Consider the following 72,089-nt stretch of genomic DNA (forward strand, 5'->3'; position numbering starts at 1 on the left):
AGTGGGTTAATTTCCTTTTTTCAGGATTCATCTTTCTGTTGCTTCGTGTTCTAGACACAGTTTAGCCTGCTGAGATGTTTGATTGTACATGGTGGAAAACTGAATACATGCAATTTTAGTAAGTAGGAACATGATGAATAAGATGTTTGCTGAGATTGTTGAAATTAATTTAAGCATAGCCCGGAAAAGTTCGCAAAATTTAGGTAATCTGGTTCAAATAGCAGAATATTTTTCCCTCACCTGGTTGTCCTTTGCATACAGTGTGACGTAAGCAAGCTGACCATTGTCTATTTGTAATTGACCCCTAATTGGATGGTTACTTTAGCATGATATCGGATGGTTAGTTTTGATGATAGATCTTTTTCTTTTTCTGCATATATGCTGTCTGTTTGTGCTGTTGGTGGTTGTATTGAATTTTAATTAAGAATGTAATAATTGAATAAAAGTTCTTAATTTATTATATGTTTATTATCAATTAAAATGGATGTTCATTTTACTATGTATACAGATGGTTTGTTTATTCGAAAAGTGGATGTTATTTTACTTATAATATTGATCTTTTGCATTGATTTGCTGAATTCTGCATGTACATGCTCCACTATTTTCTTTTGTTAAGTGGTTTGGGAGTAATGAAGAAGATTTGTATTAGACTTAGTTTATGTTTTCTTGAATTGAAGTTGGGTTTGAGTTAGGCTATTTAAACATGGTGCATGGATGAAATTTTGGTTAATTTGTTAGATGTTTAGTATCAACTAAAACAGATGTTCATTTTCTTTAGAATAAGTTAGTCGGCTGTAAAAGTGATTTGACTATCTCTTTGAGATTAAGGTACTATGTTCACTCTTAAAGTAAACAACAATTAAGTTACATAAACAGAACAAGAAATGATGTTTTTTCTCTCTCTTACAACTACAGGAAATCACAAGAGACAACAAGGTATGATGCAGCAGTAAGGTTGCTGTTGTATGACTTTGGTGGTCACAATCCAGAGTTTGTAGTCCTCTGAACAGTCTTAGCACAAGAGAAAAGGTTGCATGACACTCACCAAACCACACAATTGCACAGATGCATGCATTGAGTTGCATGCTCAGTCTTGTCAATGAATGCATGAAATTTCATGATCGATCTATTGGTTTATAATGTCTAATCATGCATTCAAATGATATAGTGATCCATTAGAAGGTTAAATGTCTTCAATAGAAAATACCATGACATATAAGATGTCTCATAATATGATATTTTGAATTAAGATAAGAACAAATTTAATTTACATATGTTTACAAGTGATACTAAGAATTTAAGATAAATCTGCTAGCATTAAAGAAGTCCTTGAGTTCTTGATGAAATATCTTGAATTGCTCCACAAATGCTTGATTATATTCTCCTGGGTTCTTTGTGATTTCAGCAAGCATAGCTTCTGTTGCAACCAAATCTTCAGGAGTACCATTTCGGTGAAGCTTGTTTTGTATAGTGTGCTTAATTTGTAACTGCCAAAAAAGAGCATGAAATAGGCAATCTATCATACATTAAACTGAAATGGGATTACATACTTGAGGTACTGTGGGAAAACAACCTTGAGGTCATATGGGATGTCATTCCGGTGAGCAATATCTCTAGTTCGAGTCAGAGGAGCAGATTCTTGAAGAGCTTAGCCTTGAAGAGCTTAATACTTGTCATCATGATGCAGCATTTCTTGAAGATTCTTTTTATGTTAACACACTTTTAAATCTTGATGACTAACTGTTGACCTTTTAGTATTTCTCTAAACTATAAATTATATATCTCATGTAAATGTTATGTAATAAAAAAAATTTCTTTTAATTTCAAATTAAGATTTTATTTATTTTTCAGTTTAATATCAATGTTTACAAAAATTCTATTTTAATCTATACTTTCTAAACCATAAAACAAAAGAAACACGTGGAGCATGGGGATGCAAAAACCAGAAAATTAAGTAAAGGACAAATGGTATATCTAAAATAAACATCCACTTTAAAAAGAAAGGAACAATTCGCATAAACAGTAAAATGAACATCCACATTAGTTGATAAAAAATAACTAAGAAATTGACCAACAATACCACTCGTGCATCATGTTTAAATGGCATAACTAAAACTCAGCTTAAATTCAATCAAATTAAACTAATTCTAATTCAACTCATATAATAAAAAAACTTGCAGGCCATATGCAAACAAAACAAAACACAGGAAATCAAGTAAAAGATAAATAATATGCCCAAAATAACCTTCTACTTTTGAATGGAAAGAACCATCTGTAATTATAATAAAATGAACATCTGACTTAGTTTAAATAGCTAAAGAAAAATACAATTTAGTACTTGTTTTACAAATCTAAATGTCACATAACTCTGTTATAACTTAATCACTTATATATATCTAATTACAACAACTCCAAGCATACTTGAATTCAGTGAATGGTACACTAAATCCAATTCTACAATATGACCAAGTTCCGTCTCATCAGTTTTTAGCTTATTCACACCCGTCACTTCCACGACCTGCAATCAAACACAAACAAAAAAAAAACAACCAAAGGAATTAAGTGACATATGGTACTATGACATAAATATTAGCAATATAAACCACCAAGAAAATGACTAATTTAAACAAGATTAAGTGTGTAAAATTTTAGTTTATAATAGGCACTATGCTCACTATTTTTTAACAAATACTTCTAATCAGGCAAAATTATATTAAATTCACTCCAAATCATGTAAACATCTAAATTAGAATGAAAATAACTATCGACCTACCTAGTAAAATGAACATCCGACCTATATTAAAATTACTTTACACTGAGAGTACATCAAAATTAAATTCTATAATATATATCTATGCTTCCCTTCATGAAAAGAACCATTGGAGCTCCAAGCCATAGAAAAAAAAAAACAAATAATGGATATATACAAAATACTATTCTCTCTAGAATATACATTCTTTGCCGCCTATAACTTACATTTTCTGCATTTATTTATGTCAATTTAGTTAGACCATAGTATAAGATCTTATCTATGATTAAGACTTATTTAAAGACTATAACTCAAAGAAACCATCATAAAATAAAATTCTAAATAGAAGAAACTAGAAAAGAAGCACTTGTACTACCTTTCCAAGAGTGAAAGCAAAGATTGCACAAGCAACACCAGTACCTAAAATAATGATGTCATCATATCCTTCTGAGACTTTTGGTGGAGTTCATGTACCATTTACTGATGTCTTTATACTTTGTGCATGTGTTGTTGCACTTGGAACACTGGATTTTCTCTTGTTTGATGCAAAATCGTACAAATAAGCACAAGCACCAAACCAAAAGCTATGACACTTCTAAAAATGAACATATAATCCACTGCCAAGAATAAGAACAAGGGATTGGTGAAACTGCGAGATATAGTTTGGGAAATAATGAAGAAAGATTAATGAGAACTAAGAATGGTGATACACCCTTTTTGTTCTATTGCTCCTGTGACTCTTAACGTGTTACACTCTTCTTTTTTTTAATATCTAAAAAATTTGCTTCAACAATAAATGTATACCAATGCCACATAATTAAATAACAAATAGCAATAACAACAATAAATTAACCACATTAATATAAACACTCACACCGTTATGATTTAGTCCATCAATATCACAACTATGAATAGCTACAAAAAAATGTTATATATAATGATGATTGTAAAGCACAACCAGCATTATAGTGGTTGAAAACCAATTTTAATTCCTCAAAAACTTCAAAGAATGAGTGATGATGCATATGATCATTTATGTTCAAAACCAACATGAATAAACCATTTCATTCAAATCACTCAATAAAATATGGTATGCACTTCTTAAAAATATACCAAACAATTGATAACATCTGAATTTTTAACCAAATTGGTGTTTTGATAAAAAAATCACAAACAAGTGCATAACAAAATTCAAGCTCAAACATAATTAGAAATCACATAAAACTGCACAATTGTAAATTATAATGCCTCATGAGAATAGAATTTAAGTCAAATGCTGGCCATACATAATAATTAAACAAAAAGATTTCATTTAGGCATTTCATCGAACATATGGTGTGCATCATGTGTAAACAGAGCATTCAGTTCAATAGAAGCAGCAATCAACCCATAAAATTCAGCCAGCAAACACATTCAATCTAGCAACAGATATTAACTAGTCCTAAGCCTAATCTATATGCAGAAACAAGAATTAAAAGCAATGAAATAAATAAAATAGAAAGAACCGGGGACAAGGAAAGGGATGGAACCTGCGTTGATGAAGGAGAGAAAGAAGAACGGGGGCAATGATGGTGTCGCAGCGGCATAGAACTTAGCCGCTGCTGGGTTGCACTGGGGTGTTGCTCGCCGGAGCTGGCAGGCGCGAACAGGGGCATGGGGGTAGCGAACACGGCAGGGAGAAATGGGGAACGAGTAAAGAAAGAGAAGAGAGAGAGGGTGGGCGCCGGTGGTGGGCGGTGGACTGTGTTGGGCGGTGGACTGTGCGATCCGAGAGGACGGTGGAAACAGAACAACGGGATACAGTGCTTGCCGATGACCTGTGCTATGTGGTTGAAACAGATGCAGACGGCAGTTCGTTGTTAATGGAGGTCACGCCGTCTTGAAAGAGGGATTGGTAGGTTTGATTCTATAAATCAGGGTAATCCTAATTTAATTCAAATTTTAAATTAGAAAGAATTTAAAATTAAATAATGACCTATAATTTAATTTTAATTATAATTAAATCCCATTGTATGCATTGTACAATAAGACTATTGTCTCCTCATACTTTTCCTTTATTTTATTTCGATTTTCAATTGTGTTTGCGCAAAATAAACCTTTTACTTTTGAGTTATACTTTAGTTCATATTTATTCTTCTCCAATGTTCTGGATTTAAATAAACTCTCCTATTTATCATTTTTTTCCTTCTTTCGGTTGGAAATGTTAAAAGAGATTTGAGTACTTCTCCACAAATGTCACTGCAAGTTATAATCTAATGTATCTATTTGAAAATTTTTTATTTTATTTTATTTCAATTTCCAGTTCTTTTCGCACAAAATAAATAAACTTTTTATGTTTGAGTTATGCTTTAGTTCTACAGTACTCTTTTTTGTCCGATATCCTGGATTAAAATAAACCCCATGTTTATCTTCTTTCTCCTTTTTTTTTTGTTGAAAGGGTTGAAGGAGATTTGAGTACTTCTTCACAAATGCCACTGCAAGCTATGGTATCTAATGTATCCATTTGAATTTTTCTTATTTTAGTTTATTTCAATTTTCAATTTTTTCGCACAAAATAAATCTTTTACTATTGAGTTATGCTTTAGTTCTACTGGTACTCTTTCTTGTCCGATATCCTGGGTTCAAATTAACCTCCTGTTTATCTTCTTTCTCTCCTTCTTTTGTTGGAAGGTTGAAGGAGATTTTAATATCTAATGTATGTATCTGAATTTTTCTTATTTTATTTTATTTTAATTTCTAATTTTTGTTACGTATAAAATTAATCTTTTACTTTTAAGTTATGCTTTAGTTCTACTAGTACTCTTTCCTCTCCAATATCTGAGTTCAAATAAATTCTCTTATGTATCTTCTTTTATTCCCCTTTTTTAGTTCAAATAAATATCTTCTTTCTCTAGAATCATCACAAGAATTGATGAGGCAAATAAAATGAACTTGTATCTTTCTTTGATGAATTTATTCTCTTATATATAATGTTGTTGCGTATCAAAGGTTTTAAATTATCTTTAAAGAATTAGGAAATCCAATTAGTACTCTATTATTCGTCTGATTTAGTTTGAAGAGAATTGGAATTCTTAGTATAATTGAAAATTATACTTTTTTCGAATTGGCATCTATTGTGAATCAAATGTTAGAGTTTTATGTTATCTTCGATGTTGTCAGTGTGTTTAATTTTAAATTGTATAATGCAGGTACTTAATAACGCCTTGGAATGGATAATGGCAGCAAAGGAAACTCGAACTTTTCGGGTCAATGGAATGATGAATGGAGTAGTAGTGAGTCCGACGAGGAAGATGTCTCTAAGGGGTTAGAGTCACCATCACGAGTGGACAAGGAGAGTGAGTCGGTAGAGAGAGTTGATGTATTTGGTGAAGGGGATAAGGGTGGCAGAGTGCCTTTATCGGAGTCACCAGGTGGTTCAGGCGATCAAATAAGTGATGATGTGGACACTTCCACGCTTTCAATCGCGGTTGCATTGGCTGATATTGAATTTTATGGGGTTGAAGAGGCTTGTGCAAGATATGTGGAGTTTGCAAAGGCGACTGAATTTGCTGTTCGAAAAGGGGATTCCATTAAAGATGATGAAGGCAATGTTGTGAGAAAATTTTTCTATTGCAATCGACAGGACTTGCGGGGCAGATAGGAAGAGGGCGTATAAGGCGGAGACCAGGACCAACTGCAATGCAAAGTTCGTTGTGTTCTTAGACAAATAGAGTGGCAAGTGGAGGATGAAGACATTTGTTCAAGATCATAATCATAATTTGACTTTGCCTGCTTTTACTAATGTCATGGCAGCCCACCGCAACATCAACGAAGGTGATAAAGCCCACATTCATAGTATGCACGAAGTAGGATTCCAGACCAGGCAAATCATGGAGTTCTTTGCATATTTGTCCGGTGCGTATCGAAGCTTGCACTTCATAAAGAAGGACGTTTACAACTATATCGACGATGTACATTGCTCTAGGATCGTTCAGGGAGATGCGACAGCAGCAATAAGTTATTTGAAAGGAAAAACTGAGGTGGATCCATTAGCTGTTGTGATGTACACATATTGTCCCGAAAACTACCTTGGTCACCTGTTTTGGTCGGACGGGGTGATGCAGTATGACTATGAGTGCTTTGGTGACGTGTTGGTCTTTGATTCGACGTATAAGAAGAATCTATACAATCGGCCTTTGGTAATATTTTCTGGCACTAATCACCACCGACAGGCAATAATTTTTGGTTTCGGGTTGCTGGAGGACGAGAAAATTCCATCTTATAAGTGGCTGCTAGCCACTTTCCTAGAAGTCATGCATTAAAAACAGCCCAAAATTATGGTTACAGATAGAGACGAGTCAATGAAGGAGGCTATTAGAACAGAATTCCCTAATACGCATCGACTTTGCACCTGGCACCTAGCACATAATGCTGTTTCGAACATCAATGATAATGATTTTCGTGCTGCATTTAAGACTGTTATGTATGGTCATTTTGAGGTAGAGGAGTTTGACCAGTATTGGACAGACATGATTGCTACATTTGGGTTAGAGGAATTAACAAATAATATGCATAATCTTGGATATACAAATTAAAAAACAAAGAATTTTTAGTTAAATAAAAAATAAGAAATTAATATCTTAAAAAAGCATAAAGGTTGATAAAAACTAACAAATTACTTCACAAGTCCTGGTAGTTTTGCAGTTTTTATATTTGTTTCTTTAAAATTTTATACAAGGACCACGCTTTTATATAAATATTGAGAAGACAAAAAAATTAACAGTGAATTCATTTTTAAGACAATCTAGTATGCTTGATTTTCAACTAGTTTATTTAAATAAATTATTGAAGGTATGACATTATGAATTCAAGATTTACGGATGCCAACTTTAGTGGATTCACAAAGTAAAAAAAGTAAATCTTATTAATAAAATTATTATGAAAATTTTTAATAAGAACAATGTTACATGACTAACAAGTATTATCATTTTTTGCCAGCACTTAGTCGGTAATAATTTGTACCCATATTTAGAGAGATTTTGTACACAATAAACATATAGTTTGCACCTATGTTTATCAAAGTTTTGCACACATAAATCATTACCATTTATACTCAAATTTTTCAGAATTCGAACACATAAATAATTAATAAAATTTATTTGTTAAAAATAATTTAATATTTATATTAACCAAAAGATGGACAAATTATTAAAAATTACTAACCTCTGCAAAAATTTTTCTTTTAATAATAATAATAATAATAATAATAATAATAATAATAATAATAATATCAATAATACTATTTAATAGTTATTTTTATTCAAAATAATAATATTTTTTATAAAATTTAAATACTTTATAAATTTATACTCCCATATAATTTATGTCACAAATATATTAATAGTAGGAGTTCACATAAATATCACACATGATTTAGTTCCTTCTTTTTTTTCCGATTACGCTCATTCATTAACAGTTCATGACTTTTTATTGATTCAACATTATAATGGATGTTCATACTAAGGCTCAAACCATTGACGTTTTGAAATTATCCACTTAAGAAACACTAACAGGTTTTTTTTCTTCAAATAAAAGGCTCACATAATAAACACATTATTTTGATCAATTTATTCTGTTGTTTTGCAATAATTACTAACAATAAGCGCCTATCATTTTTACTAACAACTTACATCCAACTCTCCACAACTTACATCCAACTCTCCACATGTTATGTGTTTATTGATGAGTTAAAGCTTAATCAGTTTTAACCACTATATATAACTTTGGCCAGCAAAGACCTGCCCAATATATATGCTAGTTTTCATTAAAAAAATTCAAAGAGTTGCATGTGGGCATGGGTTCACCTCTGTGCATGCATGGATAAGAGATCGTATTAAGTTTAGTATTTGTTGATGCATTTGTCCACACACTCCAACCTTTCCATGAAATGAAGTTCATTAATCATTATTATGGTCTCTGCGGTGGAGAGAAATAATTTATCAAAATCCCACTTAAAATATAATCCTATCTAGCTAATTAAATAATTTTACCCCTAAGCAGAAGCCAAAGGTCACAAGTAATTTCCTTTTCGCTGCTCCCCTCCCCTCTATGTGGCTATGGCTGAATGACTCTAGACAATGACTTGAACCAATACATTGGCAATCAAACAAAGCATTTAATAGATTGGAGTCACAATCCAAAGTTGATCCATTGTCGTTTCATAATAGACACTTGGAGTCTCAATTATCTGCTATATTTGTAGTACTCAAGTGTATATGTATATATATGCTCAACTATAATCATGAATAATATATACTAAATCCACCATTTGGAAACATTTTATTTATGCTTGAAGGGGACCTGCTGAAAGAATGATGTTCATTTTGTGGTAGAGATTAAGGGAGCATCATATGGGAAAAGTAGTGCTTTCTAGTAAGACTAAGACATTGGGATAGTACCTAGCAGCTTGATTCATATGAGAAAATGAATTCCGACCAGACTGATTGTCATTATTAAATAGATTTAATTTCATACTCAATTTGGACCTCATAAACTTGTGCCAATGCAAGACCACATATCTTAAAATATAAAAGAAAAAAAAGCCCTACTACTTTAATTTGTTAAAGTATTCTGCACTGCAGTCATTAAATTAATCAGTTTCAATCTATGAGGAAAAGCTAAGCTCATTTATTACTAATGCATATCACATAATAAGTATTATCCTTGCTCATCACTTTTACATATGGCTAGGGTTTGAGTGATGCTTGAGTGATTCCTTGTCCCATCAGGACCTATATATACATATATCTCATTTTTTGAGGTTGGGCCCTTCTTGGCTTTTATTCTAAAGACAATCAGAATATCCAACTTAATTGCTGTATATATGGAAATTTTGGAGAAAATTAGTAGATGGAATTTAATAATTTCCACATTTTTTTCCATTTAAATAATTAAAGGCACTTGGTATTTTTTGTATATAAATAAGCAAAACTTGTAATGCTAGGCTAGTATAGCTAGATGGACCACCTAAACTTATAGCTGAGATGATTCAGTAAGACAGGTTTGATCTACTTTTCATTGGATCATCCAAACATTCTCATCAACAATTAGTCCTTTAATTTGCCTAGAGAGTTTTATTGCCTGCAAGTGAAAGCAGGCGCCCAATTTAGGTAACACAAAATCTTGATGTCGCCTTAACTTGTGGAAATATGTATTTTCATCCGGTGATTTCATGCGAACATAATCATGATATTGATAGCTACTATTGTCTATTTGGGATTTTCCTCACCCTTATGCTCATGATGTTTTTTTTTTTTTTTTAATTTAAATAAAAAATTTATTATCTACGGATTTAAACGTGGATACTTAGTCACCAAAAAAAAAAAAAAAAACGTGGATACTTTATATATTTAATTGTGCTTTCAGAGTTAAAAAATATAAAAGTAGAAGAATATATTTTTGCATTAAAATTTAAAATTAAGTTTGAAAAAATTTTTATTATTCACAAATTTTTATTAAAATCAGTATTTTTTTAATATAATTTTAAATCTATTTGTGAATAATAAAAATTCTGATATAAAATTTGACATGATTAATTTAGGATAAAATACGAGAATAAAATAGTTTTAATTTATTATGAGTATGTATGATTTGATTATGAAAAAGAGAGTATTTTGTAAAAAAGAGAATCAATAAAGTTTGTATTTTTTTATTATTTTTTATATATTTTGTAATATGTATTGAATTAGGTTGATTCAATTTATTATATATATTTGATACAAATAAATCGAATTAGATTTATTAGATTTATTAAAGTACAGGGGTGGTAACACTACTCTTCGAACTCGCGGGTATCCACTCTACTTAATTACTCGTCTCCCGCACCGAGATAGGTTTTTAACGGGGGCGGGACAGGATGGGTCGAGTTTAGGTAAAATCCACCCAGTATATATATATATATATATATATATATATATATATATATATATATATATATATATATATATATATAAAATAATTAGTAAAATAATTAATAATATTGTATCATATTTAAATTTTTATTTTAATTTATGATATGTATATAATAATGGTTATATAAATTTTAAAATTTTATTTTATTTGTTGGATTTTAATAATTGTATGGACAAATAAAGATGGAACGGATATTCATAGAAATAGATTACGGTTTAACTTTTTACTAGTTCAATGTGAGTTATTATAAAATGAGTAGTGTAGGGTAAAACAAAAACCCGCCTTTACCCACTGTATTGCCATCCTACCAAGGTATTTATTGGCAAATCTAAAAAATAATGTAAATTACCCTAAAATAATATAGTTTTTGAGTTGAAAATGTTATTCAAAAAAAAAAAAAAACAAGGTTAAATACTTAGATATAAGGTGCATGCTTTTTATTCTTGTAGTATTGTTCATTGACTTTGGTATTCTTTTATTTTTTCCAAATTCGTTATTCCTATATTGGTTATGGTTATAAATTTGAGTCCTTATAAATTCTTAATAATATTTTAATTATGATAAGTGTATATTAAAATTAATCAATAATATAGAATAAAAAATAAAATATAAAAATATATTAAAAAATAAATTAAATTATATATTTAATTATTTATATATAAATATATTAATAATTAATTTTAGTATATATTTAATATTTTTATATATTTTTAGTATTAGAAATTAGAAGTATAATAGAGTTTATTTTTGTTAATTTTTTTGTCTAAACGATGCAAATTAAAAAAAGAACTAATAATAATAATAATAATAATAATAATAATAATAATAATGAATAAATTTCTTTACCATTTTACCCTTTGACCTCTCTCTCTCTCTCTGACTAATTAGTCCGCCATCCAGCAGGCCAAGTCCCACTCCGATGTCGTGACTCTCTCTCTCTCTCTCTCTCTCTTTCTCTCTTTCTCTCTCTCTCTGAGCCAGCGCCAGCATCAGCACGAGCACCAGGGAACGCCGTAGCAGCTCCCTTTCTACACTGTGCTCTTTCTACTCTTCACGGCTGAACCAACGCCCCTCAGTTTTCTCACCCTTCTGCTGAGGTACTCTTTTCTGCGCATATTAACTTTCCCCTTTTGCATTTCTGTGTATCCTTTTACGCTCCCTTACCTTTCAAGTTTTGCTTTTTCCATCTCCGTCTTCTCGGATCTGCTTCAGATTTGACCCCTTCCATTCCCTTTCGTGAAGATCGCATTTTCATTCAATTACCCCCTTCTTCTCTTTCCTTTCCCTCCTTCGCCCATCTCAATTCTTGTAGCTTTACCAATGTTCACAAAAATCTGCATTCACCTCTTATTCCCATCGACTCTTTGCTTTGCTGTTGGGACTTCAATTCCAACTCTATTTGTTTGTTCTAAGATTTTATTTTGTTTTGTTTTATTTTCATTTTTTGTGTGGGATAGAGGGATGCGTTGGCAGTTTGTTTTAACTGCTTGTTATGTTTTAGGGCAGTGGGAAACATGAAAAGTGATTGCATGTTTTTCATAAAGCATCACTATTTGAGCTTTACTAATCTGATGATCATGCTCTGCATGCCTCAAGTTTTCTTCTTTCTAGAATACATATAGGGTGTCATCATTTGTCAAATGAATAATAGCTAGTTTAGTTATGTTAGTGTTAATGTGCTTATTTAACTGTCACTGATGTTGTTTTACTGCTTACTGGATCTATTTCTCTGCTATTGAGTGCAAACTAGCTGTGCGGTGATGATAACCGTGTTTATGTCTTTGACTCCGGTTATGGTAGAATGAGAGATCAGTTTCTTTCACATGCTATTGTGGTCAGAATCAAGCATGCTTTTCACATAAAAACTCTGTTAAATTGCTGACAACTGTTTGATGCTGTTGATGCGCTTGATAGGTTGTTGCTTATTATTGAAGAAATAAATGGCTTCTCAGCCATGAACTTGTTATATTTGATTTCAATTGGAACTGCTTATCTTCTCTGATGGACTCCAAGACTAGCACTAAAGCTCCTCCAAAACACCATCACAAGACAGCTGTGATCCAAACCTTAGAAACAAAAGACACCAAGCCTTCTCATCTGCAGGTTCCGAAGGGAGACAAGCCTGAGCTGGCTGCTTCTGGAGATTTATCAAGGCTTGCACAAAACACATTGAAGCAGAATACTGGGGAAACTTCCGAAGACAAGAAGTTGGGAAGTTCAACTAAAAAGGGGTCTGATTCCCTGAGTAAAAGATTTGGTTCTGGACCCTCTGGTTCTGAACAGGCTGTTAATGAGACCAGAGGCTCTCAGGAAAACCTTATTGATCAAGAGAAAAAGTCATCGGTATATGGAAGTGTGAAGAACAGTTCTGTTTCGGCCAAAATAAGTGATGGGGCTAGTAGTATTGCAAAGACCAGTGGAAGTGCCAAGATCAGTGATCGAGCTGATCCTGTTGAGAGTGGTAAGAGCAGTATTTGCAGAGGGAGCACAAGTAGTGATGTGAGCGATGAGAGTAGCTGCAGCAGCTTTAGTAGCAGCATTAACAAGCCTCACAAGGCTAATGATTTGAGATGGGAAGCCATCCAAGCTGTTCGAGCTAGAGATGGGGTACTGGGTTTAGGTCACTTTAGGCTACTGAAGAGGTTGGGTTGTGGAGATATTGGCAGTGTATATCTCTCTGAACTGAGCGGAACTAAATGTTATTTTGCAATGAAGGTAATGGACAAGGCATCCCTGGCTAGTCGTAAAAAACTACTCCGTGCTCAGACAGAAAGAGAAATACTTCAGTCATTGGACCACCCCTTCCTTCCAACTTTGTATACCCATTTTGAGACAGAGAAGTTCTCGTGTTTGGTAATGGAAATCTGCCCTGGTGGGGACTTGCATACTCTTAGACAGAAGCAGCCAGGGAAGCATTTTCCTGAGCAGGCAGTAAAGTATGTTAAACGTAAATCCTGCTTTTGTTTCATTCTCTATTGAGTTATGTTTGTTTACTTTCATTTCTTCTTAAAAGCCTGATCAAAATAAGTAACAGTGACAAGTGCAACAGAAATTTTAAAATTTTTAGGTGAAATTTGGCCATGATGTTTATTTGAGATGATGACAGCAACTGTTAATTTACTCTACCATGCAGGTTTTATGTGGCAGAAGTCCTCCTGGCTTTGGAGTACCTTCACATGCTTGGGATTGTCTACCGTGATCTTAAGCCAGAAAATGTACTTGTTAGGGATGACGGACATATTATGCTCTCTGACTTTGACCTTTCCCTCCGTTGTGCTGTTAGTCCAACCCTTGTAAAAACCTCATCTACAGATTCTGAGCCTTTAAGAAAGAATCCTGGTTATTGTGTCCAACCTGCATGTATTGAGCCGCCATCCTGCATCCAGCCTTCTTGTGTTGCTCCTACTACATGTTTTTCACCCCGACTCTTTTCCAGCAAATCAAAGAAGGAAAGGAAACCCAAAACTGAAATTGGCAATCAAGTGAGTCCACTACCCGAGCTGATAGCAGAGCCCACTGATGCTAGGTCAATGTCATTTGTCGGAACCCACGAATACTTGGCACCTGAGATCATTAAGGGTGAAGGTCATGGAAGTGCAGTTGATTGGTGGACTTTTGGAATATTTTTATATGAGCTGTTGTTCGGGAAAACTCCGTTCAAGGGATCTGGAAATCGAGCTACATTGTTTAATGTTGTAGGCCAGCCTTTGCGGTTTCCAGAAGCACCCATTGTCAGTTTTGCAGCAAGGGATCTTATAAGGGGGTTGCTTGTCAAGGAACCTCAGCATAGATTGGCATATAAAAGAGGGGCTACTGAGATAAAGCAACATCCGTTTTTTGAAGGTGTGAATTGGGCATTGATCCGGTGTGCTACCCCGCCAGAGATCCCCAAGACAGTAGAGTATGAGAAGATTCCTTCCCCAGCTTCATCAGCCAGTGAAAAGGCTGTTCACCATAAGTCAATACCTGATCATAAAGGTTCTGATAATTACCTTGAGTTTGATTTCTTTTAGGGACAACCCAGTATATTGATTAAAACAAGGTTCATATGTTAGGGAGGGAGGGGCTGTTATTTAATGTTTTCACTTTTCAGGAACAGATGAAGTATTGTATGTTTGTTTTTCTTGGCTGTTAAGTTTTAAATTTGCATGGCGTAATTAGTGACTGCCTTCTCTGTCATATCCAAGGTTTAATGAAAATTTCTCAGTAATGCACGTGATAGGGATTAGGGAACCCGTGGGGAGTGTATAAATTGTTGGAAGGGAAAACGCAGGCCTTCGTTTCGAGCCTACAATCATTTAAAGATTTTTTTATTCCTTATTATTTATACTAGCAATTCAACAGCCACTAGTTCAGCTGCTTTTCTATTGTTTTATAAAAAATTAATTTATTTTTTTGTTAATATATTATTCATTCTTCAAATTTATTAGATAAGTATTTTTTTATTATTTTAATATTAACGTAATTTTATTTATATCATATTTTTTCTTAAAATTACTATAAAAAATTTTTAAAATGTTAAATTATAAAAACACACAATAAAGAGGTATATATTATCAGAAAAAATATAATTTAAAAAATAATATAATAATATTATTCTGATTCAAAAAGAGTATATATAAATCAAAATATATGTTAGTTATTTACAAAAGATAATTTTACTTAAATGTCATAAATATTTATATTTGTCTTTATTTTTTTTTAAGTGGTAGGCTAAAATATAGATCTGGATCTAAAGAGGCCTTTATTTTCCTAAAAATAGTGAAAAAACAAAATAAATGAGAATGCTTATTTTTTCGTTTTTAAATATCAAACTATAAGAATAATTAATAAACAAAATAGGAGAATATAAAAATTGTGTACCTGAAAAAAATCCTTCGTAATTCATCATACATTTTTTTATCAATAACTTTTTTAATCTTGAAAAATTGTCACATTTATTAACCATAAAAATAATTATATAAATGATTCAAGATTATTCAATTAAATTGATTCCTTGTTATAGGGACGAATTCAATTAATTCAATTAAAACCTGGAGAATTGAGATATCTTGTTTTGCACTGAATTTTTTGAAAAGACAACAAAAAATGACATTAATCTTTATTTATGTATGACAAAATATAAATTAAATGACATTACATCTGATTTATTAGGAATTTATAAGTTAGTGCCTATTCAATCGCTTTTTTTTATTGTTTTTAAGAAATTAATTTTATTTTTTTGTTAATATATCATTCACTCTTCAAATTTATTAGATAAGTATTCTTTTATTTTAATGTTGACGTGACTTTATTTATATCATATTTTATTAAAATTAAAATTACTAAAAACTAAAATATAATTCAAAAAATAATGATAATAACATTATCTTGATTCAAAATGAGTATATATAAACCAAAATACACGTTAGTTATTTACAAAAGATAATTTTTATTTAAATGTCATGGATATTCATATTTGTCTTCATATTTTTTAAGTGATAGGATAAAATATGAATCTAAATACGAAGAGGCCTTCATTTTTTTATAAATAGTGAAAAATAGAATAAATGAGAATGCTTATTTTTTTCGTTTTTAAATATCAAACTATAAGAATAATTAATAAACAAAATAGGAGGGTATAAAAATTGTGTATCTGGAAAAAATCTTTCGTAATTCATCGTACATCTCCTTATCAATAACTTCTTGAGTTTAGAAAAACTGTCAGATTTATTGACCATAAAAATAACTATATAAACGCTTCAAGATTATTCAATTAAAAATTATGGGTAACAAAATTAAAATAAAAAATTAAAAACATTATTTATAAATTAACTATTTATAAACGTTATTAAATTTAATTATTTATTTTTAATAGTATTTAATTTGAAGTCGAGATAACAAATTTATATTTAAAGCACTCTCTATCTTCATGCATGATTTCAATTGTTAAAAAATATTTTATTTTTCTTTTTAATTTTATATTTAATTTTTTAAATTATCTTTAATTTCATTATTTTTTCAAATTTATTAATTTATATTTTTATTGTATCCCTTACTATATCAAACAATATTCTTTCTCTTACTATTATTCTCTATACACATACCTGTCATGCATTGTCTCATTGTCATTATTATTAATTATATTACCTTGTTCTCCTTTTTTATTTTTCCTTCTCCTTCCACCTTCTCTTCACCCGACTGTAATTAATTATCACAAAGTCTTATTATCGCAACTTTTAATCTTGTCTATCACTTTGATTTATAACCATCTATTCTGTTAACTTTTATGAGTTGTTGAAGTTTCACTAAAAAAAGTAAGATATAAAGCATTTAAAATTTTTACCCAAATTATCAAATTAACTTTTAGAATGTATAAAATTTATAAATTTAAATTAAATAAGATATTAAACAAATTTATTATGTTGTTATTATGTGTAACAAAATTAAAATAAAAATTTAGAAACATTATTTACAAATTAAATATCTATAAATATTATTAGGTTCATTTATTTTTAACAGTATTTAATTTGAATCAAAGATAAAAAATTATATTCAAAGTATTTTTTATTTTTATGCATAATTCTAATCGATAATTTTTTTTAATTTTATCATTCAATTTTTAAAATTATCTTTAATTTTATTATTTTTTTAAAATTATTAATTTATATTTTATTATTGTCTCTATAGTTATTTAAACCGAATCAAACTGACCGGTTCAACCGAAAAACTAATGAACCATATCCAATACCGATCCGGTCTGATATTTGGGGCAGTCGTTTCTTCTTAATTGCTATAAGCATTTTTGTTCTAGAAACCCTTTTAGTCACTGTTTTGTTATCATATGCTGAGGTTTTGTGGCGTTATTTACCATAGGATTGAGTTTTGGATATTACATGTTGCGATTAGAGTTGCTGTGGTTATTGCGAAAGTGGTTTGGAGCTGAGGTTACGGCTTTCGCCATTGCAGGCCGAGGAAAAACGGAGTTTTGTCGCATAATTGAGTTGTGAACGAGGTAGGGGCGGCACTTTCTTTAAACTTATTTTATTTCGAAGAATTGTTATAAATCGATATTGATGTAAAAATATATTTTTGGTGATTATGTGAGTTTTATGAATTGAACTAAGTTGTTTTGGATAAATGATTAATTTATTGATTGACTAAATTGGTTTCTGAATTGTGATAAGTCACGTGTACGCGTGCCTCATGCGTGCGCGTGACATTCAGCGCGCGACTCACTTGATGCCAAAACGTGATCTGCAATTTTAGCCATTTTGGGCCCAATCCAACTCATTTTCTAATGCTATTGAACCAAGGATTGAAGAGGGAGGAACCAAGTAGTATTAGATTTAGGTTTTTATCATGTTTTAGGTGATGCTAGAGAGAGAAGCTCCAACTTCTTTCTAGAATTCTTAGGGTTTTAGTTTAATTTCTAATCATGTTCTAACTTAGTTTTCTTTACATTTTCTTGTTCTAATTTCTTAGTTGGATAGAATTCTCTTGTTAGTTGTCTTATTGTTTATGTTATTTTAGTTTTATGAACGCTCTTGTTAATTTCGATTTCTTTTAATGCAATTTGATATTTTATGTTTTCTTGATGCTTGTTTGAGTTATTATTATTGTTTTCTTGCAATTGGTAGTTGTAACCTTTATTAATTTTTGCAATTTGTCATATTTTACTTTTATGTATTCTAAGTGTTTCCTAAAATGCCTCTTCTAGTTTTAGAATAGAATTTTAGCGCTCTTGGTTTGGTATTAAGGACTTAGGTTTCTTGATGTCATTGATGTCCAATGTGATTGGTAATTTAGGGTTGTTAGTTAGTTTTTGGATCAACTATGTCCACTTCTCCCTCCAATGTTAGAGGATTACTAAGTGGAATTAACCCTTTGCAATTACCATGTTGTGGTCAATAATCTAGGATAGGAAATCTTGACTCTTAATCCCTGTCATGAGTATCTTTTAGCATTTATAGTTCCTTAGTTTTAACTTTACTTTCTTGTTCTTCACACCAAAACCCCAAAAATATCTCATAACCAATAATATGCACATTTTTCTGCAGGCTGCAATTCCTTTGAGAGATGACCCGAGATCTAATACTCTCGATATTTTTATTAGTTTGACTTAAGTGACAAACAAATTAAACTTTGATTTGAGTCAACTGTCGATTTAGAACTATACTTCGATGAGATTATTTTTGTGAAAATTCTAAACCGATGTTTGGCTTGCATCACTAGGCTGTTATAATTTATCTCTTTTCTTTTTTAAGGATTTTTGTCTTTGGAACCAACATGTCTACCATGCTTTTGGTGTGTATTTGTTTCCGTGGCCATTTGTCCAACTGGGACATCAATTTGAATTGAAACATTTTCAGCAAGTATATAGGATTTAGTTATCCTTTTCGTATCAGAAAATGCATCAAGCAATTCATTTGCTATTCTTTGTAAATGTATAATCTTTTAAACTTTTAGTTCACATTGTCCTTATCGAGGATCTAAATGCATCAATGATGATGCATTTCAATTAAGTTCTTTTTTAAGAAGCTTATTTTTCTGCCTAGTGTTGAAAATATTGATTCATCAAAATGACAATCTACAAATCGGACTTTTAAATATATTTCCTATTTGTTTCTCAAGATACCTTACTATAGAGGAAGAATCATATCCAACATATATCTCCAATTTTCTTGGAATCCCATTTTGGTGCGATTATGCATGGCAATTGGAACATATATCACACACCGAATATTCTCAATGGAAAACATTTGGCTGTTGACCAAAAACTAATTGCAGATGAGAGAATTGGTGGTACCTTGTTAGCCTTAAATGAATAAGTGTTGCGACATGTAAAATAGCATGCCCCAAACCGAGGTGGGAGATTTGTTCTCATAAGTAAGGGTCTAGAAATCAATTTAAGCCGTTTAATAAGTGACTCTACTAGTTCATTTTGTGTATAACATGAGCTATTGGATATTCAACACATATACCATTGACCATACAATAAGCATTAAAAGCTTGAGAGGTGAATTCACCAGCATTATCAAGACGAATTATTTTGATTGGATTTTCTGTAAACTATGCTTTTAATTGAATAATTTGAGCAAGTAATCTTGCAAATGTCAGGTTGAAGAAGACAATAAGCAAACGTGTGACTATCTCGAAGATGCATTTATTAGAACCATAAAATATCTAAAATATCCACATGGTGGATGAATTGGTCCACAAATATTGCCTTGAATCCTTTCTAGAAATTCAAGATACTCAAATCAGATCTTTACTGGTGATGGCCTTAAAATTAGCTTTTCCTGAAAACATGCAACGCAACAAAATTTACTAAATTTAAAATCTTCTGGTTCTTTAGTAAATGTCCATGGGAGTTTTCTATAATTCTTCGCATCATAGTTGTCCCAGGATGACCCAATCGGTCATGCCAAATAATGAACTCATTCGAATTAGTAAACTTCTGGTTTACAATAGTATGTGATTCAGTAGTACTAATTTTAGTATAATATAACCCAAATGATACATGATCATCTTTTGTTGTTTTCTTTATTAATTTTTTGAATAAAGTTAGTGATTTTCTTGTTATAATTGAGATTTTTATGCTTTAATCAATATTTCTTGGAGTTACTTTAAGCTTTGGTATGTGTAGAAAATTGTGAAAGATTTTAGGCAAGAACAAAGGAGGAGAAGGACAACCAAAGAAGCCCCTGGGAGAACCAAAAAAGGTGGCATGCAAAAGGAAGCAACCTCCAGGAACCAAGAAAGGAAACAAACCCCAGAGAAGTGCAAAGTGAATTTGCAAATGCTGTCAATTCTGACCTCTTCATACTCCAACGAGCATAACTTGAGATATAGAGGTCCAAATGAAGCAGCTCCAGTGGCGTTAGAAAACTAATATCCAAAGATTCAAAACAATATACATATATCTATAGTGGACTTGCGTGTAACGCTTCCTCTTCCTGTGTTGAACGTAGCCACACTCAAGCCTAAGTACTAGCTGCGTCTAATGCAACTTTCATCCAAGTTCCACGCAGCTCCATCTCCATCCAAGCACAGTTGCGTCTAACTCAGCTCCCTCCACGTCTAACGCAGTAGCCACCTGTGTTCAACGTACAGAACACTTGCGTTCAACGCAGCCACACCATGCATTGAACGCAACCTCTAGAAGCATCTCCAGTAGCTGTCCACCCACCTTGCGTTGAACATGCCACCCCTTACGTCCAACGCAACCAATACAAAAGCCTCAAGAAGTCCAAATTAGGCCCTGCGTTGAACGTGCCCCTCCTTACGTCTAATGCACTTCATGGGCCAACTCCCAAGGATATCACAATCTTTCACCAAACTCTCAAACTTCAAGTACTTGCTTTGTTGACTCAAGATCAAGTATTCAAGTTGCAAGCCCATGATCTCAATAAAGTGACACAGTAAGTTTTGAATTTCAAATACAAGGAAGATTACTAGTTAGTTAAGAATTATTAGAAAAGATTTGATTAAGATATAATTTGATTCTGTTTTGATATAGTTTGAATTCGAATTTTAGACTATTGTTTTAGGTTTTTAAAATAAGTCTAGGAACTGGTCTACGGACAACACATCTTACAACACACGTTACTTCATTGTTTTTGTTTTCAAGCATATCAGGAGAAACTAATCTCCTCGATTAAGGTTAGGAGCTCTGTTTACTTTAATGGATTAATATTATTATTTTTCTACTTTTGATTAATACATTGATATTTTATTCAAGAAGTGTGTTTCTTTCTTCATCCTAAGGGTTAGAGTGTATTGGAAAATAACTTTAATCTGAATTGAATTCTTCTAGTATCTTGGAAGAGTTAATCTTTGGAATTAGGCTAGAAACTCCTTCTCATAATTCTTTGAGTGTCCGAGACTAATTTTGATAAATGATATAAAATCAATTAGGGTTGGATCTTAAGAATTGTGCGGCTTTAAATTCGAAACGGTGCTTAAACTTTTATCATAGTTAATTGATCAACGAATTGACAGTTAATTAAGTTAAGGGGTATGTGACCCCAAACCTACGCACCTTCCTACAAAATTACTTGTAGACCTCATCATCTAATATATAACATAATCACTATTTACTTGTAAATTTCATAAAGGGCAAAAGACAACATTTACCAGTAATTCAAATTCTATCCAAATGCTACGAAAAGACTCTATGGACACCCAACAAAGAATTGCTCGTATCGACAATGGTATTTCAGCCTATTCGACTCCAAAATTTTATATTCAGCGTTCTTTTGATTGTTGTAGTTCTTCACTGTCATCAGAATAGCATCCCTACCCCTGAATCTATGGCCCACCCAAAATTTCACACCATTATTCATGTTGTAATCTTCCCTGTTGCCAAGGTTGAACGGATCATCCAGCTACATTGCGTCAAAATTCAGAGTGTGATAATGGCTTGTAACTTCTGATAATTGTGGAATTCCCAAAAGAGGAGGAAGAAAAGATTGAGCACCCTCACCAGTCGAAATCTTTGACACATACTCCTCATACAAATTACTCTCGTTGGATGACCCGGTTTTGACAACATAATCCGAATTAGACTCATTATCGTCCTCTTCAACACTATTTCGAGTCTGGGTGATGTAAATCGATCTTGCCTCCAACGAAATTACCTGCGAGATCGACGAGGACAACCGACAACCACTACCTATGTCACGAACCGCAGCATACCACTCCATCACATGTTGCGGCATTAGCGTAGCATGTACGTCGAACGTTAACCTCACATGCTGATCAGTATGACATTCTTTAGTGTATCTAGAGAATCAACACAACAAGTGCGTAACATTACAAATGAACTACACTCAAATATCACTCTTTTCTCATAATTTTTTATTATTCCATTGGAATAAATTACTGGAAAAATAAAATTGATTAATTTCTATATGCACATATCTTGGGTACTGTGACTTCAATTCTTTTACACGCATATTTCGAATACTGAGCACTTATTTTCTGTTTTGTGCTTTGTCTCGGATGTATCCAAAACATATAAAATTTTTGTTGTGTCATATTCTGATGACTGACTATTCGAGATATCTATTTAATTTGAATTTGATCACAATTCCTAGGATGTATAACGTTGAGTAGGATTTCGGTAAATAATATATTTAATTAATTTAAATAAAAAATCCCTAAAACTTACCAGCGAGATAAAATCAAGATGAGCCACAGGCGGTGGTGGCTTTGTTCTGGTGAGAAGGCAGCCAACAATGAGAGGAGAGTGTGCAATAGGGTTGTACATGATTTAGTTAATTAACCAAATTAATTTTACATGATAAAACTGGTTATTAACTGGTTAAAAAATTTTAAAATCAATTTTTAATCGGTTATAAAAATAAAAATTAATTTTAAAAAATAACTAATTTTTTTAAAAAAGACCAGTTTTTACATAGAAAAAATTAGATTTTTTTTTAAAAAAAGTTAAAAATAAATTTTTAACCAAAAACCAATTTTAATCGATTAAAAACTGATTTTTACAAAAAAAACACCAATTTAAATATAAAAATTGTATAAAATTTAATTTTAGTTTTGATTAATCGGTTAAAAATCTATTTTTAAAATTTGATTAACCACTTTTTAATAATATGAATATAATTTTTTAAATTATTTTATTAAATTAATTAGTCAAAATTTAATTATAATTTTTTATCCAATTAATTATATTTTGGATTTTAAATGTACACTGACAGCACAAAGCGGACTCAGGATTCGGTGGTCCAGGAACCTTTGGACTACTTAGTGGTCCAAGTAGAAAACATGTTTTTGGAGTTTTTTTATCAATTGCTACGTAGTCTTTGAACTAATTTTAATTACAAATCAACCCCATATATTTTATTTAATTATAAAAATAGTTTTTTATTTTATAAATTATTATTTTATCAATTATCTATTATATTTATTAACAATTAAATACAAAAATAACAACCAATTATATCCTCCATTCATCCTAATAATTCCAATTGATTAAAAAATTAACTTTGATCTCGTTACGTTCATCCATGGCTTCCAAATCGTGTTTCCTTAAAATTCAATTAATTTGTTTTACAATCGATTGAATGATAACTCAATCGATTGGTTTACACTATATCACAAAACAATCGATTGAAAGTTGTAAGGTAGAATGGTAAAAATCTTAAACCAATCGATTGTTTATACTTTCCAATCGAATGAATGCCTCAAAACAATCGATTGTTGTTGTTACTCAATTGATTGAATTCACGAAAACAACATGGATTTGCCAAATACAATCGATTGGAAAGTGATGACATTGAAGTTTTAGCCAAATTCAATCGATTGGTAATGTAATCCAATCGATTGGAAGGTGATGAAGTTGAATGTTTTGCCAATTTCAATCGATTGGTAATGGAATATCCATCTACTCAATCAATTGGTAATGTTCTCATTTTTCAGAATTCTGTAGGATTTTGCACAATTTATTCTATTCTACTTTCATAAATCACAAATAGATTGTACAAATTCTCATTAATCCAATTTTTTTTTCAATCACCATGATCAGAATCTTATTATCTTCTTGCACCAATATCAATGTATTAACATAAGAACAATTTTTATCACTTAACTTAAATAATTGATCATGTAGTTTGGTCTAGTTTGGACGAAGGAAATGTATTTCTACTAGTATTAATTAAATCCGTGATACTACGTGACGAAATTATTTTGGTAACCAAATTTAACCAAGTTGGTTCAATAGCTTATTGGTATAATAATAAAAAATAATTGATTGAGTAGATGGGTACCATTACCAATCGATTGAAATTGGCAAAACATTCAACTTCATCACCTTCCAATCGATTGGATTACATTACCAATCGATTGAATTTGGCTAAAACTTCAATGTCATCACTTTCCAATCGATTGTATTTGGCAAATCCATGTTGTTTTCGTGAATTCAATCGATTGAGTAACAACAACAATCGATTACTTTGAGGCATTCATTCGATTGGAAAGTATAAACAATCGATTGGTTTAAGCTTTTTACTATTCTATCTTACAACTTTCAATCGATTGTTTGTGATATAGTGTAAACCAATCGATTGAGTTATCATTCAATCGATTGTTTTGAAAAACAAATCGATTGAATTTCAAGGAAACACGATTTGGAAGCCATGAACGAACGTAACGAGATCAAAGTTAATTTTTTAATCAATTGGAATTATTAGGATGAATGGAGGATATAATTGGTTGTTATTTTTGTATTTGATTGTTAATAAATATAATAGATAATTGATAAAATAATAATTTATAAAATAAAAAATTATTTTTATAATTAAATAAAATATATGGGGTTAATTTGTAATTAAAATTAGTTCAAGGACTACGTAATAATTGATAAAAAAACTTCAAAAACATGTTTTTTATTTGGACCATTAAGAGGTCCAAAGGTTCCTAGACCACCGAATCCTGAGGGTCGGAGAAGGAAGCTCGAGTGTCGAGGATTTGTTCGGTCTTTGGTTTAACAGAGAGGGTAAAATAGATATTTTACATATACTCAAACATTACTAAGGGATGAAGATCTTGTAAGAAGAATACACTATGACCATTCGAGGATTGAAGAATGAAGTTGCATCCCACATTCCAACCAAGGCAATAAATATGATCATAAGTAGTTACGGTTACACAGGTAGAGTAAAAGGAGTTATACTACCTTACCTGAGAGACTGACTTCAGTACTACTTCATCAACGCGGCAACAAGAAGAAGAATTCGCATTTGGCCCATATCTCTCACACTCTCACACTCTCTCCTCTTTTACATCACCGATCACGCTCTTCGCTATTTTGAGCCTTATTTTTGCATGCATCTACTGCAAAGTGCAAACCATCTTAGAAAATAAGCAACATTGCTGAACCTAGTTTTTCATTTTCAAGTTACGGTGATTTTTTTTAAAATTGTTGTTTTATAATCAGTATTTTACTGCTGTATAGATTGAATTGATAAGCTAGTGAGTACACAACGAGTTAAAAAAAAAAAATAGGCATTATACCCTTTCCAAGATTCAATAATGTGTTTGTTATATTATTTATTCAATAATGAATTTCTATGTATAAAGTATGGAATCCTTTATCAAACTACGACGAATGTAAGCATCTGAACTAGATATCGAAGATTGTTTTATTATTTTAATACTTTTTCTTCCTAAAAGACTCAAAAACACAAACATTGAAACTGAAATGCAAACATGAAACACTGAAACCAATCAGATTCTAATTAGCTTTATTTCTGTTGAATTTCTAGAAGAAATAGACGAGTAGCTCAAAGACGGACACTGCAGAAATTGTGGATTTATTTAGTGATGATGAAGGGGGTGAAGCTGGTTCCTGGGCTCTCCATTTTTATTCTGATATTGCTAGTGGTGCAAAGCAACAGAATGTGACCAACAGAGGCCACACACCCAAACATCAGAGATCTCGAAGCCGTTCTAATATACAAAATTCTGAAGAAAATATGACCCCCAGCCGTCCGAATTCTTGTCATAGTTGTTCTGGTGATTTGGAGCAAGGTTTTTTGCCAGTTGATGACGACGCAGGCCTCTCTGATTCATCACCAATTTGTGCAGCACTACCTTGTAGGCATTTTTGGAAAGCTGGAAATTATGATAATGGACTTGTTCCTAAAGTCAGAGTCCCAAGGAATCAAACATAATTCCTCCCAAATCGATCCAGTGTAGTTTTTCTAAAGAGTAAGTATTATTTTGGTCTCTAGGATCTGAATCGAAACCGTCGTAATTTTTTATTTAGAATCATCTTTAACCTTTTATTTCGTATTAACATAGTCTTTTAGACCATTTTACCCTTATTCCATTTATCCTACTCTCTCACCTCTCTATCCCTACTCCCCAAATCCATCTTCTCTTCATCTCCACCGTCACACACGAGGGAGAGAGCTGATCAGAGAAGAAGAAAAGAGAGGGGGAAGAAGAGGGGACGGTGAGCCAGTGACCAAGGGGGAGGAGTCGTCGCCGTCACACACGTTGCCGTCACCATCGTGTCGCACCCAGGGGAGAGGGAGAGAGGGACGCGAGCCAGTGACCAAGGAGGGAAGAGTCGCCGCCGTCACACACGTCGCCGTCGAGGTGAGGAATGCGTCGCGCCCAGCCGCCGTTCAGCCTCGTCTCGCCATGGTTGGTCATCCATGAAGCCGCGCAAGGAGAAAGGAGCTGCTTCCGTTCACCGTGTTGCTGTTGCTTCCGTTGACGTTGCTTCTGAATTGTTGTTGCTTTGTTTTGTTTTTGAATTTCTTGTTTTTATTCTTACTTTTGGATTGTTCTTGTTTTTCTTTTAAGGCACCTAGCTTATAATCACTAGTGAAAGAACTTCTTCCCCTCCATCCGTAGAGTGAGTAACAGCTGGAAGGACTTTTGTTTTGATAGTTGTTGATTGAAAAAATATTATTCAATGAAAGCAAATCTATTCGGAATGAGTCAGAGACAGTTTCTTGAGAAGATACATGCATAAGCAAGGATCGAGAACAATGAGCGTTAGTTGGATTTCGAATGACTTGTTATTCGATTAAACCTTTTTGAGAGGGGGAATCGAATTGAGCATTCGAATGGAAGATCGAACAGTCACGGTAGTGGAACGGTTAAAAGCTTTTATTACATGAGAAAATCATGGGAAACGTCTCCAATCAAATGGCGGGAGCAGTTATCAGGGGGAAAGTATTTGAAAAGTTCAAATTTGTAATTAATTGTAATTAATTATAATTAATTGCTAGTTACTAAAGGCAGACTATAAATACTAGGAAGCCTTAGAAAATCAGGGTTGGAACTTTTACTCAGAAAACACTCAAGCACACTCACATACCAGAGAATTTCTGAGTCTGCAATCGAGTAACTTTTCTGTAAGGTTCCTTCCATCTTTTCATTCTTTCTGTAAACTTTATGTTTCAAGTAAATTTATTTTTCAAGTATTCTTTATCTTCATCTCTGTCCAATATACATTTTTGCATTGTTGACTTCTAATTCAAAGTCCCTTGATCCAGTCAAAGGCATTTTATCGCTTTCCTTTAATTTCAACACTAACCTTTCTGTTTTCAATATGTTTTCTTTTTGAAAACCTTTCTTTTATTCTTTTCTTTGATTTATCAATTTTAATTTATTTTTATTCCCAATCTCGGTCTAATCGAAGACGCTTTGATGCACTTTTAAAAAACTGGTACCTGCAAAGAGGAGTAGGTTTCACTCCCAAACCACTAGATATCGAACCACCATCGATTTACTAAAAATCGACAAAACAAATTGGCACGCCCGGTGGGACAGTTTTTAAATTGAAGTGTGTCAAACAATCTTTTTTCCAGTATTACTTAGTGTATGCGATTACGGTGTGGAAAAATCATTCACATGGCTGATGAGATATCGATTGTGAATGGTGGTTCATCCACTAATGATAGCATACCAGTATCTATGCAACAAGCCGACGTGTCTTCACGTTCGGAGGCTGCAATTGGAACTGAAAGTATAGTAGTTACAACTATTCAGACTGGAAATGTTGGACGTAATATTCGTCCACGTGGCCCTACGCCACCGTATCAGCCTCTATTAACCGTTGGTTGGCCTCCCTATGGTCTTCCTCCTGGTTATACCCCACTAGTGGGTGGTTATACTCCACCGGTGGGTGGTTTTATCCCACCTATCCGCTTTGGGAATGCAAATGGAGTTAATAATACTCAAAATCCACAGCAATATTATGAGTATTTTCGTGATTATAATGTGGGCTCTACTTCGAATGCTGCTAATTCAATGGCAGTATATTGACAACAAATGGAGGAAAATCACCATGACTTAGTCAATTTATTGACCCAACAGATGACTACAATTCTGAATCCTATGATGGCCGATCATGAATCAAAATTCGAACGTCTTGCTAGACAAGTCGAGAGGATTGCTCGAATTGTTGATTATGATGATGGTGAAAGGCATAATACCAGGGAAAATAATGAAGGAGTAGAAAATGGTTTTCAAAATGAAAAGAATGTTTTAAATCAAGAAAACCCTTATGTAATTCCCCGAGGTCAAAATGCTGATGATGTTTTAGCCAGGTTACGTGCTAATCATGGTGGTGAACGTTATCAAGTCACTAGAATTGTGGAAGAAGTCTTGAATCGAGTTGGGCTTAATGTTGGTTTTATGAATCGACTCACATTTTGTGTCCGTTTTTCCCCAAGTTGTTCAGATGGCTAAAGTGCCAAGAGGGGTAAAAAGTCCAAAAATAGTCACAAAATTTGCTGGTGAAGTTGGAGAATCAACTACTAAACATGTTACTCGTTATTTGGTTGAGATTGGAAACTTAGCTAATTATGAAAAATTGAAAATGAAGGTTTTTCCTTCTTCGTTGACAAAGAATGCATTTACTTGGTTTTCGAATCTTAGACCAAATTCGATTACAACATAGAATCATTTAAAAACTGCTTTTCACGCTCAATTTTATCGAGGGGAAATGAATGTAGCAGTTACTGATCTAGTGACTTTGAAACGTGAAGATGGTGAAACTATCGATGATTATTTAATACGTTTCAAAAACTCTAGGAGTAGATGCTATGTGTCATTACCCGAAAGTGAGGTAGTGAAAGTAGCAACTATGGGGTTAGGATTCTATATGCGCAGAAAACTACTCAATGTGCATATTCCTGACATTTGGCTGAGAAGGTTTGACAGACCGAACTCATGAAAAAAGAGAAAGAAAAGTATAGAAATGAACAAAGATCAAAGAGTAAACCCTTTACTCGAAAAGAAAAGGTTGCTTATGTGACCATGGAATCCTCAGAGGAGGAATTCGATTTCGAAACAGAAGTCGATTTGGCCGAACTTAAGAAAGGTCCTCCATATGTTTGTTCTTTGTTGAAGAAACTGCCAAGTAATGAAAAGTCGAATGATTCAAAACTGAAAAGTGGAAAGAAATATAGTTTTGATATTTCGAAATTTGATCAGATTTTCGATGTGTTGCTTAAAGATAAACAATTAATTTTGCCTAAGGGTAGAACTTTGCTTTCTATGAAAGATTTAAAAGGAAAGCCTTACTGTAAATTACATCAAGCAACAAGTCATTCGACTAACAGTTGTGTCCGTTTCAAGGACTTAATTCAAGAAGCGATAATGGAGGGACGGTTGAAATTCGATTATGGCAAGAAAGAGATGAAGGTTGATGTGGATCCTTTTGAGGTTGATGCCAGTTATGTCGAACCTTGCTTTGGAGTGAACATGGTGGGCATGTCCTATGACTTTGATGTGGCTCTTGATGATTTTGAGTCACAGGTTAGACCAGTATACCCCAGAACAGGGGATGGTTTGCTGGATTTCTTGGTTCAGCAAAAGATCAAAGACCGGGACATATCTCTGTGTCCGCGGTGCAATACTGTTTTTGATCCTGAAGCAGCAGCAACTTTTAAAAAGGAAAGGATGAAGAAGGAATTGGCTCATAGAGAAGAGCAAGCGCGCCAGAGGTAGCCAATTAGGCGTTTGGAGGGTTCTAGTTCAAAGACCCCTCAAGAAAATGTATCTACGCCTTTAAGCCGTTCTCAGGCCATAAGTGTTCAATGGATTAGGAATTGCCAAGAATTCTAGAGACGTGATCATTTGTATTGACGTAATTCACAGTGGGGGGCATCGAGCACCTTCTCGAAATCAGTATTCCTATTATCGAGGTCGTACCAGAGGTTATCCATGAGGAAGAGGAGGAAGGAGAAGTTTTAATCAGAACAAGAAACTTTCGATTGAGTCAGGCAAGGAACTAAGCAAGGGGGCAACGCCTTCTGTGCATTCTAGAATTGTTTTTCCTTCTGATGGAGAAACTTATCCTAAAGAGATTCCATCACCTGCGAAGATGGAAAAGGGCAAAGCAATAGCCCAATCTTCTGGAATTGATAAAAACAAAGATGTTGATGTTGATGAGGAATATTTCGATGAGGGCGATGATGACATGGTTAGGACAATTTCGATCATTCCAATCGAATATTTGGGGGAGTATGAAGGTGACCCCAATGAAGATTATGATTCGGAGGATGAGGAAGCTTTTTCCTTTATCAGAATCGAGGATGAGCCGGGTTACTTTTTGCGGCCTACTGAAAAACAAATGTCTCATCTCCGCCTACTTCATATAACAACTACTTTGGGTGGGATAAAGGTAAATAAAGTTCTGATTGATGGTGGTGTTGCAATTAGTTTGTTGCCAGAGAGGATGTTAATCAAGGTGGGAAAGTATCTTGACGATTTAGTCCCTACAAACATTGTTGTGACGGATTTCAGTGGGACTTCGACCCCAGCCAGAGGATTGGTTACTTTAACTGTGAAAGTCGGCTCGTATGAGCGTAATACTGTCTTTGTGGTGGTTCCCTCAAGAGCAAGTTATAATGCTTTGTTGGGGCGAGATTGGATCCACAGTGTGGGGTCCGTACCTTCTACTGTGCATCAGAGCGTGCTCCTATGGACTAAGGAGCGAAAACCTGAAATTGTCAAGGCAGATTCAAATTTATATGTCGAACAAATGCATGTCAACTTTAGGATTTATAATCGTAAGTTAAAGCCCTTAAATGTTGATCGATCACTGAGCCCTTATAATTGTGAAGGGTGCTACTTGTCCTCGGAAGGTCTCTCGGTGAAGTTACGCTATCCAGAGTTGGGTTTGGAGCCAACTGGTTGGGATTGTCTTTCTTGAAGACTTTGGAGGAACTGCTCTATGGACCAGGTTGAGGAAGTTTCTGACTACTTGGTAACATTATATAATTATTTAAATAATTCTCAGTTACTAGAAAATAAATTTGGTTCTGCTGATGAAGTTGAATCACATAGGGTTAGTAATACTAGTAGTTATGATGTGTCCGATTCGACATCTTTAGTCGAATTTAATTATAATTTCCCTATTTCTTGTAATATAAGTAGTGATGCAAGCCGGACTGCCGATTTAATAGCAGAGGCTCATTATGCAGAAAGTAAAAATAATGATGTTTTTATCCATGATCAAGTCTCTTCTGTTTCTGATAATTCTATTGATTTCACTTTTGATTGCATTTATGATCTCGAACCATTGGGTTTTGAAAAATACTCAGTAAATGATGATGATTATTATAAAGGGTTTAAATCCCAAGATCCCTTAGAGAAAATTAATCTAGGGACTTCTGATGATGTTCGAATTACATATATTTGTAAAGATCTTTTTTATTCTTTTCGAACTGAACTCTTTAATCTTTTACATGAGTTTAAAGATTGTTTCGCTTGGGATTATCATGAGATGCCTGGTCTCAATCGTTCACTGGTGGAACATCGATTAGCATTGAAACCTAATGCTCGACCTGTGAAATAGACTCCAAGATGATTTGCTCCTGAAATTAATATAACGGTTAAAGAAGAAATCGAACGTTTGATCAAAGCAAAATTTATTCGAACTGCACGCTATGTTGAATGGGTGTCGAATATTGTCCCTGTTATGAAGAAGAATGGGAAGTTGAGGGTATGCATCGATTTTTGATATTTGAATAATGCTACTCCGAAAGATAAATATTTTATGCCTATTGCAGATATGTTAATCGATTCTGCAGCGGGAAATGAAATACTTAGTTTCATGGACGGTTATTCTGGATATAACCAAATTTTCATTGCGGAAGATGATGTGGCTAAAACTGCTTTTTGTTGTCCTGGGGCATTGGGTATGAATGGGTAGTTATGCCTTTTGGTTTGAAAAATGATGGAGCAACATATCAACGGGTAATGAATGCTATTTTCCATGAGTTTATTGGGAAATTTATGGAGATGTATATCGATGATGTTATGGTTAAATCGATTTCGGTAAGCCAGCACATTGATCATTTAAGGAAAGCATTCCTTACTATGAGAAAGAAGGGTTTAAAAATGAATCCTTTAAAATGTGCTTTTGGTGTGTCGGCCGGAAATTTTTTGGATTTTGTTGTTCATAAAAAAGGGATTGCCATTGATAAAAATAAAGCAAATACGATATTGGCATTGTCTGCACCAAAATCGAAGAAAGAGGTGCAATCATTTTTGGGTAAAGTGAATTATCTTCGAAGATTCATTTCGAATCTTTCGGATCGAACTAGGGTGTTCGCACCTTTAGTGAAATTAAAAAATAATTCACATTTCGAATGGACAACGGAGCATCAATCGACGTTCGATTCAATTAAAACTTATTTGTCTCAAGCCTCGATTATGGCAAATGTTCGACCATCTGAACCTTTGAAATTATATATTGCAGCATTTGAAGATACTATAGGGTGTATGTTAGCCCAAGATGATGAAAATGGGCAAAAATGAGCGGTTTATTACCTTAGTCGAGTATTAACTGATATTGAAATAAGGTATTCCCCAATCGAGAAATTGTGTTTGTCTTTATATCATGCTTGTATGAAATTATAATATTATATGGTGGCTAAGTCGGTGAAAGTTATAGCGCAAACTGACCTAATTAAGTATATGTTAAGTTTTCCTATGTTAAGGGGACGTTTGGGGAAATGGATCTTGGCATTGACGGAATTTGATTTACAATATGTTCCAGCTAAGGCTGTGAAAGGATAGGTCATTACAGATTTTCTTATGGATAATTCGAAAGATATGAATGACCAGGGGGCAAATATAATCGAGGTAAAAATCGATTATTGGAAGTTATATTTTGATGGGTCAAAACATAAAGATGGTGTAGGAGTTGGGATTTTAATTGTTTCACCAGAAGGGATCTTGTCGAAATTTCTATTTGAAATAAAATATCCATGTTTGAATAATGAAGTAGAGTATGAAGCGTTAATTTTGGGCCTTGACATTTTGATTAGTAAAGGGGTCTCGGAAGTTCAGATATTAGGGGATTTCCAGTTAGTTTTGAAGCAGTTATCCAAAGAATTTAAATGTAACAATGAGAGGTTACAGAAGTATTTGACAACCGCGTGGGAGTTGTTAACTTCTTTTAGAAAAATCTCTTTGGTTCATATTCCAAGGATTCAGAATGAAATAGCTAATGAATTAGCCCAAATTGCTTCGAAGTATAAAATCGGCTCAGGAACTCTTGAGTCTTTAATAGGTATTCATCAGATTTTAGTACCTGCAAGTGAAAGAGAAGTTTTGTGTGTTGATGAATGGGAGGATACTGATTGGAGGAAGTCTATTGCTCAATATTTGAAAGAGCCTAATATTCCAGTTAATAGAAAGATAAAATTGCGGGCAATGAATTTTTTTTTAATGGCTGATGAGTTATATAAGAAAGGTATCGATGGGAGTTTATCGAGATGTTTAGGTCAGAGTGATCAAAATATTCCTTTGAGTGAAGTTCACAATGGAATATGCGGTGCTCATCAGGCTGGAAAGAAAATGAAATGGGTGCTATATCACAATCATATATATTGGCCAACTATGATTAAAGATTGTATTGATTATGTAAAAGCGTGCCTGGAATGCCAAAAACATGGCTCAATTCAACAAATTTCAGCATCCGAATTACATTCGATAATAAAGCCATGACCATTTAGAGGTTGGGCTTTAGATTTAATTGGATTAATTCATCCTCCTTCATCCAAACAACACAAGTTTATCCTAGTAGCAATTGATTATTTTACAAAATTTGTTGAGGCGATTCCCTTGACTGAAGTAAGTCAGGGTGAGATAATAGATTTTATTGAGGAACATATTATTCATCGATTTAGAATTTCTCAAATGTTAAGTACTGATCAAGGAACAATGTTTACTGGTCAGCGGGTTAAAAGTTTTGCAGCTTCAAGAAATATCAATATGGTTACTTCGACTCCCTATTATGCACAGGCTAATGGGCATGTAAAAGCAGCAAATAAAATTTTGATAAGTTTGATTAAAAAGCATATCGGAAATAGGCCTCGAACATGGCATGAAACTTTAAGCCAAGTGTTATGGGCCTATCAGAATTCACCAAGGGGTTTGATAGGTACTTCGCCATTTAAGTTAGTGTATGGTCATGATGCAATACTACCATTAGAAATTAATTTGAATACTTTAAGAGTATCAAGACAGAATGATTTGTCAGTTGATGATTATTGGAATGCAATGTTCGATGAGTTGAATGAATTAGATTCAGAATGAATTTTGGCACTTGATAATATGATTCGACAAAAAGAAAGTATTGCTCGAAGTTATAATCGTCGAATCAAGGAAAAGTTTTTTAATGTAGGTGAATTGGTTTTGAAAGTTATTTTGCCAATGGAAAAGAAATCGAGATTTCTTGGTAAGTGGTCCCATACTTGGGAAGGCTCATTCCAAGTAATGAGAACATATTCTGAAAATGCTTACCAGATTAAAGATATTGAATCAGAAAGAGTAGTTAATTCGGTTAATAGAAAATACTTGAAGCAGTACTATTGTTGGCAAAAGTAGAAATTTAACATGCATATGTCTAGAAAAGATGGAAGTTATTACAAAAATAATATTAGAAATGAAAAAGGAATTCAAGGTGCCACTAGTTTTGCCAAATCGGAGTGTAGCTTTGCCCTTTTGTTTTCCAGAATTAAAAGCACTTCAATTTGTTTGAACTTGTCAGCTTGGATTTTCTCAAGTTGTTTTTCATATTCTCCCCGCTTGGTATCAATTGAGACAAGTTCCTGAATAAGGTGGTGTTGTTCTTGTTGGGCTGCTTCCAGAGGTTTGGCTATAGTGGCTCAACTTTGGCATATTGTGGCAAGCTGTTCTTTAATCTGAGCTAATTCTGCTTCGAGTCTTGCTTCTTCTTGGTCATGAAAAGCTTGAACAGAAATAGCACGGGAGATTCTCAGATCAAATTCCTCACGAGAGGTTTGGATTGGTTGAGCAGTTACAAGACAATTTTCTATATTAGATTTGGTTGTGGCTTCTTCATTTTAAGTTTCTTGGAGTTAAAACTGAGATGTAACGCTCTCATTGAGAAGCTATTTGAATTCTTGAATTGAGGCAGAATGTGGTGTGTCAGCTGGAAGTTCAAAAGAAGAATTCAAAAGATCAGTCAAGAGTTGGTTGAGAATTGGATCATTGACCCATGTAGTAGTGGATGATCCAAGAGTTTGATGAGTGATCGAAGTTATTCCCGAGTGTCAGGATCTAGTTCGAACGAAGGCCTTGGTGTAGCAGGTCTTGAGATTGTTGGTACAGGCATTGGAACTTTATTTTCTTGGATAACTTTATTCAAAACAGAGATCAAGTCGTTCAAGGTAGCACTGGTTGGAGTGGTAGGAGCACTCGATGTTTTAGGTCTTGTTCCTGGAGGGGTCTGAATATCAGCTTGGAATGAAGGACTAGGTTGCAACTCTGGAGGAGTTTCTAAAACTTGGGATCGAGAAGAATCTGAATTGATGGTGTCAGTAGCTTTAGAAGCAGAATCAGAGTTTGGGATTGCTAGGTTTTTTGCAGAGAATGCAGCTTGATTGTTTGGTGAAATTGACTCAAGTATATGTGTTTCTTCTGGAGAATGTTGCAAGGGATTTGTTGTTGGGTCAACCACCTATGTTGTATGGAAAGGAGGTGGAAAAGCGGCTGAAATTGATTGAAGGGACCCTGTGAATTGAATCGAATCATGTGATGTGGAATGCTCTGGTTCATTTTGTTGTTGCAAAATTGGTTGATCAAGAGCCCCAGTAGATGAAGTCGAATGGGCAACATTAATGGGCTAATACAAAAGGTACACAGTTATGAGTTTAAAATTTATTTTAAATTAAGTGAAATGTGTGTAGAGATAAATGTGTTACCTGAGAAAGTCTGGATCTTCATACTAGCTAAGAGCCAGGGTCAGAATCGGTTGCATCTTCCGATTGGGAGGAGACAGAAAGAATGTCCTTGTTGGTTGGTTCATTTTCATCAGCGCTTTCGCTTGATGATGGCAGCACTAGCTGATAAAAAGTTTAGAACCAATTATAGTTAAGAAAATACAATTTGAAGAATATTTCGAGTTCAAAGGAAGAGTTATGAATAGAAGAGTTACTTTTCGAGAGGTTCTGGTAGGAGTTCTTTTGCTCTTATGTGGTGGTGGTCGAGCAGCATCAGCTTTCCTTTTGTGAGTTCTTTTTGGGGAATTCTCAATGACAGCCGTTCGAACAGCAGTTTGTTGAATTTCTTCTAAGGTACGAGTATACCTTGAATAATAAGCAGCCCACCATTCAAAACAAGATTTGGTGATGAATGAACTGCGTTCATAGATCAAGAAGTTGAAGTGGTCTCTTCGTTTTTGATTTTTTAAGAGACAAGTGTTGAAATCTTCTTGAGATAACAGAGTAATATGGCAAAATGGTTCACTGTGTCGAGGTTGTGGTGTTGGGATAGCTTGAGAAAATTCCAGTTGTCTGGTGGTTAAGTGAGGAGCGTATAGGGTTATCTTGAACCTTTCTTTTTCATACTGTGGTAACCCTATTGGTATCACCTGAACAGCCAACAGGTTTGCCCAAGCTCGATTTGCGAGTTCGCTCTCCTCATTAGTATTTGGGAAGAGTAAATGATCAAGCCAGGCAGGACCGCAATTGCGACGTAAAAAAGGAGTAAAATTGAATTGATCGTTGTCAAAATCCTTGCAAGAATGAAGGAGGGAGAAAACAGCCCAGAATCTGTCTTCATCTGATTGGGTGTTTGGAAAATTGGGTTTGTAATTAGATAAACGAAACCCTCAATGTGTTGTTTATCAATACTGCCACCTTCAGGTTTCGTCATAAAGTTTTCAAAAATGGCATTAAGCCATAATTGAAGGAGCCAAAGTGGACCTCCTGTATTGATTATTTTATTGTCTCGGAGGTCACAGACGAATAGACTAAGCTCTTCAAAAATGTGCCTCAGAAGAAGCTTGGCCAAGTTGAGAGCTTTTCCTTCATGTAAAAGAGCAGCCAGGGGAAGGAAAAGCTTTGACATTTGTACGCTTCGAGAACAGAACAAAATTGTATTTAACCAGTAAAACAAGAAGGCTACATGTTCATTGTCTATGATCTCTGTACCATCTTCACCCATGTTGTGGGCGATGAATTCACTGTAAGAAGTGTTGAAGACAACATTATACTGATGCTTATATTGCATGTCAGGGGTACAATCTGGAGAATTTATTGGAAGTCCTGTAATGACAGCTACATCGAGGAGAGACTTTCCGATCATTCCGCAAGGAAGGTGGAAGTTGTTGGTTGTTCTATTCCAGAAACAAGTCACCGCCCCAATCATCCAAGGGTATGTAGTGAGTGAGAAATGAGAAAGCCTTAGTAGTTATTGTATTCCTAGGGCTCCCCAGATAGCACTCTTTGTGGGTTCGAGGCGTTGGTACCAAGTTGTGAAATCGAACCCTCGAGGATTGATTTTTGGATTGTTTCGGAAGGATTTTTGGTTGATGAAATGAGAGATGTTAAAAGTTTGGTTTATTAGTAAATCTTCCCCTTCAGCATTGGGGAAGAAAGAGAGTTTTTTGTTTGCTCTATCAAGAGTCTCAATCGGTCCAAGGAAGCAGTGTGTATCTGCGCTGATTGTGAAGGGGATTAAGATTCTGGTGTCGTTAACCTGTAAATGGGGATCGTTAATGATTTCATCATTGATTTGATTAAGAATGCGAAGAGCTGGCGGAGATGGCGGTGCTATTGCATGACCTTTACCCTTATCTTGAGTAGTGGCATGAGAAGAGGAACTAGTCATTGTTGAACACAGGAAGAAGGGGTTGGAAGTTTAAGGATTTTTGTGAAGAAGTTTTTTGGTGTAAGAAAAATCGAAGGGATAATAAGTTTCGAAAGATTTTGAATAAAAGTGGGAATGATGAATTTAAAGCATTACTGTGAACAATTACCGTGAAAGGGATATGAATAGAGGTAACTTAGTGAAGAAGATGAAGTGGTAGAAAGAGAATGAATAAGTTTCGGAAAACGTGTCGAGTGGGTCAGTTTTAATGGGGAGCTTAAATGGTAATTATTATTGATTTGAGAACTGACATTTTCAGTTTTGGATTAAGTGTTTTATCTTCTAATGATGTTATCGAAGGCAAACACATTAATTCAAGGGGGCAATTTGTTGATCGAAAAATATTATTCGATGAAAGCAAATTGATTCGGAATGAGTCAGAGACAGTTTCTCGAGAAGATGCATGTATAAGCAAGGATCGAGAACAATGAGCGCTAGTTGGATTTCGAATGACTTGTTATTCAATTAAACCTTCTCGAGAGGGGGAATTGAATTGAGCATTCGAATGGAAGATCGAACAGTCACGGTAGTGGAGCGGTTAAAAGCTTTTATTACATGAGGAAATCATGGGAAACATCTCCAACCAAATGGCGGGAGCTGTTACCAAGGGAAAAGTATTTGAAAAGTTCAAATTTGTAATTAATTATAATTAATTGCTAGTTACTAAAGACAGACTATAAATACTAGGAAGTCTTAGAAAATCAGAGTTGGAACTTTACTCAGAAAACACTCAAGGACACTCACATCCCAAAGAATTCCTGAGTCTACTTTTCTGTAAGGTTCCTTCCATCATTTCATTCTTTCTGTAAACTTTATGTTTCAAGTAAATTTATTTTTCAAGTATTCTTTATCTTCATCTCTGTCCAATTTACATTTTTGCATTGTTGACTTCTAATTCAAAGTCCCTTGATCCAGTCAAAGACATTTTATCGCTTTCCTTTAATTTCAACACCAACCTTTATGTTTTCAATATGTTTTCTTTTGAAAACCTTCCTTTTATTCTTTTTTTTTTTATTTATCAATTTTAATTTATTTTTATTCCCAATCCCGGTCTAATCGAAGACGCTTTGATGCACTTTTAGAAAATTGGTACCTGCAAAGAGGAGTAGGTTTCGCTCTCAGACCACTAGATATCGAACCACCATCAATTTGCTAAAAATCAACAAAACAATATTGGAAGGACTTTTGTTTCTGATTTTATGTTTCTGATTCTTGAAATTAGATTTGAGTTTTGTTAATTGTATTTAAGAATTTATAGTTTTGAATTTTGTTAATTTTGTAAATGGAGGAAGAAGAATTTGTAGTTCTGAATTGTCTTAATGGAAGAATAAGAAAAGAGTGAAATAGTGGAGAAAGAGGTAGTTTTGTCATTTAAAAAAATATTTTATTCAAAAGGACGATTTAAAATTTTTTTTTTGGTGACTGGACGATTTTAAATTTTAATACCAAAATAAAACGTTAAGGACGATTTTAAATAAAAAATTAGAGACGTTGTTCGATTGTGATCCTTACGAACCAAAATAATACTTACCCCTTTTTCTAATTGGTTCCATGATTTTAGCTCACTTAATCCTTGTTGCTACACCTTTCTCTTGTCGAATCGTAGATGCAGGCAACTATCTCAATGTCCATCCTCTGTTCGTTCAAATGCAACTTCACATAAGTGGGCATTTGGTGGTATGCTCTAATGATCCATGTAAACTTTCCCTTTTATGAATTTTTTATTTTTAATTGAATAATTGGTCTTTTCCTTTGTTTTCCATTTGCAGCCATAGCTGAGCTTCTGGATAATGCAGTTGATGAGATGATTTTTTCAATGCATGAGCTATGAAATTAGCTGAATTCTTAAATGGGTTTTAAGCTATATAATTTTCTTTGACCTTGTATGGCTAACTAAGCTATTAGTTATGAATAGCTTTTTCTTCTCATTTTGTTATCTCCCTACCCTACAATTAGTTTTCTTTTTGGGTCTTGATTTGGCAGTATTTAACACCATAGACCATTTAAGCAGTGGAGGAAAATTGTAAAAATTTAAGAACTGTAAGAATCTTTTCACTTGGGAAAAAATTTAAGCAACATTTCATAACACCATAGACCAGGTGTCCACTAAATAGAGGTTGAATTAAGCAGATAACATTTGGTCTTGATAATAAAAGTCATTATGTGCCTTTAATGCATCAGTTGTGCAATAGTTGGTTCTTGACATTCATGCTATATGATCAAATTTAGTACATACATTTTTAACTGTACTTTGATGTCAGATTCAAGTTATACCAATATTTTATTTTTAAATTGTTACTATATAGATTTTTGGAACTTCTTATTGTCTATTTCATATGCTGTTCTGTTCCTTTTATGCGTATTTGCCTTTCATTTTATTATTCTTTATTTGCATCATTGGCTTCTGTTCAAATGCTAGATCCAAAATGGGGCTACCTATGTCATTGTAGATAGAATTTCAAACCCAAAGGATAAAAGTCCAGCATTATTGAGGTATGTTGACTTATAGGAAGTTCCTTTTTATAGTTTTGGAGTCTAATTGTTTGCTCTTTATGTGCACACTTGGCAATAAGATGATGGTGGTGGAATGGATCCAGAAGCAATGCGTCGTTGCATGAGTTTTGGATTTTCAGATAAGTCAAAACTTGCAATTGGACAGTGTATGGACTATGGCAATATTTTTGTGGTGATTCTGCTATTCTCTTCTCTATTTATATTTCAATTTGGCCATACAGATGAAAATGGCTTCAAGAATAGTACCATGAGACTGGGTGCGGATGTCATTGTCTTCAGCCGCCATCTGAATAATGGGTAGGGGTCTGAAAAAGTGATTCTCTTCTTACCCCCAACCCCCCCCCCCCCCCCTCCCCCTTCTTTTCTTTCTCTCCTTTTAATAGCGTTGGAGAAATGCTGAAATATAAGGTGATTTAGAACATATGTAAAGTACTCTTAGTCTACTCTTACGAATTTTAACTTTCTGTCAATGGAGGATGTAAGCATATACATGTTTATCATCTTATTGGTTATTTCCTTCCCAGTCTATTGATATCTTATTGTCTTTGCTCATTCAAGTGAAAGGATGGCAATAGCTTCACAAGAATACTGAATTTATGTTGACCAGGATACTGACTCAAAGCATTGGGCTTCTGTCTTATACATACATGATGCAAACACAGCTTGACAGAATTGTAGTACCCATGGTAAGTGATGTGTCCCAATTTTACTACTTGGAGGGTTCTTGGTTATTTGGTTCATTGATTAAAACAGTACTTATGCTGATTTATTTATTTGAAGTGAAATGATAACTGTATATATGAGCGTCTAGAGGGTTTATGTAGAAAATTAGCTATCGCTATGTTCTGGTGTCCTTCATCCTGATTGTTTGAACTTGAATTGGCAATTATCATGTATCCTTTTTGGGTAAATTATATATTGTCTCCTTAAATTATAGCCTTTTCTCAACTTAACTCCATTATATCTCTCAATATCACTTAATTCTCCATCTTTGTGGCTTAGTATGTGCGAATTTAGTTCCTAGAAATGTGGAATTAATGGTATTGTCTGTGGTGTTGGAGAATTCGAACACGAAAGAAAGATTGAGGAGGCTTAATATCATTTATGAAGGGGAGGGTTCTTGTGGGATGGAGGTTGAGGATGTTGGGCACTTATTTCTATATGGTGATGATTTTGTGGGTGAGATATCAGAATGGGGTAGTTGAGTGGGTAATGCCTAGAAACACAAAGGAGACATTGGAGGTGTGGTGTGGGATGGAGAGGGTAACAGTGAAAAGAAATGTGTTGATGGGACTGTTCTTTGCAACAATATGCTCAGTGTGAAAAGCACAAAATGAGCTTGTATTTGCAAATAAAATACCAAGGAAAAGGGGGGGGGGGGGTTATGGGAGGCAGTGGAGTATTAGAGCAGAGTTTTGGTGGAGGAAAAAAGAAAACTAAGGAAAAATGGTTAGAAAAGATGGTGGGTGTGTGCATGCTATTTACCTGGTAATGGAAAGTATGGGGTTGGTGGATATTTTGAGAAAGGGGAGTGGGGCTGGAAGTTTATGGTGATTGAAATGACTGATGCTACCTTGGAGCAGTTGCTACAAGTTGTTCTTGAGGAGCTAGAGATCTCAAATGAGGAGGTGGAATTCATGGTACAATCGAGACTCATTCTTGATGGACTTGAAGGGAAGAAGATTAATTCATTTTCATGGGAAATAAGGTTTGATTGGAATACAGTGTGCAACAAAGAACATGCTTTAAAGATACACAATTTGTATGGGAAAGTAAACGAGAATTCAGCTGGTGGAAACAATAATGGGAGGAGCTATCTCATCTTGTGTGTTCTTAGTAGGTATATGGTTCATGGGTCTATGATTAGATTTTTCATAATCTTTTTAATGGATTGAATGTACGGGGGTGCTATTCATGCTTTGCCTCTCTCTCTCTCTCAGTTTTATTGACCAAGTGATCACGTCTATATCAGGTGCATTATCAGATCAATACATCAAGCGTTTCCTTCGAAATATTAAATGACCAAGAGCATTTTATTTCCAATTTGTCCATAATGTTGCACTGGTCTCCATTCACATCAGAAATAGAACTTTTGAAACAAGTTAGTTTCTTATTTATCTCTTGATCGTGATTTTGCTGAAACTGCTTATCTTTTATATTCTTTGGTTTTTCTTTTGTCATATTGGTGTCTTGCTGTCAATAGATTGAGCTATTGTAGCAGGTGCTAGTCAAATTTTGAAGAGGAGAGCCGGAGGCTCTTTCTTATGGGAGGGAATTTATTGTTTAGCATAGCTGTGGTGTCTAGTTGATTGGGTCAGTCTATACTTTGTTTTTAGTGTTTTCACTTTCTATTACAAATTCTCTGAGAGACTAAAGAGTTTCATTGCAATTATAAGCATTGTTTTCTCAGGCATATCTAGATAGAAATTGGTGGGTTTGAGAAATAGTAAAAAGGGTTTGCAATTTGCAGTTTGCATTCTAGTGCTTAAATGTTCAGGAATCAGGACTGTCTTTTACGAACATATGAAATATGAGCTCAGGGTTGATGCCTTTAGGAACAAAGAATCAAAAATTAATGTTAACAGGGTGCAATTTTAATGATATTTTCCGAAGAAAGCTGATTGAAGAAGTTGATAAAATCAAAGGAAGGAGGATATAAAAGAAGTGGAAAGACATACCTAAGGCTGCGTTTGTTTTTAGAAACAAGACAGAACATGACACTGAAACGGAGACAATAAGACGGAGACACTAAAAATTATCTTTTGTGTATTGTGTTTGGATACGATGGATAAGACACTAATGTAATGTTTAGTATTATGTTTGGATACACATGGACAAGACTAAAATATTATATGAAATGACTAAAATAGCCCTGTGATTCCAAATTTTCTACATCAATACAAATTAATTTAATAAAAAATAAGAGTACGTAGGAGTAAAGACGGAATTTGAAAAAAATATTTGAAGAGGCAAAAAATTTTAATAAAAAAATATATTAGTATTTATATTAAAATAAATTTATAAATATAATTATTTTATTTTAAAATTTATTATTAATATGTAGGAATATATATGGTTAAGATTAACAAAAAAAATAAATTTGAGTTTGATTAATAAAAAATTTTGTTTAAGTTAATAAGCCAAATTAATTTTAAATAAAAAATTAATTAAAAAAATCTATTTTTATATGAAAAAACAATTAGTTTTTGCATATAAAAATCTATTTTTATTTAAAAAAAAAACTAATTTTTTTTATCTAAAAACTGATTTTTCTTTATAAAAAACTGATTTTTTTTAAATTATATAAAATCAATTACAATTTATAAATTATTTTTTAGCATTTTAAAAGATTAATTTTACTTTTGCTAATATTTATTTTTCAAAAGTTTAAAAATTAATTATTTTTGTTATTATTTTTAGGGATAAATACTTTTTTCGTCCCCAAGGTCTGGGGTCAAAATCGATTTCGTCCCTAACCTTTTTTTTTTTTGTTAAAATCATCCTAAACGTTTAAAAACTCTTCCTTTTCTATTTTTTTTGGACCAAATTACCCTTAACTATTAATAAAAATAAAAAAAAAAAACTCCACCCTCACCCCGCCATCAGATCTCTTCGTTTCTCTCCTCCCCCCCACACAATTTTCCTTTCCTCCTACACCCACCCCCCACCCTCACTCCATCACCCCCAACCCGCAGCCGCCCCGTGTCCAGCCCTCCGCCGCCGCCCCCGCGTCCAGCCCCACGCCGCCGCCCCGCGTCCAGCCCCCCGCCGCCGCCCCTGCGTCCAGCTCCACGCCGCCCCGCGTCCAGCCCCTCGTCGCCGCCCCGCGTCCAGCCCGCCGTCGCCCCTGCGTCCAGCCCCCCGCTGCCCCTGTTTTTCTGTTTTTGCTTTCTGCCTTCTGCTGCTTCTTATTCTTTTCTTCTTCTTCTGTGGTTTTTGATGAAATTTGTTGTTGTTGATGAAATCTGTTGATGATGATGATGATGACCGAGTGGGGTGAGGGGTGGGAGGGGGGAGTTACGGTGAGGGGGGTGAGGTGAGGGGGTGAGGGGGAGGCAGTGAGGGGTGGGGGGTGAGGTGAAGGGGGGTTACGGTGAGGGTGGGGAATGAGGTGAGGGGGTGAGGGGGAGGCAGTGAGGGGTGGGGGGTGAGGTGAGGCGGTGAGGGGAGGCGGTGACGAGTGGAGGGTGAGGGGTGAGGGGGTGGGGGGTGGGGGTTACCGGAAGGGTGAGGGAGTGGTGGTGGTGGTGGTGGTGGTGAAGAGGAGAATGATGATGATGAGGGTAATTTGGTCCAAAAAAATAGAAAAGGACGATTTTAAAGCGTTTTTAAACGTTGAGGATGATTTTAACAAAAAAAAAAAGGCTAGGGACGAAATCGATTTTGACTCCAGACCTTGGGGACGAAAAAAGTACTTATCCCTTATTTTTATTACAAATCAAATAATATAATATAAGGTTAAAATGGTATTGAAGTAAAACGATAAAAAGAAAAGAATTATCTACCCCCAATAAAAAATTCTACAGAAAGGAGAGAGTACCTGAAAAAGAAAGAGATAGAGGAAGAACAGGAAGAAATATCTCTGAACAACGCAATAGGAAAAATAAGAAGGGATAGGAAAAATAAGAAGGGGTAATAGTGGAAAAAAAAAAGAAAACAAAATTTATAAAATTGTCCTTCGTGAAAGAGTGGACGTATAAAAAAGTGTCTCGGAGACAATATGTCCAATGTCCATGTCTCTGCTTCCAAATACTTTTTAAACAAGTGTTGTCCATGTCTCCGTGTCCTGACGCTACCTAAAGGATTGATGCATCACATAACGTAATAGCCAGTATAGGCCAATTTATCGGTACAATTCATAAACCTTTGCTTCTATTTAACAGCATGCACAACAATCTCCTCTAAGAGGAGTTAGGAAACAATTATTTAGTCCTATAAAGTTTTGAGACTATTAGCTCAGATATTACAATAAAGAGTCATTAACATGCAACTTCCACTGATAATTCCCCCCTTAGAAGGAAGAAGCACACTAATTATAGTTGCAATTTACCTACTGCCCATGTGGAATAATACGGCAGTCTGATAACTTTTATGAAACCAGTGTATTTAGATAATTTTATTTTTAAATTTTGTTCCTTTTTTATGCTAGTTTATCCTGAGTGAGTAAGGCTGAAACCTTTTTGGTTTATCTGGTGACTCCTTTATTCCACTTAAAGAATTTCAGGTGCCTGGACATATAATCAAGTCACAAATTCTTGCAATAGATTTCATGATTTCATTTGCTTTCATGAACAACCTTTTCGAAATTATTACTTGCTAATATAACATTATATTCTTGTATGTTTTCCCAATTTATCGATTAATTGCACATTTCCTTCAAGGATTGTGATTTATTTTGAAAATTCTATTTTTGGCAGCTTGACGAAATTGGATGTCATGGTACTAAAATTATTATCTACAACTTGTGGTTCAATGATGATAGCAATATGGAATTAGATTTTGATTTTGATACTGAGGTGATATTTTTTGTTTTTATGGTTTTTTAGCTTTTCCCAAACGATCATGCTTTAATTTCTTGTATGGAACTTTGATATTAATATTATGGATGTAGGATATTTGTATTGCTGGGGATATCAAGAGGGAGGTTGATGCACTTTCTTCCTGGGAGACATTGAATGAACAACACACAGCTAACCGGCTTCGATATTCTCTACGTGTATGGTTGATTTTGTAAATTGTATCCAAATGGTTTAAGAAGGGCTGATACTTTTTTTTTTCTGATGTTCTTTAGGTTTACTTGTCCATATTGTACTTGAGGTTACCAGAAAGCTTTACAATTATATTGCGAGGGCAAGTTGTGGATCTACATAACATTGCAGACGATCTTCAGTATCCTGAATTTATCTTGTATAAACCACATAGTTCAGACGAGGTTCTTGTCTAACTTTTGAAAGGCTGCTTCCCCTTCTCCTCCTCCTCCTTCTCTCTCATTTTCTTTTTAACTATATTGTCTCAATGGAAAAATTATCTTGGATTCTTACCATAATCCTTCACCTAACAGCTTTTTCCTTTAGGAGAGTTGATTCTTTATAGGCTAGATATGCATATATGATAGTTTTGATATTGGCAATTAATCTTTCAAACTTAAGGGTAGTGAGTTGCTTCTGTGAAATTTCAATAAGCTAATAATATTTCCCCTTTTGGATTAACTGCAGTCTGCTGTTGTGACAACAATTGGATTCGTTAAGGAAGCTCCTGAAGTCAATGTCCATGGCTTCAATATATATCACAAAAATCGGCTGATCCTGGTAATTATAACTCAACTGAGATCCTAATAAGAAAAGCTGATCAAATGGATGTCTAAGTAGAACAATGAGAAAAACTATTATAAGCACATCTATTTTGATATTTTGGTTTGGAAGAGTACAATTATATTGTTCATGTAGCTGATCCTGCTTAATGGATTAAGGCATGGTATCGGTGGTTGTTCTTCAAGGGTTGCATGGACACTAGAGGAAATGATATGCTCTATAAAATAATGGTCAAAGGAAGGAAACTGACATGAACAGAGGAGCTTATTTTTGTCATGGAGTAATATCCCAGATTAGTTCCTAAGGAGTATTTTTTGTCAGATACTTGAGTCCCTAACAAATTTTAGCTACCAAACCAATCCTTTTTTTTTTTTTTTACCAAAGATATGAGACTCGAGCCCGCAACCTCTTAATTGAGTATGGGGAGACTATGCCATTTGAGCTATTACTCATGCTACCAAACCAATCCTTAAAAGTTTTATTTCGTACAAAATTAGCTTCCGCATTAGATTGCTCATTTACGTGAAAGAACTGATTTGAAAATTTTAAGAATTCTCAGAGACTTTCATGTCCTTTTTAAATAACAATGGAGACTGGTTTGTCTAACCTTTTTTTAGCAAGATTTGACGTAAGACTGATTTGCCAAACAAAATAGAAGGTTGGGGCAAGATTTGAGACAAGACTGATTTGCCAAACAAAATAAAAGGTTTGGGATTGATTTGGTAATTAAAATTTGTTGAAGACTAAAGTATTTAACTAAAAATTTATTGGGAATTAATTTGGGCTATTTATCTTTGGGAAGACTGCAGTATGGAAGCCATGTGTTGCAAAGAAAGGAAGGCCATGAACACAATCTTATTTGAAAACCATAGTCTATATATAAATCATGCATATTCTAATAAAATTGATAACCTTGTCATCTCAAAGTCCTTATACGAAATTTTGCTCCAAATTATGAGGGTTCATTGGTGCGTCAATTAGTTGATATTTGACGAAGGAACTGTAAATTAAGCTAGGAAAGTATAGCATGATCAGGTTAAGTTAACAAACAAATCCCCCCTTCTTTACTGGCATCATGTGAAGTTTGTATTATTAAAATGTGTAGTAAGCCTAGCGCAGTAGTGCAAATTCACATGTATTAGATTTTCCAACACAATGGTACTATATAATAACAAGAATGGGAAGTCTTTATATGCATCTTAGAAAATTGGAATCCCTGCTATCAAATAGATATTACTAGTTTTCAAAGGTAGGGTATCTTCATTTATTTATTCATCTTTCTCTGTTGTTCGTACACTTAAAATATAAGCTCTAACTTTTTAATTTACAGCCTTATTGGCAGGTTGTGAGCTATCTGAGAAGTAGAGGCAGAGGAGTTGTCGGTAAGCAGAAAATAACTTGAGAATATTTTTATCCTCTTTATATGAGAGATAAATATGTTCTTGTGGGAGCACATGTTTAACAAGTTCAATTGCATGAACTTATATAAAAAGGAATGCAAGTCAATATCAAACAATGATAGTAGACCGAATTTGTTGTGCTTTTACAGTTTACTTTATTTGAGTATGTAATCGAAGATGTTACACTTGTGTTCACCTGATAATTATTTGTTAGAGATGTAATCAATTTGTGGAGGATAGGTGCCTGACTATGTTACTCTTGTGCCAGGTGTCCTGAAAGCAGATTTTATTCAGCCTACTCATAATAAGCAAGATTTTGAGAGGACTTCCTTGTTTGCAAAGCTTGAACATCGCTTGAAGGAAATGACGTGGGAATACTGGTATGGTGTTTTTGTGTTGGTGGTCATTTGACATCATGGGTTGCTGAAATAATATACTCCTGGTTGTATATTCTACTCTTAGAAATGAAGTGTTAGTAATTTCTTGATATCCATTAACAAAAAATATCTTCAATATATCTTACATCATATCCATGATGGTATCTTCAAATTGATTTTATATATCTCTATTTTATTACTTCATTTCTCATTATTTTATGAAAATTTATATATTTTAATATTTTTCAATGTCTTTTCTCGCATTTCTTTCTTCCTTTTGGAAGTGAATTCAGTATGATAGTGAGGTCGTGTTTGATTTGGTGTATTGTTAAACTTAATATTGAATAGTTTAGAATATAGTTTTCTTTATTATATAGTATAATGAAAAGTGCAAAACTATCAAAATAACCAACAAAAATAGAGGATCATATATTGTTCAACTTTTAAATTTCATTAAATTAGTTAAAAGGATATTAACTATATTAAAATAAATCATATATAATATTTAATATAATTTATAATTTAAAATAATTAAAAGAGCTTTTAGTAATTAGCTCTAAAATAATAAAGGTCTAGTTTAATGGTATTCTCTCAAATTAATTGTACTTTTACTTTTAGTTACATAGATGCTTTAGTTAGATTAGAATTATTAGTGATAGTGTGACTGTGTGAGGATAACCGTTTGTTATAGTGTAACATTTTATACAATATTGTACCAAACTTGGTATGCTTTTATCCTAACATTTTATACAATATTGTACCAAACTTAGGGTTTAGGGTTTAGGGTTTATATATATCTAATTTTCATTTCGTTGTTGGATGTATAATCCATACTCCCGATTTATGCACTCGAGGATGGTTGAATTAACAATTGTTAAGCATTAATATTTGTCATGCCTGGATACTTGTAAAATTTTGTAGGGATTGTCATTGTCAACTACTTGGGTATCAGAAAAAGAGGCCTAAGTCTCAGGTCCCCATTGATACTTTGCCGCCAAAACCACCTGGCTTTGAAATACCGTGGCATTGAACAAAAGTACCTATCCACATAGCACGTTTGAGCAAGGTGTCTGCATTAGAATGTTGATTGTAATGTTTTGACTTTGGTTTGTTAATATTCATGCATGTTATTTTAGGAAACTTTTTTATCCAAACATTTTCCAAGTTATTATTCTAATTACAATTAATACTACTCAAACAAAGAGTCTTCATATTCTAGTCATTTTTATCTTGTCCTTTATTATTATTATTATTATTTGGAGAACTACTGTCATTTCTCCTTTTGTTCCACTTGATTTCCTTATATTTCATGCTCTGGCATTGTAAATCATTGAAATTTGTTTTAATGGTTCTTCCACCCTTGCTTTTTGTGTAGACTACTGCATGTTCTGAAGACCAGGAGGAAGACCAAGGCACTATACACTTGATACAAGTGAACACAGAACTCCGTGCAAGGTGAATAAAAAAAAAATTTACTTACATAGTCATTGCCAGCATTTGATTACTTGGAATGCAGTTATACAATTCTTGTTGCTACATGCCATATTTATAATTCTTACCTTATCTAGAATTGAGCAACACCCATTGTTCTTGCCTTGGCATCTAAAATATAGCATGGCAGCTCTATGATGCAAAGACTCGTTCTCTTTATTCCCCTTTCCCTGCAGGTGTTTGGAATTTGAAAAGACAAATGAAGAACTTTGTCACAAGGTAATTAATTCTTACCCAGTTGTTAAGGGTACTGGGATACAATCAGAAAACACCCTTTCAGTTTTCTTCCCTCTTTTTCATATTTATCAAAGGACGTTGCTGAATTTACATCGTAGTTTCACATAACCATCACCACAAAATATAGAGACAAAACAGTGTAGCCGAAGCCGTAGCCTGTAGGGATCCAAAGTTTCTAGAGATGGCCCCATAGTTTTACCGTTCATATGTTTTTTGTGTTAATGTCTATCTATAGACAATTGCCCCACTCAGTCGGTTGTTGTCAATGTCTCTCTAACCCAGTTGTACAGAAATCTCACGAGAGGATTGAAATCTAGCCAATTTTTTTCAGTTTGTGCAGTTATTTGGAATCTGTTAAATTTAGAACCTTCCATAGAATGAAAATCTTGTTGTTCGACCTTTTCAATTTTGACCATTCAAGAGGAATCATGAGTTTACAGGTGACAGAGCTTAGAAGCAAAATTCAAGACGCTAAGCTTGAGTATAATAGCCTTTTGTCTCAAGTGCACTACCAGGACCTGATGCTAACATGTAGTGTAGATGGTACACCTCTTGCAGCCTAGCTTTGTTTCTCCAGAATTTGTTTTTTTGGTGGAAGGTTCTCTAGTTTGAAACAATGTTGTATGATATGGGGATGGATTCTTCATGTGAAAATATAAACATGGTTATGTGCAGATTTTTTTGGCCCCAATATAGCTCTCGCAAGAGAATATAATATATAGTGAAAGTTATGTGAGAGTTTAGCCCAGTCTATATAGATAACTATTTTTACCTGTAATTATATGAAAGTAAGATACATCCTAATATCTAGCCTTTTTTAGATATATGATACTGTGAGCTTTAAGTAATTAATGCCATTCTATAAAGGAGGATAGAGTTGAGCTTCTCTACCACTCCCCCTAAAGGGATTCCTTTGGATCCTTACAAGTTACATTCTTATGGTTTTGTTGGATCATGTGAAACGGTTTGTATGCACGTGGCTTTCTCACCTCTAGAAAAAATGTTTGGTTTTCTCATCCGAATTCCAGATCTTGGTTTGGGTAACAGTTATGTTCTTAATTTCTTTGCATGCTTCATTTTCTGATCGAAAACTTGCCATGTTATTATTTGATGGAGTATTTCTTTGGTCTTTAAAATATTGAAATTGATATCACAGTTTTTAAAACAAGCTTTTGACACTTATTTAATACTGCTAAATCAAGTTGTCGGCAACTATTATTGCTAATTTGCTATTCATCTTATTGGTATAATGGTATCATGTTGATTTGGTGGAAATTTATCATATATCCAAGAAAATGTTAGTTTTGTTTAACCTTTTTAAAATTTTAGTTTGAGTTTCCTAAAATTAAATTATCATAAATATTCAAGTATTAAAAACAATATCTATGGGGAACTAAAATATAAGGACTTACATTTTTGTATAACAAAGAAAAAAGTAAACAAAACCTCAACTAAAGTTTATTTTTACCAAAAACAGTTTAATATATTGAAAATTATTATATTTAGGAACTTTGTCGTGGGAAAATGATAGAGGAGACACAAATTTGGAATCAACAATGACTACATACAAACAATGGCGTATCACACAATTTTTCACTAGTGTGTTTGAACTTGAAGTCAGCGTTTGATGATGTACCAGTACTGTTCCCGCTAACTAAAATGTTTAAAAACACAAACTTTGTGGGAAAAGAGAAAAATAAAAACTTAACAGTTTATATGTTTGTATTATCCACACCTTCCTTTTTGATATCAAAGAAGCATATTGCTGCTGTTGTTGTTGCCATTGAATTATTCTTCTTATCTGGTGAAGGAATCAACCCAAAGGAGGAAGAGTTCATGTTCGTGTTCCAATACTCACCATTCCCTGTTTTATTATTATTGTTATTAGCACATTTTGCAGCAGCGCCACCATCTGAACTTGAAATGGAAACTTTGCTCCAATTGCACCATATCCTCAACATGATGTAAATCATAACCAAACATATCACTGTGGAAGTGAAAACAATCTATTATATATATATATATATCTAATTTTAGTTTTACAACTAAAATGTGCCATAGGTCACTTTTTCATTGCAATTGAAATCAAATTTTTCCCTCCAAAATTAAAGAATTCTTCCCTTGTTCATACTAATTTTATAACAAAAAATGTGTCACATGTCATTTCCTCATTGCAATTAAAATCAAATCTTTTCCTCCAAAATTAAAGAGTTCTCCCTCCTCCCTCTCTTTTTATCTATCCCTCTTATTTCTTTAACCACTCTATCTCTTTTATATATCATTATCAATGAATAATTATAAATTTGACAATCAAAATATACAACATCACATTCTTTAATTATATTAAAATTAAAATTAAAATATTAAAATTGAAATTAAAATATAACTATATTATATATTGTATTATATTATATATTATTATCTAATTTAATAACAAAATGTGTCACATGACATTCTTATTAAATTTGAGATAAAATATTTTCTTCTAAAATTAATAAATTCCCTTCCTAAATTCTCTCATATACCTCTCTCCATTTTTTCTATTTCTCTCTACCTTTCTCACTCTATATATAATTCTGATATATTTATATATTATTATCTAATTTAATAACCAAATGTGTGATGTGTCACATGACATTCTCTTATTCAAATTGAGAAAAAATATTTCCTTCTAAAATTAATAAATTCCCTTCTTAAATTCTCTCATCTATCTCTCTTCCTTTTTCTATTTCTATCTACTCTTTCCACTCTATATATAATTTGTAATTTATATTTTATATTAGTAATTTGACAAATCAAAATGTGTCATCAGATATTTTTTATTATAATTAAAATATTTTTTTTTCAAAATTAATAAATCTTCTCTCTCAGTCTTCATCTTTATATTTCTCTCTCTTTTCTCTCATTCTCTATTTTTTCTATCTTTTTGTTCTACAAAAAATAAAATTAACAAAATAATATAATTTAAATAAAAAATATTATTATTATATACATATTTTTTTAGTTTTTTTGTTTAATTTTAAATTTTCACTGTTTATCTTTTTAATCTATATTTTTATTTTTCTTCTTTTAAATATTTATTAAATATAATTTAGAAAGTATGCTAATGTTATAATTAAAAATTAAAATCAAGATTCAATTGTTTAAATAAAATTAATTTTGAGTTAATTTTATAAATATCAATATAATTTTTTTCATGCTAATATCTAATTATATTTTTATATATATACAGAGAAAAATATATTATTTTTAAATAGCAAGCATAAAAATTAATTATTTTTATTTGTGCAACATACTTAACACCTAATCAAAAGTATACAAATTAAATCGTTTCAAATTTTAGATAACGAATATTAAAATTAATTATTAGTAATAAATCAAATTCTTTCACATGAAAATAATAATTAAAAATCTTATTATTTGATTTTTTATCCATAGAGATCCTAATCTTCTTAGCTAAGGAGACTTCTTAATTTGATTTTATAAATTTTTTTTACTATAATCAATAATGTCAGGACAAAACCGATATAATTTTAAAATATTTATATTTCCGTAATGTACGGATAAAAATACTAGTTGCTACTATGATTGCCGCCACTTGCATATTTGATAGCTGCATTTGCATTTTCCCGTGATGTGGAGCATGGTACCAATGGTGGGCCACACAAGCCTTCATTTTTGAGGAATGAGCTTCTTGGGAACCCCGAAAATGTTGAGGTAATCAGGCCTTCAAGATTGTTGCTAGAAAGATTCACTACATGGAGGCTTGTGAGTTTTCCCAGTGATGAAGGAACCTTGCTTTGTAGCTGATTGAAAGAGAGATTTAGTCTTTCTAGCTTCATAAGGTTTCCAAGTGAAGATGGAATTTCACCCGTGAATCGATTTTTACTCAAGTCTAAGATCACTTGCAATTCAGCAAGATCCCCTATCTCTTCTGGTATGGAACCTGTCAAGAAATTCTCTAAGAGCCTGAGCTCATAAAGCTTGCTGCATTGCCGAATCATTGAGGGGATGCGGCCGGAGAGACTATTGCTTTGTAAGTCATTGAGGCAAGTGAGATTTTGATGGCGTCATTTGATTCATGTAGCCGACCCCACCTAGTGGGACAAGGCTTTGTTGTTGGTGTTGTGGGATTTCCCTGAGAGATTGTTGTGATGGAGAGAGAGCTTAAGCAAATTTGAGCATTTACCAAGCTCAGAAAGCACCCTGCCATTGAAGTTGTTGTATGAGAGATCTAGCTCACCAAGTGTTTGTAAGATTGCCGACCACGGAGGTAGTTGGCCAGTGAACCTGTTATTACTCAGGAGCATGTGTTCGATTTTGTGAGAGTTCGGGAGTTGAGGTGACACGTCTCCTGTTAAGTTGTTGAATGACAAATCGAGGAAGTTAAGCTCAGTAAGGTAGGAAAACTCTGAAGGAATGGCTCCAGTGAGATTATTGTATGCGAGCCGGAGACGGCTGAGGTTTTGGGAATTGCCTAATGTAGAAGGGATGGGACCTGAGAAGCTGTTGTTAGTCAAGTCCAGAATAGTTAGAGAATTTGAGCCAGTGAGAGGAGAGAAACTTCCACTGAACCTGTTGTGGGAAAAATTTATGGTTTTGAGGTTCTTGAGAGCAAGAAGTGAACGAGGGAGAGGTCCTTCAAAGGAGTTGTTGTAAAGGGTAATTTTGAAGAGTTCTGAAAGATAACCGAATGTGGGTGATATCGAACCGGACAAGCTGTTATCTGCTAATGCTAATATCTGAAGACTCTTACAGTACCCCATGCTTGGAGGGATTGGACCAGACAAATCATTCTGCCTCAGATGAAGAACAACCAAGTCCTTAAGCTTGCCTATAGTTTCTGGAATCGGCCCAGTAAAGTGGTTTCCAAAGAAGTTGATTTCCCTTAAGCTTGTGCAGTTTGTTAACTCTCTCGGTATGGTTCCAGACATCTGGTTATCATAGAGGTAAATGGTGTTCAATCTATGAAGCCTTCCGATCTCCACTGGGATTGTACCTGTGAAAGAGTTACCAAACAGGAAAAGGCCTTCCAAGCTAGTAATATTTCCGATTTCCAGAGGTAAAGATCCAACAAAGCTGTTGTTGTTGAGCACAAGATCAGTGAGGTTCTGCAGCATGTCAAGGTTGGATGGAAGCTCTCCTTCAAAGCTATTGTCAGAAAGATCCAACTGTTGGATTGAGGAACAGTCGAGTAGCTCCAAGGGGAATTTCCAAACAGCATGTTTTGAGACAAGAAAAGCTGCTCAAGCTTTGAAGAACCTTTGAGGCAGAAGTTGCTTGGAATGCTACCAGTGAAAGCATTATCAGACAGAACCAGGGACACGAGATTCTGTAATTTGGTATTGAGGAGTGGTATTGGTCCCGAAAGGTTGTTTTCGGACAAGTCTAATGTCTGCAGCTGGGTTAGACTGTTGAGCTCAGAAGGAATTTCTCCATTGAGTTTGTTTCCAAGCAAATTCAGGTATGTCAAGTTGGAAAGATGACTCAGGGTTTTAGGAATTGACCCAGAGAGAGTATTGTTGGCAACATTTTCAAAATTTTGAATGATTTAAGAGAGCCTATAGAGGAGGGAATGTTCCCATCAAGCATGTTGTTTGATGCTGCAAAGTTTTCGAGCATTTCGCAGCCTTGAATATCTTCAGGTATGGTGCCACTAAAGCTGTTACTTTGCAAATCAAGAGAAACCAGATTCTTCAATTCACCAATCCCGAACGGTATGCTACCATTGAAGTTGCAGTAGCCTAAACACTGTCAACTTTGTTAACAATACTAGATGCAATTTCACCTTCCAACATGTTGTCACCTATTCTAAGAACTTGCAAGTTCTTCAAATTACCTATCTCTTAAAAAGCTTTGAAGGGATGGAGCCAGTAAGCGATTTTGAATACAAGTCAAGTGTTTGAAGATATGAGAGGTGGTTAAACTCAACTGAGATGGAACCAGATATTCCTGAACCAGAAAGGTTCAGACCTATAACATGTTCTTGATCAAGTGAACATGTTAGACCATTCCAGTTGCACATGTGTGTTGTTGGAGACCAGTTGCTCAAGGCTCCTAATGGATCAATAAGTTCTGATATGATTCTGAGAAGCCAATAGGAATCTGTTTCATTATTGGCCATACTTGAAACAAAATCAGTGCCAATTATGGCCAGAAACAGAAAGAAATGGCTCAAACAAATGTAACTCATTGCACAGTGTTTTCCAAACGTAAGTTTCATTATGGAGATTCAGAAACCTGATCAATGGTTCAAATGGAATGCTATAAGGCTAAGAGATCCATTGTATGTAAAATTGTAGAGAATAAAGAAGGGAAAAGATCAAGTTTAAGATGCTGAGTATGAAAATGAAAGTACTTAAAAAAGGAGAACAGGATATGGAGGAAGAATAATGATGAAAACTGAAAAGTGACAAAGATTCAAGTGCTATGAGGATGTGAGATCCACCTTTTAAAGTAGTTCTACTGAAGCAGCCATGCCTACTCTGTTTAAATAGAAGGTTGACACTTAATGGTACAGATAAATTGCATGGATCTGTTTGTGGTAAATGAAGGGCTTAACTTGTAATTTATATTTTCTAAAAAAGTATAGTTATTATTCCTTTCTAGCCTTTTTGTTTCACAAGGGATTTGGTGCCTCTCTCTCTCTCGCGAATATAATATGAAGAGTTTAACTAAGTACCAGAAGCTATGAAATATATCATTCCCTTGGATAAAAGGTTATACAAAGTAGGCCAATTTTTTAAGATAAAAGTTTAGGTATGTTTGTCAATAACGACTTTATTGAAAACAAAGTATGTTCTCAAATTCAGTAAGTATTTATAGAAATATTATCAGATTAATATTATACGACTAATCAAATTTATTATTTTTTGGTTAATATTCTAAATCTTAAGTATTAAATTCTAAACTCTAAATTTTAATAGTATAAAAATAAAATATTAACCTCCTAAATTTCTTTAAAATAAAGACACATGATAAAATTACTAATTAAAAAGATTTTATAGAAAAAATATACAAAGTTTATGTTCTCAAAATTTTTATTATGCATTTATTAAACTAAAAGGTTCAAAAAAAATTTCTAATACTAATTTTATCAAAACACATATTAGCTAAACTCTTCATAAATTAGAAAAAAGACTCTTATACCAGTATTATAAATTTGAAGCCAAATCCTTAATACAATACAACTCGAATATTTATCGGCACAAATAGTCCACTTTCTATATGCAAAATAATTTGGTTCACATTGTTGTTGTACAAATTCATAGCATATGAAAAGAAACTTTTAGAAGTGTTCCTGTGTGGATACCTGGAAAGGAGCTCACTTCTGGGAGTCGGCGTTGAATTGTTATCTTTGGTGTCGATCTATGAGTCTTGAGAAAGTCCGAGCTTCACGCTTTGGGAGATGTCCAATCGTGCAGTGTGTGAACAAGAAACAAGGGGGGAGTGTACCTGCAAAGGCACTCCAAAGGTTAAGTTAGTATTGAGAATTCAATGTGTTCTCTAGGGATAGAAGACTATACCTTTTATGAGTGAAGATAGACAGGTCAGTTATGTTTCCGTTTCATCGTCTGAATTGAAGAGTAGTAATTGGGTGATAAAATCTAATCGGACGTTTCGATTCTAAGATATCTGTTGAGATTATTTGAACTGCCGAACTATAACGTCAGCTTGCCGACTTATGACACATAATGCTGAGTTATTACGTCGGATATGTAACGGACGGATCATAACCCAAAGCTTAGCCTGGGAATATGTTTCATGAAGCAGGTTGAGCTTTTAATGAGTTATGAGTCGGCTATTGAGGGAGGGTGTAGCTCGGCGAGTTTGGGTTGCCCTTGGAGCTCCCAGAGCAAGGTGCTTTACTGAACAGTTATTGAAACTATAGATTGTCATGATTAGGAGAGAGAAAAAGATAAATGAGAGTTTTAATGAGTGTGCATGTTTCCAATGCAGGCTTATTGGCTTTGATGTAACTGATTGGATGAGAAGTGGAACCGAAATTTTGGTTTAAGTGTGTTAATTAAAACACTTTGGAATCCTGAAGGTTTGCATGTTTGCTGTATTATTCTCTCTCAGGCATTTGGAACGAAAGAATGAGTAAAAGAGGTACGTGTTAATCCTTTTCTCTTGTCTTCTCAGTTTAGATTCTGTGGTTCTTTTGTCTATTCTTCTTCTTCTTCACTGGTATTTTCGAATGGGTTATGAGAAAGAGAAGAAGGGGGAGATAGATTGGTCTTACGACTGGGTCAATGACCATGTGAGGAGTCGTGTTTCATTGTTTTTGGATGTTGGTGCTGTGAATGAGATAGACAAGGGTAGGGTTGTGAGGGCTGGCTCTGGAATTCGATTGAAGTTACTTCCCTGTTTTGAGAATGACAGGATTTTTCACAGAGGGGAGGGTTTTGAACATTTCTTTATGTATAGCTGTGTATTGGAGGAACTGGGGGTGAAACTTCCATTTAGTAATTTTGAGTGTCAGGTGCTGAAGCAGTTGAACTGCGCTCCTTTCCAACTGTATCCCAATGGGTGGGCCTTCCTTCGTGCGTTTGAGATTCTTATGGAGTTTTTGGAAGAAAGTCCATCAGTGGAGCTGTTTTTCTGTTTGTTTCAGGCGAATGGTGTGTGGAAAGGTGGTTAGATAAATTTGAACAGTTCGCCGAGGTTTGGCGTATTTAAGTTATACAAATCGTCCTTTAAGAACTTCAAAGAGATGTATATTAAGGTGAGTAATTTGGAGGGTGACTTTCTGTTCTATGTTGACGAATATTTGGGCGAGAAATTTTCTCTTGGTGGTGTTCAGAGCCTCAAAATATTCTAGGGCTTGAAACTATATCCCCAAGGGATGAGTGCATAATTGAGTATATGGCTGAGGTTGTTGATCGGAAGGAATTGATTTCTGTATATGATCTGCTGCAATGGGAGAAAAATAAGGCGGCTGTTATAGATTATTTGGGTAAGGATTTCAATTTGGTTATTGTATCACTGTTGAAATTTGTGACAAATGTTGGTTTTTGCTTGCGTTACAAGTGGTAAATATCCGGGCGTATCTGCTGCGAGTCTGAGGGCTCGAGTGAGGAGTAAAGGTCTTGATAAAGAAGGATCTTTGTCAAAAGCGGATAAGGTCGGTACTAGTGAGGTTGATCAACCAAAGCCGAGGAGGAAAAAGGTAATTTTGAAGAGGAAGAAAGCTGACATGGTGGATCTGTCAGAAGATTTTGATGAGGGGCTAGAAGTTCCAATAGAGGAAGTTCAGAAGTTTTATGATAACCAGAAGAAGTTGCATGATGTTGTTGAGCAGAGTGAGGGTTCGTCTCTCTGGGGGAAGGATTATCCCTTCATGGTTACTGCTGATGAAGTCTGGCAGACCCCTTCCGATGTTATCTTGGCTGACGAGGTGGGGGATGTGGCGATTGACCAGTATATGTAGGTAATTGTGTATTTGTTTGTTGTTTTGGTTGATATATTTACAGGTGATCATGTTAATAGTCATTTTTTTTGTTTGCATAAGGTTGTTGGTCTGCAGCTTGCCAGTTTGGGGTGTAGCCGAGAAAAGCAACATATGAAAGCTGCTAATGAAAAGTCTGATCCGAAGTTGAAGGAGGAGTTAGATTTGAGAAATGCTAGGGTTGCTGAGGTTGAAGCGAAGCTGGCTGAGGTACAAAAGGAATTGAAATTGACAAAGGAAAATTATTCGAAGGAAGTAGAAGACGTTAAGAAAAAGGAAGCTGATCTCTCCAGTATGAGTGCTCGTGTGATTGAGTTATCGAGTAAGTTGAAGGGGGTGGAAAAGAGCAGACAAGGTGAGATTTTGGATTCTTTTATTGAAGGTTTTGAAAGAGCTTCTATTCAAGCGAAGTTTCTTGCTCCTGGAGTGAATTTCTCTTAGATGGATCCAGGGAAGATAGTGCAGGACGGGGTTATGGTGGAGGATGATGGTGCTGCTGAGCAGGGAGATGAAAATGTTGAAGAGGTTTTGGTCTGATGTTGTTGTGTTTGTTGGACATTTATTTTGTTGGTAAACTATTTTGCTCCTGAGGTGGACTTATGTCTGTAACTTTATTTTGCTACTATTTTTGGAGGAAAGCAATTTATGATGCTTCTGATTACATGCTGTTGTGCTTGTGTTGATTAGTATAGAATATAATTATGTTGTTTTGTTTTAGTAATTTGATTTGTGACTATGTCTTGGAGCCAAATTGTTTGATATGGGTAAAACTTACCATAGTGTTAGGTAAATTTGTTTGAATGGTGAAGTGCCATTATTTTGATGGAGATTGGTTTATGTTAAGGAAAGGCCGAGTAGGCCGAGTTTAGTGAGATGCCGAGTAATCGGAATAGGAATAGGGTTTATTTGATAGAGAATGTTCGGTGTAATCGGATTCGGTTTAATGATCGGCTATATTTTTGATAAATTTCGAATAGTCAGTTTCCGAGTATTGATCGGCAATCTGTTTGACTGATTAATTCCGAATAGTCAGATTCGGGGTAAGATAGGCTATTTATTTGATTGGTAGATTCCGAATGGTCGGTTTCGGAGTAAGATCGGCTATTTGTTTGATTGATAGTTTCCGAATGGTCGGATTCAGAGTATAGATCGGCAGTATAAATAGGTTACAAATAAATGAGAAGTGTGAAATGCAAAAATATTGACTTGATGAAATAAGAAATTAATTTATTAGAGAACCTTTGATTTCAAAGGCCCAGGTAGGCTAGCCTCGTTAAAACCTCTCTAAGCAAAACCCATTGTGGGAAAAATCTTGGTAGTAGGAAAAAGAGTACTAGCTTGTTCCTGGCTTTTAACTGTAATATAACTTTAAAGATGATACATTCCAAGTGTTAGGCAGATCTTTACCATCTAAGGTTTGTAATTGGTAAGCTCCATTGCCGATGACTTCGATGATTCGGTAAGGACCTTCCCAGTTAGTTGGTAGTTTGCCATGGGTTGAGGGTCTTCTAGCTTGTTCGATTTTTCTGAGCACAAGGTCGTTTACTTGAAAAGACCTTGGGTGAAGTCTTTGGTTATATCTCCGAGCTATGTGCTGTTGCATAGCTAGGTGTTTGATTGCTGTGGACGATCTGACTTCTTCCAGGAGGTCGAGTTCAGATTGCCGAGCTGTTTCTTTTGTAGTATGGTCGGCCATTTCAGTGCGCAGTGAGGATTGGGAGATCTCCACGGGTATCATTGCGTCTGAACCGTAGACTAGCCGGAAGGGTGTTTCCTTTGTGGTTGAGTGGATGGTGGTATTGTATCCCCATATGATCTCTGGGATGAGTTCGGCCCGAAGTCCTTTGGCGTCGGCGAGTTTCTTCCTTAAGGCGTGTAGGATGACCTTATTCGCGGCTTCTGCTAACCCATTTGTTTGTGGGTGCTCTACTGATGAGAAATGTTGTTTGATTTTCAAGTTCTGCAAAAAGGATGTGAACTTATGATCGGCAAACTGGCAACCATTATCTGTGATAATGTGCCGAGGTATGCCGAATCGACAAATAATATATTTCCATACAAAAGGAAGCATTTATTGTGAGGTAATCTTGGCTAGAGGTTGGGCCTCTATCCATTTTAAAAAATAATCAATTCCTACAACCAAGAATTTTACCTGCCCTGCTGCTGTCGGGAAGGGGCCGAGGATATCTATACCCCATTGGTTAAAGGGCCAGCTTACCTCGGAACAATGGAGGAGTTCGGCTAGGAGGTGTGTGATCAGACTGTGTTTCTGGCAGTTGTCACAACTTTTGACTTTTGTTTTACAATCTTGTTACAGTGTCGGCAAATAAATACCAGCTCGGAGGATCTTTGAAGATAGGCTTCTAGCTCCGAGGTGTGTACCACAGATACCTTCATGTGCTTCGGACAGCACAAGGTCGGCTTCTGGTCTGCAAAGACATTTTAGTAAAGGACGAAGGAATCCTCGTTTATATAGGCAATTGTTATAAATTGTAAAGAAGGAAGCTTGTCAACGAAAGTGCCGAATGTTTTCGACTTCGCCTGGCAATATCCCCTGTCCGAAGATAGTTTATGTATGGTGTTCTCCAATCTGCATCCTACGTTATACTTAGAATTTCTGTTAATTCTATACTGGGTTTAAATAATGTATATTGGTAGAGGGAGGAATTATTCTGGCGAGCTTAGAGAGGATGTCAGCTCGGCTATTGTTCTCCCGAGGTATATGTTCGATGTCACATTTTTGAAATTTTTAAAGTAAAGTTTGAAAAATTGCAAGGTATTTGGATAATAGAGGGTCTTTTACCTGGTAAAGCTCGTTTACCTGTTGCACAACGAGTAGAGAATCACAATATACCTTAAGCTCGGCTATGTATAGATCGGAAGCTAGTTTGAGGCCAGAAATAAGAGCTTCGTATTCACTCTGGTTGTTGCTCGCCTGGAAGGAGAAGTGTAGGGATTGCTCAATGACATTGCCATTTCCTTCATCAAGTATGATCCCGGCGCCACACCTGTGTAGGTTTGAGGAGCCGTCTACATACAAAGTCCATTCTGTTGAATATTCGGCAATGTCTGGGACTGTGAATTCGGCAATGAAGTCAGCCAAGAATTGGGATTTGATAGATGATCATCCTTGGTATCTGATGTCGAATTCTGAAAGTTTGACCGACCATTTTACTAGTCGGCCAGCCAGTTCTGGTTTTTGAAGGACTTGTCACAAAGGATGATCTGTCCGAACATAGATTACATGACTCTGGAAGTATGGCCGAAGTCTTCTGGCCGAGAAGACAAGAGCTAGAGCCAGCTTCTCAATACTCGGATACCGAAGTTTGACATTCTGTAATGTTTTGCTGGTAAAATAGATCGGGAATTGCTGCTTTCGCCTTTCTGCAATAAGAGTGGAGCTTATAGCCCAGTTAGTCACAGATAAATATAAGAATAACGGTTCCCCTTTAAGGGGGGTTTGTAAAATTGGTGGTTTTGAAAGAGTTTCTTTTATGGTTGTGAACACTTGTTCACATTCATTAGTCCATTGGAAAGATTTTTTCTTTTTTAAATTTTGGAAGAAACATAAAGACTTAGAAGCTAGGCAGGGTAAGAATCTAGAAAGTGCAGCAATTCTCCCTGTCAACCACTGGACTTCTTTGATAGTTTGTGGGCTTGTCATGTCGAAAACAGCTCGGCACTTTTCTGGATTCGCCTCAATACCTTCGCTAGTGAGCATGAAACCAAGGAATTTGCCACTTTGCACGCCAAATGCGCACTTCTCGGGATTTAACCGCATGTTGTATTTTCTGATTTGACCGAAGATTTCTGTGAGGTCATCAAGGTGGTTGTTTCCGATCTTCGTTTTGGCGACCATATGATCAACGTAGACCTCAATGTTCCTGCCGATCTATTGGGCAAATACTTTGTCCATTAGGCGTTGATAAGTTGCACCTGCATTCTTAAGGCCAAACGGCATGACTTTATAACAATAATTTCCATATTCAGTAATAAAGGCTATCTTATTTTGATTGGATGGATGCATTTGGATCTGGTTATAGCCAGAGTATGCATCCATAAAGCTAAGTTTTTGGGGCATGCTTTGTTGAGATCGGTGAAATCAACACACATGCGCCATTTACCGTTATGTTTTTTCACCATGACGACATTCGCCAGCCATGTTGTGAATCTGATTTCCTGAATGAAGCCGGGATTGATGAGCTTCTTGGTTTCTTCCAGAGAGGCTTGTTTGTGGTCATGGCCGAGGTTCGGCTTTTTCTGTGCTACAGGTCAGACAGACGGATCTAATGCCAGCTTGTGGGATATGATGGATGGATCAATGCCTGGCATATCAGCTGGGGTCCAAGCAAACAGGTCGGCATTTTGTTGTAGGAATGCTCGGAATGAGGCCTTCTCTTCTGAACTTAATGTGGAACCGACGTAAGTGAACTTGTCTGAGCTATTGGCAAAATAGATTTTATGCAAGTCTTCTGTCGGGGTTGGTCGTTCAAGGGTTCAAGCCCTAGGATCAAGGTCGGCCAGAGCTGGTAGGTCATCTTGGTTGCCGATGTTGTGCACATGAGCTTGTATGTTAGGTCTTTTAAAACTGTTGTTGTAGCATTCTCTGGCCTCTCGAACATCACTGTGAATAGTTGCAATTGTATTATCCTGCAAAGGGAACTTGTCACAGAGATGAATTATAGAAACTATGGCGCCGAACTTATTTAAGAAAGGTCGGCCAAGTATCAAATTGTAAGGACTAAAACAGTCAACAACTAAGTATTGAATATCTGAAGTTTTTGATAAGGGAACCTCACCGAGTGTGGTTTGTAACCACACAGAGCCCATAACCGAGACTCTCTCACCTGAGAAACCAACCAGGTCTCCAGTGGAAGGTTGGAGGATGTTGCTGCTCAGTTTCATTTTCTGAAATGTGGAGTAAAAGAGAACATCAGCACTACTCCCAGGGTCTAGTAAAACCTTTTTGATTAGGAGATCTCCAAGCTGCAGGGAAATCACGACCGGGTCGTCTAGATTTGTTACATTAGTATTATGGTCGAATGTCTGGAATCTTATCTAAGGAAAGCGTGTAGGTGTCTGCTGTTGATGTTGATCGGCTTCTATGGAAAGCATAGCTCGGTAAGACCGCTTTCTTGCCGAGCTTGTGACCCCATCCACCTGCAAAACCTCCAGAAATACAGTTAATAATACGTCTTGGTTGGTCGGGAGGATTGGTGTTCGGTCGATCTTTATCTCGGCCATGCTGTGTTGCCGAGCTTTGGTCACCAGGGGGAGGTGCGCGTTGTTGTATGTGGCCGCCGATATACTTGTCGAGATGACCTTGTCAAGCTAACCACTCCAAAAGGTCTTTGGCGATGACACACTCGTCAGTAGTATGTCCGTGCTTTTGATGAAAAGAATAATATTTTGATCTGTCTGCGCTTTTTGAATCTGGGTAGCTGCCGGATTTTCTTGGTGGATTGATCAACTTTGAATTCAAGATCTCCTTGATGATGTCGTCGCGCTTGGTGTTAAACTGAGTATAAGAATTAGGGGTGCACAGACCCGGCCCGGTCCGAAGGCCCGGCCCGGTCCCGAACACTTTAGGGGCTAATTTGGTGTGATTTCATCGGGTTTAGGGCCGGGTAAGGGTTTCAAAAATAGACCCGGTCATTATTTCGGGTCGGGTCCAGGCCATAGCTCGGGTCACCCGAAGTCGGCCCGGTAGCCCGATCATCATACACAATTAATATTTTGTGTTATTAGTGATGGATCATGACTATTCTTATGTGGAATTTAAGTATTGTAAACCTTAATATTTTGTGTTATTAGTCATTATAAGACTATAAGTTAAGGTTTTATATTTAGAATGCATAAGACTTTATACTAATGCATAATATTGTGTTATTTGTATTGATTTAAATATTTGGTATTATTAGACAATATTAGTATTGATTGTGGTTTTGCTTTAGTATTGATTGTGGTTATGATTTAATTTAAAAAAAGGGTTGGTTCTTGTTATATTTTTCTAAGTGAATTTTACCATGTTAAATAATGGTTGGAGTCTTGAAAATTTGGATATTTTTACATGCTAGCTTACAAGAAGGTATCAACGTAATGTAATGTTAACGGCCCGGTTTTCACCCGGTATAATTGTGGCCCGGAAGTGTATTGGTTTCATCGGGTCTAGGGTCGGGTTCGGATCTAATAAATAGACCCGGTGTATATTTCGGGTCGGATCTGGGTCACATCAAACCCGGCTTCACCCGGCCCATGTGCACCCCTAATAAGAATCATATCGGGGAGTTGGTTTGAAGTTTTTCTTGTTATCTCGTGTTTTGTCATCGTCTCTGTATTGTGGTTTCTCTGCTTTTCGAGCTTGTCAGAGCTCTTCGATGTCAATCTGACATTTTGCCTTTTCACGGAACTCGGCCATAGTTTTAGGTTTGGCTATGGCAATGGTCTCCTGGAATTTTCCTAGTCGGAGTCCGCTTTTTATTGCGTGCAGTTCCACCTCGGGATGGAGGTCGGGTATACTCATGGCTATCTTTGTGAAGCGCGTCATGTAGTCTCTAAGGCTTTCATGATGGCCCTGTTTGATTGTGTTCAAGTAATCGGAGTCATGTAGATAGATGGCCGATCTAGCGAAATGCTCCTCAAAGGGCTTTGATAGGTCTCGAAATCGAGAAATAGAACCTGCAGGCAAAGAACAAAACCAATCAAGTGCAGGACCGTCTAAGTAAGATGAAAAACAACGACATAAAACTTTATCAGATACACCATTCACTATCATTATGAAGGTGAACTTTTTAATGTATTTCTTCGGATCACCTAGCCCATCATAGGGGGTTAGTGTGGTCGGCAGTGTGAACCTTCTGGGTAACAGAAAATTCATCACCTCGGCCGTGAATGGCCCAAGGGAGCTTTCTAGGTTGTCATCCTCATCTTCTGGCTGAGCTTCTTCATTGTGCTCGGGTTGCTCTTCTTCTTGTCGAGCAGTTTCAGAGACGTGCGTCGGTCCTGACTGATGCTCGGCTTCTTCCGTTCGTTCTTGTCGATCATTGTTGTTTTCGATTCGGGTATTATTCAAATTAGCAATCTGATTTGCCATTCTTTGGTTCTCTTCGGCCATGCACTGGTTGGCTTGCCGTAACTCAGTCACCATCTGAAGAAGTTTAGATGGTGTGGGTGGAAGTTGCTCAGCCATGGCTCCAGGCGAGAACGTCGAGGCCGATGATATAGAGAAAGAATTATATTCTCGGGCCTATGGTGGGCGCCAATTGTTCCTGTGTGGATACCTGGAAGGGGACTCGGCTTCTGGGAGTCGGCGCCGAGTTGTTATCTTCGGTGTCGATCTATAAGCCTTGAGAAAGTCCGAACTTCACGCTTTGGGAGATGTCCAATCGTGCAGAGTGTGAACAAAAAACAGGGGGGAGTGTACCTGCAAAGGCACTCCGAAACTTAAGTTAGTATTGAGAATTCAATGTGTCCTCTAGGGATAGAAGACTATACCTTTTATAAGTGAAGATAGACAGGTCGATTATGTTTTCGTTTTATCGTCTGAATTGAAGAGTAGTAATTGGGTGATAAAATCTAATCGGACGTTTCGATTCTAAAATGTCTGTTGAGATTATTTGAACTGCCGAACTATAACGTCAACTTGTCGACTTATGACACATAATGCCAAATTATTACGCCGAATATGTAACGGACGGATCAAGAAATAATTTTGGATCACAGAAAATAAATCAAGAAACTTGAGCATGATTTGACTTAACAAGCTAAGAGTACCATTAATTTCGAAATCAGAAAATTTCAACTACATTGGTACAAACACATTATACCATCGTAATACTAAGATTTCCTCTTACGATGTTTAAAACATGACATACCGTGGATTTGCCATTATATTGTGTCTGATTGCCGTGATAAAATTCTTCAAGTTATCAATGAAGGGAATAATAATGAGAGAAAAAGATAAATAGGTCATGGATTTATAATTTAAAAATGCATAAGTTTTTTATTAATTAAAAATATAAAAATATTTTTTATTTTTTAAAATATAAGATATTTAAATTCTTTCATTCAAAATATATAAGAATAAGTAGATTTTTCAGAAAGACTTAAACGTCTCATATTTTAAAAGTGAAATATATTTTTATATTTTTAATTAGTTGAGAACCTATATATTTGTCTTTAAGATAATATGTCAAGGATCTATTTATCGTTTTCTAATAATAAAACTAGTAAAGATTTTCAACTTTCAAGCATATGCATGATTATACATGAGAAAGTGAGTCACTATGCATAGGGTTCATTCCATTCGCAGTTCACAAAAGCTCTTCTCAGCGTCGTTTTTTGTTCTTGTTATTTTAGGGTTTGATTATAACTTTTAATTCAATAGAATCCACAAGATCGAATGATGAGGTTTGTGTTTAATTTACTTCATATGTTAATTTTATATTCTTGATTTGATTTTAATTTTTTGATTATCCATGTTTTATTCGTGATTTGATTTTAATTTTGTTGATTATCTAGTTATGCAAATGCTTCTGATTTGGCATATGCTTCTAATATGTGGCTTCATTATGCCATTTAGGTCCTTTTACATAATGTACATTGTGTGATTACATCCTGAAAAATTTATATTATAAATTTGTGTAATGAGAAAAATGTTTAGCTCTTGGATTGAAGTCAAATTGGTAGTTTACATGTTTAAAATTTCTGAATTTGCTTAGATTAGATGATAATGCTGATTCTATGAATGTGTGGGGGGTTTAGTGTTATATTTAATTAATGAGTTTGATTATTATATTTATCGAATTTGATTATATTCAGGTTCAATGTTATGTTTGACTACTAAATTTAATTATACATGTTTACTAAGTTTGATTATACTCAGGTTCAGTGCTTAACTATTGAATTTGATTTTAATTTTACATATGCATATGACTTTAATTTTATTTTAATTTTTTATTATCCATTGAAAAAAAAAAGAAAGATGTTCAGTCTCTTATGCAAATATGCACACGTAAACGTATTTTGTGCTTTTAACATTGTTAATAACTTCTTAATAAAATTCTTTTTCAATTCTAATTAGTATTTTTCTCCCAAAATTAATTAATTAATTAAATTCACTTAGTTAAAACGCTTTTAGTCTATGGCATAATTGCAACAAATTAAGCACCTTATAATATGAATCAGATCTTGATTGTTCCTAATGAGACACATTGGCTATGGTGCACAACATTTACAAATAGTTGATTGTTTTATTATGCGAAAAATTTTAGATTTGATTATATTTATAGGATAATTTGAAGTTGCTTATGTTGGTTGTTGGAGAACAATTTTTGTTGATGATAGCCTTTTCATTCCATTCATCTCTAGCTACTAATTTGTCTTGTTCATTCATAGAAAATTGAGAGTATTTTTATACCTGATTTGATTCTAAATTTTTGATTATCTATACTTTCGGTTGTTCCAAGCATAAGAATGACATTTTCCTTTGTAAAAGATTATGAAACTTTTTATACCAATTATGCAAAGAGGGTCGGTTTTTCATAGAATATAAGAAGTACTAAGTGGGTTATGTTGGTAGAATCAAAGGCCTCTTCAATGGATAATATAGATGATCAAAATTCGAATGAGATAGATAAAAATGCAAATGATTTAGAGATTCACAACCCCCAACAAGTATCACGAAAAGGTAGTAGACATAAGAAAATGCTTCAATCTACTGTAGAAAAAATTGTTGAACAAGATAGGAAGAAGCATACAAAGAATGTGAAAGAGAGATCACAGGCAAGGTCAGTATTTGATTAATTTTATTATTATTACTAAAATGCTTTATTATCACTTTATTGATTTCTATTTTTGTTAGCCACTTGTGGAGTTATCTTCGGAGTTGAGCATTACCTCTAACCAACCATATGGCTTTGTATCCTTGTTGAACTCAATGCAACAAAGCCACCATTTGAAAGAATAATAGTTTTATTTCTTTTTGTAATAGATTTGTTACATATTTCAATGGAACTCTTGCATTTTTTCTCTTTGTAATAGTTTTAATTTTGATTTTACATGTGGTTAGTGAATTTACACTCACATTCTGAGTTATCTGAGATTTTGAGTTATTATTGGCTTAGGAACATAATCCTTTTTTCTGAGTTGAACACTAAACTGAACAATTTTGGTATTGTGAACAAAGGTTAGGGTTGATTTGGTCACTTTGAGGTGTTTTGCGTCATTTCAATTCATTATTTATAAAATTAATAAAATCATGTTCCATTATTTATAAAAATTAGTTTATTGCTAGCTTCTTATGTTACGTAACAAGAAGTATGATTTTGCCCAAACTTAAGTTTTCAATGTTCTTTGATGGTGCTGGATCTCCTATCTATTAAGAAGTTTACTTTTTTTAAGAAAAGTTTTTAGTAAACATATATAATCAAACTCAATAGTCAAGCATTGAACCTGAGTATAATCAAACTCAGTAAACATGTATAATCAAACTTAGTAGTCAAATATAATACCAAACCTGACAATAATCAAACTCAATAAATATGTATAATCAAACTCAGTAGTCAAGTACTGAACCTGAGTATAATCAAACTCAGTAAACATGTATAATCAAACTCAGTAGTCAAGTATTGAACCTGAGTATAATCAAACTCAGTAAATATGTATAATCAAACTCAGTAGTCAAGTACTGAACCTGAGTATAATCAAACTCAGTAAACATGTATAATCAAACTCATTAGTCAAATATAGCACTAAACTTGAGTATAATCAAACTCAGTAAACATGATAATCAAATTCAGTAGTAAAAAAATGGGTTAAGTACTTTATTCGTCCCTAAGGTTTGAGGCCAAAATCAAAATCGTCCCTGACCTTTTTTTGTTATTAAAATCATCCTCAACGTTATAAAATCGTCCTTTTCTACTTAAATTTTAACTTTTTTGCCAAATTACCCTTAATAATTAATAAAAATAATATTAAAAAACAAAAACAAAACACCTCCCAGTATCTCTTCACTTTTTTTCCTCCCCATCTTCTTCTTTCTACCCCTCTTTGGAACCCCCAATTCCAAAGAAGTCCTCTTAGAGACACCCAAATGGAACCCACCACCAACCTTCTCCAAATTCCAACCCCGCAAACCCAAAACCTTCCATACAGAGAACAACAACATGATGAAGAATTACGAGAACGACGATGCTGGTGCATTATTTGCAACAATGGGCACCACCAAATCCCAAGAGATCTCCCAACTCTCTAAGGAAGTTTGTAGCATGAGCGAGAGTGTCTCCAATACAACCTTCAACGAAGAAGAAACGCGCCAAAAGATAGTAAATAGATCACCCGCCAGAACACAGAAAAATCACTCCTTTTCCGATGACTTCACCGCTAGGATGGTCGGGAAATCTCTAGTCAGGAGGTCAGAGCAGTCTCCGGGGAAGAGGAATGGTGGGTCGGTGAGGCTTGTTCAGAGCAGGGACTAAATGGGGAACGAATTATCGAGGAACCAGACTCAGCCGGCATTCTAGGTCTCCGGCAACCCGAACCGACAACGGAGCAACTAGATCTATCATGGGTCGGAGCCCATCTAGGAGGAGAGGAACAAATCAGTCCCTTGCAAGGGTGAGGCAGGCCGCTGTAGCAGCAATTGAGAGTGGTGACCGGAAAATGGATAATCCGGCCATGGAGGAGGGAAAGTGGTCATCTTCAGCTAATAATGAGTCTCTGGAAGGGGATGGAGAAGGGGTTGGAGGAAGGGGACAGGGAGGAAAGAAAATGAAGAGATACCGGGGGAGGGGGCGTTAGGGGGTTGTTTTGTTTTTGTTTTTGTTTTTAATATTATTTTTATTAATTATTAAGGGTAATTTGGTAAAAAAAAATAAAATTGAAGTAAAAAAGGACGATTTTATAATGTTTTATAACGTTGAGGATGATTTTAATAACAAAAAAATGTCAGTGACG

At 34.6% G+C, this 72,089-nt stretch overlaps 3 protein-coding genes and 2 pseudogenes across 10 annotated transcripts; 4 read left to right on the plus strand and 1 right to left on the minus strand.

Annotated features, from left to right (window-relative positions):
• Window positions 1-11,577: 11,577 nt before the first annotated feature.
• LOC107637009 (serine/threonine-protein kinase D6PKL1) lies at window positions 11,578-14,878 on the plus strand. Its single transcript, XM_016340469.3, has 3 exons — window positions 11,578-11,796; window positions 12,614-13,635; window positions 13,833-14,878. Exons 2-3 carry the CDS (start codon window positions 12,701-12,703, stop codon window positions 14,710-14,712), a joined length of 1,815 nt encoding a protein of 604 aa, XP_016195955.1. The 5' UTR covers window positions 11,578-11,796; window positions 12,614-12,700; the 3' UTR covers window positions 14,713-14,878.
• An 18,408-nt stretch (window positions 14,879-33,286) lies between these two features.
• On the plus strand, window positions 33,287-34,774 carry LOC148578576 (uncharacterized). Its single transcript, XM_088503107.1, has 2 exons — window positions 33,287-34,042; window positions 34,415-34,774. Exons 1-2 carry the CDS (start codon window positions 33,287-33,289, stop codon window positions 34,772-34,774), a joined length of 1,116 nt encoding a protein of 371 aa, XP_088359233.1.
• Window positions 34,775-39,899: 5,125 nt separating this feature from the next.
• On the plus strand, window positions 39,900-51,565 carry LOC107636998 (protein MICRORCHIDIA 6-like). 8 transcript variants are annotated; one of them, XM_088501912.1, is made up of 15 exons: window positions 39,900-40,030; window positions 40,123-40,846; window positions 40,927-41,013; window positions 41,089-41,164; window positions 41,475-41,553; window positions 42,840-42,968; window positions 46,285-46,383; window positions 46,479-46,583; window positions 46,659-46,799; window positions 47,083-47,175; window positions 48,509-48,560; window positions 48,847-48,958; window positions 49,877-50,021; window positions 50,331-50,410; window positions 50,623-51,565. In XM_088501912.1, exons 3-13 carry the CDS (start codon window positions 40,941-40,943, stop codon window positions 49,983-49,985), a joined length of 1,068 nt encoding a protein of 355 aa, XP_088358038.1. In that variant the 5' UTR covers window positions 39,900-40,030; window positions 40,123-40,846; window positions 40,927-40,940; the 3' UTR covers window positions 49,986-50,021; window positions 50,331-50,410; window positions 50,623-51,565. The 8 variants fall into 8 exon arrangements, with proteins under 8 accessions (XP_088358038.1, XP_020959215.1, XP_088358037.1 ...); XM_021103556.2 differs by having other exon boundaries at window positions 40,123-41,164; window positions 50,623-50,665; window positions 51,124-51,565; XM_088501911.1 differs by having other exon boundaries at window positions 40,123-41,013.
• An 830-nt stretch (window positions 51,566-52,395) lies between these two features.
• On the minus strand, window positions 52,396-56,906 carry LOC107613411 (uncharacterized; annotated as a pseudogene).
• Window positions 56,907-71,302: 14,396 nt separating this feature from the next.
• On the plus strand, window positions 71,303-71,933 carry LOC148578577 (uncharacterized; annotated as a pseudogene).
• Window positions 71,934-72,089: the final 156 nt, after the last annotated feature.

The sequence above is a fragment of the Arachis ipaensis genome, chromosome B1 (genome assembly GCF_059453495.1).
Source record: "Arachis ipaensis isolate K30076 ecotype BB chromosome B1, ASM5945349v1, whole genome shotgun sequence".
NCBI classification, from domain to species: domain Eukaryota; kingdom Viridiplantae; phylum Streptophyta; class Magnoliopsida; order Fabales; family Fabaceae; genus Arachis; species Arachis ipaensis.

Coding starts and splice junctions, on each gene's coding strand:
- LOC107636998 (XM_088501909.1), top strand. CDS start 40,941: ATGGATCCAGAAGCAATGCGTCGTTGCATGAGTTTTGGATTTTCAGAT. Junction 47,176..48,508: donor ACAAAAATCGGCTGATCCTG/GTAATTATAACT, acceptor TTTAATTTACAG/CCTTATTGGCAGGTTGTGAG. Junction 48,959..49,876: donor GAAATGACGTGGGAATACTG/GTATGGTGTTTT, acceptor AAAATTTTGTAG/GGATTGTCATTGTCAACTAC.
- LOC107637009 (XM_016340469.3), top strand. CDS start 12,701: ATGGACTCCAAGACTAGCACTAAAGCTCCTCCAAAACACCATCACAAG. Junction 13,636..13,832: donor TTTCCTGAGCAGGCAGTAAA/GTATGTTAAACG, acceptor TCTACCATGCAG/GTTTTATGTGGCAGAAGTCC.
- LOC148578576 (XM_088503107.1), top strand. CDS start 33,287: ATGAATGACCAGGGGGCAAATATAATCGAGGTAAAAATCGATTATTGG. Junction 34,043..34,414: donor CTGGAAAGAAAATGAAATGG/GTGCTATATCAC, acceptor TTTACTGGTCAG/CGGGTTAAAAGTTTTGCAGC.